The sequence below is a fragment of the Hypomesus nipponensis genome, chromosome 1 (genome assembly GCF_054491055.1).
Source record: "Hypomesus nipponensis isolate SF chromosome 1, ASM5449105v1, whole genome shotgun sequence".
NCBI classification, from domain to species: domain Eukaryota; kingdom Metazoa; phylum Chordata; class Actinopteri; order Osmeriformes; family Osmeridae; genus Hypomesus; species Hypomesus nipponensis.
Genome location: NC_140361.1, coordinates 867,377 through 939,465, shown reverse-complemented (window position 1 = coordinate 939,465; position 72,089 = coordinate 867,377). Strand labels below are relative to the sequence as shown.

At 46.5% G+C, this 72,089-nt stretch overlaps 1 long non-coding RNA gene across 1 annotated transcript; it reads left to right on the top strand.

Moving 5' to 3' along the window:
* Positions 1–37,999: 37,999 nt before the first annotated feature.
* On the top strand, positions 38,000–48,413 carry LOC146301773 (uncharacterized). Its single transcript, XR_014767169.1, has 3 exons — positions 38,000–38,033; positions 42,132–42,290; positions 48,358–48,413. It is a non-coding gene; the product is annotated as an uncharacterized LOC146301773 (long non-coding RNA).
* The last annotated feature ends 23,676 nt before the right edge of the window (positions 48,414–72,089 follow it).

The following is a 72,089-nucleotide window of genomic DNA, read 5'->3' as shown; positions in this document are numbered from 1 at the left end:
TGGTGTTGGAGAGGCAGAGCCTGGTGTTGGAGAAGCAGAGCCTGGTGTTGGAGAGGCAGAGCCTGGTGTTGGAGAGGCAGAGCCTGGTGTTGGAGAGGCAGAGCCTGGTGTTGGAGAAGCAGAGCCTGGTGTTGGAGAGGCAGAGCCTGGTGTTGGAGAGGCAGAGCCTGGTGTTGGAGAGGCAGAGCCTGGTGTTGGAGAGGCAGAGCCTGGTGTTGGAGAAGCAGAGCCTGGTGTTGGAGAGGCAGAGCCTGGTGTTGGAGAGGCAGTCCTCAGCTACAAGGTATTGACGGTCCTGGATGATCAGCTGGGTGGGTTTGAGGAGGGGGAGGTAGGAGGCAGGGTGACATGAGCTTATTAAAGCATGATGAATTTGCCCATGTCACAAACGTGACGTGAGCAAGGAGGCAGGTGTGTCCTAGGGTAAGGACAAATGGTGTGTGAGGTGGATGTGTGGCTAGGGAGATTTCCAATAATACACACTCTGCTTTAAGTATGTTATACATCAATTTTAGACCGAAGGTGCTGTTGTGTATAATGGTGTCACTGACAAAAGAACACAAAAAAAATCATCCTGCCCCAAACAGATGAATAACCAAGTGTCAGATCCAACCTTGACAAAAACCAGGACCTTAAAGTAAAGTTTCTTTGTTTTTCCTTAAAGAAAGTGTTGAACAAAGAACAGGGCAATCCATTTCTATAAAATGCAAATAAATGTCAATGGATACAGTACAGACCAAACTATCAGTCTGCCCTCTCAAAATCTCACGTGACATTTCCCATCTTCCTCTGTTTTGAAAAATCCTCTTGAGAAGCAGCAGCGATGGTGACGTCCTGTGAGCTTCAACTTTAAAGGAGCTCCTCATTGACTGACCTTATCATCTCCTCCACGTAGCCTCCCTCACAAAAGCCACAATCGGATGGAAAAGCCTTCACAATTCTATTAGCTTCCATAAAAACGTCCATCTGTCTGTGCGATATAAAACCTGGCATTTTCAGACAGACACAGCGGGGAGAGAGAACCCCACCAACATGAATTGAAGGCAATTTAAGCGCATTTTGAGGTAAACATTTTACAGATTTTCTACATTTAACCTTTTCTAAATCCACTTCCTCCCACCTGAACCCAACCCCCAAAATATGTGATAACGATCAATATTTCAACGTGTGTCCGTTACTTTGACATGACTGAATCCCATGTGAGGCCAAGAAGCTCTGGTGTGACGGCCATGAGGAAACCCACACACGTTCTCAGCCTTGACTGAAAACTGAGCCACGGTCTGAAACAATCAGAGACTTAATTACCGGGACAAGGGAGAAGAAACAGAAATGGTCTTGGGGGACAAACTGCTGGCTGGGGCCCTTGACAAGGCACACAGCCTCTTTTGAATATTAATAGGAATGACATCCAGATTAGACTGGGATGTACTTAAAGAACCACAATGGGCCACAGCACTGTGGTCGAGATGATGGTGAAGGAATGAGTCAATTCGCTACTAAAGCTTGTGATTAAAATAGAGGGATGGAGAGAGATACAAAAAAAGGAATGAGCTAGAAAGAAAAGAGGGATGGACCAAGGAGAGACATCATTTATAATATTCCTGCATGCATGCTTGCCTTAAATACAACCCTATGCACTGCACAACAATCTTTTCCGTTCATCAATATGTCTGTCTATGAGACAAGCAAAAACTCCAGATAGGTTGAGAAGTGAAACTGCCTGGCCCAGTCACACTCCTCTCCTCCGACTGAGAAGGAGAAGCCAAGGTGTTAAACCAGGAGGCCAACAGGGACAGAATTAGAGAGCAGGAAGGGCCAGCAGCAGGAGCTCTGTCAGGTGTCTAACATCTTGTCTGAGTTCTCTGGAAGCTCGCCTGAAGGTGTGGGGCTCGTGTTTCTGTCACTGGGAGAAGATGCTTTGTGTCTGTGATTAGCACATGGCAGACAGGCCTTCTGTCATCAGCACCTCCCACTTCCTGCAAAACTCACTCTTATTCTCTTATTACCCAGTCTCAGTCATAGTTAGAAGATGCACCTGGATGCTAGCTGCATGTGAGAGTGCGGAAAGACACACAAACACTCTCCCAATCATACGAGCAGGATATCTAGATTCCTGGGTTGTTGACTTGGTGTCAAACTGCTATATTCCTTTCACATGTACATATAAAAAAACACTATAATGTGCAAACAATTGAAAAATGACATAAATGTTGCTATCTGGTAGGAATATCTCTCAAGGAAAGGGCCAAGTGACAGTTATTTTATCACAAATAATTGCTGTCTACTAACAGGTCCTAGAGGAGGTGAAGACTGACACCCTAAGCATCTCTTTGTTTTCTCTTCTCCCTCCCACTTCCTCCCTCTCTCTCTCTCTCACTCTCTATATCTCCCTGTCTCTCTCTCTCCCTATCTCCCTGTCTCTCTCTCTCCCTATCTCCCTGTCTCTCTACCTGTCTCTCTCTCTCTGCTGGCTGCCAGCATGCCTCATCTCCTGAGCCGTTCCGGGGAGAGCATGGTCACCACTCTGCTCGGCACCTTATTTATTTTAATTATTTTGATTCCCTCTCTCCATCTCTGGCACCCGTAGCTCTGGGAATCGTTGATGGCTGACACTCATTTGTCAATCTCGGCAGGCTACCTGCCAATTACAACGAAAGTTTTTTGGCAAGACCATTAGAAGGAACTCTGGCTGTAACAAGCGAGTGCTCGAGGTAAAAGTGGTTGTGTGTCTGCGCCCCCCCCTCTTCTTCTGGTCCACTCTTTTCCTCAGCAAAATAATAAGGACCACAGGACAAGGAGGACACAATCTGTTGTGCTTTGTGTGTCACAGCGCAGGGTAGGCTGCAGTCTTTTATACATGGCATCACCCCCAACATGCAGAGAGAATTGCAGTCATGATGAGCGTCTGCATGTTGCTTATGCTGGCAGCTCCATTTCTGCAGCAGGATTTGTCTTGGCTCTGGATAGGATACTTTTTCCTGAAATAACGGCTGTAAAGGTGTCCAGGCTGCCGTTTTGTGTCACAATATCTTGGCGTGGATCTTTGGTCTTTGTCTGAACGCAACAAATCTGAAGTTCATGAGAATCAGACTACCAGCTCATGACATTGTGGTAAAATACCATGAAATAAACAGGGTATGATACAAATATTATTAATAAATGATGAATGATTATATTCTAGAGAGCAATGAGAACAAACCCATCAAAAAAGAACTTTTCACAAAACGCAGTGGGGCACATCTTGTTTTTCAGCTACAAAATACAAGAAAGTGGGAAATGAAACACTGGGCATAAGAGACTCCACAAACTCCTGAGCTCGCTGTTTCTGTGCCATGTATTGATAACCATCTTCTGGTGTGGCAGGTAGAAAAATAAATGTTGTTTTCCAATCCCAAAATGGTCAGAAGTAGGTAATGCTTGATGCTACACAATTAATAATAAGAAGAACTGCTTGGTTTGGTCTTTACATCACTATACATGCAGTGATGGGTAAGCTCTTTTACTTTTAGGTTGCGTTGCAGAACGAGACGTTTGATCCAGCAGAAATGTCAAGTCAGGTGAACAACAAGGGGATAACAAGTTATTTCCTTTGGGTATGAAAAAAAAATCTGTGAACACTTGGTGATTTTTTTCATCAGCATATTGTTTTACAAACATACCAGAACAAAAAGAAGACAAATTGGGGTTTAAGGAAAGAGACAGCTCAAGAAAATGAGCATACCTCAAATCTCAGCTGTGTTTTGTACATTTGTACTCCCAACAGATTTTTCCACAGAAACCCTTTTTTTTGTACATTTTGATCAACAACATTTCATAATAAAAAATGCCACTCTGTCACATTGTGTATCGTCAACAGCAACCATCAAAGGGGCTCAGGGTTGCAAAGCATTGTGGGAGGAGTGAGTTGATCGATCTGACATTTGGTTTGTTGATATGTAAGTGAGGCAGCCTTGCAGTCTAATCAAGTCCTCCGTGGCTGGCTGGATATCTCCCATCAACCCCTGTGCTCAGTGTTCACACAGGCCGAATGACACCTGAACTCTTCCAACACAGGCAGCCCTTGAAAATAACATGCAACTGTAGCTGTAGCAGCTGTAAATTGCTGCAAGTCCCCACATTCTTTGATAATAATAAAATAAATAAACGTAATAAACAAAGGCAGCAACTGATATTTACTTAAAAGATCGCAGATAATTACACAAAGAGCTCATTACAATTTCAAATAGATGCTTCACTTTCTGCCGCACTATTCTGTTATGAGATTACAGAAATACCTGATCTGGTAGAATAGAGCTAGATTCAATATCCACACCTCATAATAACTATGCTTTATTATTCACTTAGAAGCTATATGTAGAAAATAACCTACCACTCAACAGGGAGTTTGTAAGAAGTTATGAAGGATAAGCATCAGTGGGAAAAGATAGTTAATAACATGTGACTGGTGTTTCTGTGTCTCCTGTAAGAACCAACATACAGAACCATCAACAAGAAGAGTCACAAACATACTGTTCACTTCCCCTGATAACTTCCCATGATAATTTCCCCTGATCAATTTCTCCTTTGGGGAATTATGAGAATATCTCTCATAATGTCAAAACAATATCGGCATTCCAGAGTAATCTGAGTTTTGTGATAGTTGTCCTGTAATATTTCCAAGTTTGCCAGTGACCCAAGCCCAGAACTGATGTTTTCCTGCCAGTCTGCCACCAGTGTTCCACCTCCAGTCTCGTGTTTCTGTGGTGGTTCTGAGGTCTCCACAGGGGGCCAGTTATGTTAGTGAAGTATAACGAGTTAACATTCTCCACAGAGCTTCCACTGTGGTGTTAAGCACAGAGCAGTGACTCATCTAACACCAGTGACACTTCTGTTCTGAAGAGGTGAACAAGGGTGACATTTCTGTTCTGAAGAGGTGAGGGTTGAGGTTGGGTCATCACCCCACTAGGTTCCTAGTCATTTCAGATTTGGACATTTTAGGATATTTTGATTTAGTTTGACAGTCACGAAACAAAACCTCCCTTAGTTAAGATGCTACGTTTCTTCAGCCGCGACAATCAATCAAGCTTGTACCACTGTGCTCCCTGTCATGTGTCGTTAGCATATTTCACCTATTCATTTTTCTAATTCGCAGGTTGACAGGCCTGCTTGTCACCTTGCTGTGAGGGGTGTGTTTTATGTCACAGGCTCTGCTATTAGCAAACGGATGATGGCTGGCTCGAAATGGATGGAGGAGACAGCAGAAGTCCGTTACAGTTAGTGTCTAACTGAAGCCGTCACTCTGTGATGAAGAAATAGTAGTAAGCTGGGGCCATGTGTGTCGAAAGTTCCACAAAGACACAAGCTGGAGGGAGAGAGAGAGAGAGAGAGAGAGAGAGAGAGAGAGAGAGAGAGAGAGAGAGAGAGAGAGAGAGAGAGAGAGAGAGACAGACAGACAGGCAGACAGACAGACAGACAGACAGACAGACAGACAGACAGACAGACAGAGAGAGAGAGAGAGAGAGAGAGAGAGAGAGAGAGAGAGAGAGAGAGAGAGAGAGAGTGACCAGTCAGTCAGAAAGGGAGCCTCTCAAATGTCAAAAGTCTTGTGTCTTTCTGAAACTTGTAAAAAGTGTTAAATGCTGCACAAGAGGGAAGCTGCAGGTATTAACCCTCCTGTTGTCTTAAGAAGTCCTTCAATTCCAATTTCAGTCGCACAAGTTTCCTGAACTTCCTAAAACTCAACCTCAAGCCTCACCCCAACAGAGCATTTATTTTAAAACATCAGTTGTACATTTCTTTTATACACTCCACACTGTATATATTGTATCATTATACAGTTATGTAATGATCTATACATGCTTTTATTATTTTACATTATTTATGATTACTTAAACATACTTAATTTATTGTGTTTTCCGTTCATCTACTATTAACATTTATTTTCGGGGCTCCACGCATAAATGATACCCACCCTGTCCCCAAGTTCACTTCCTGTGCCACTATGCTGAAGAAGTGCATGCTGGGTAAGCTCCTCACCCTGGGACAGGATCCGTGTCGATCCATCTCCCTCTGGCATGGAGGGAGGTGTGATTGATTTATCAGCCTCTTCTCTCCCTGCTCCTATTTTAATGAGCCAGTAATAGCCCACGGTGGCCGTGCCTGTGCCAGAGAGACGAATGGAAGAGAGGCAGGAGAGCAGAGATGTGGACAGAATATGTAACCGAAAAAGAGATCAATCCAGCACTGTAGACACGCTCCCTGAGAGATGCAGGAAGGATGGGAGGTGGAGGGAGCAAGCCGTGAGGGAGGGCAGTATATATATAGAGACAGACAGACAGACACAGAATGACTGACAGGCAGGCAGACAGAAAGACAGGTAGGCAGGCAGGCGTGCAAACAATTAGAAAGAAAGAACAAAAGACAGAAAGAATGAGAGAAAGAAAGACACCGGGCAAACCCATGAGGATGGAGGGGCATGGGGGATGTAGAGTGAGGCCCAGAGAGGTTGGAGGCTGACTGAACCAGGCTGTGCTGAGGAGGTGGAGTGAGGCCCAGAGAGGTTGGAGGCTGACTGAACCAGGCTGTGCTGATTGCCAGGAGCGGTCACCCCAGGCCTTAATTAAAGCCACTCTCCTGGGTGAGTTAGCACTGGCCAGCAATTTTCCCAGGCATTAGCAGCATGGCGGCTAGCCTGCGTGGCCTATAATTCCTTGTGGGGGCACCCTCTGTGTTGCCAACCGCTGATTTTCACAGGAATTAATGACATGGGGGTGGCTTCATTGTTTTACGGACGAGTCGACAGACGCCCGTCTGAGGTGACAGCCAGCGCTGTGGGTGTCTGGGCTCCAGCTGCTCGCCTGGACAAGAAGCTACAGGACTCCACAAGACCAGGTGCTTTGAGTAAATGGGATACATTAAACATGAAATAATACTTAATCGGGGTATCCTTTTCCAAAGAATGAATCATTCGAGTTATTCTCATATTAGAAAAATATTGACATCCTGCAAATCCCAATGAGAAAATGCTTGATCATCTAACACACTGGTTCCAAAGAAATAAGACTAATCTCTTTCTTTCATAGTCCAAGACTAAACTATTTATAGTTTATAATCGACAAGCAGGATTTCTTGACGGTTACAGTACATTACAAACAAGACTCAGCACACAATATCACAGTCCATACTGTAAGACCATCACTATTTCCTACAGTGGGGGAGGGGGGAGAGGGGATTGGGAAAGGTGGGGTTAACCATTACGTCCTCTGTTGTCCTGGAGTCTCTCAGTCCTCAGTGTGACCACAGCCACGTCCAGGGACCTCATTAGACACAACCAGACTGCTCTGTAGTCGCTAGGGGCCATGGAAGGGCCACTGACAGGCAGTCATGGACTCCAGCTTCTCCCCCACAGAGGGCTGAACATGGAAAGGCCAAAGTCTGGACCTGTGACATGGAGTAGGCAGTCCTGGGGGCTGAGGGAAATCAAGAAGGACTATGGTGGTATGGCATCGTAAGGTGCTTGGTGACTCCTGCTCCTTCCAGAAGTTCACACCAGGTAATAGAGACCGGACCACAGTTTGTTTCTCTGAGAATAGCTATTTTTGTGAGGCTGAAAGGGAAGGAACAGCATAGCATCATGGACAGTAGATAGTCATAACATCATCCTCAAAGGAGACAGAGATGCTTTATGAATGATGATAATCATACAATTTGTTAAATTAGGCGATATTCCTTTCATTGAATTTGTATTTTATACTGTTTAAAAAGCAGGGAGTTGCCTGACAAACCTCTCCATTAACACTCAGCTCCAAACGGAAAACATTTCTTAAGTCCTAATCACCCCGGCGTCCAGGCGTCATCTGAATGCTCGTCATGTTGGGCAGAGCTGCCGAATCCTCACCCAGGGTGGAGAGCAGACCTTTACTCTGCTCGCCTGCGTTTACCCGCCCACCAGAACGCTCCTCATCCCAGGCATGAGGCAACACTCCTCCACCAGCTTGCATCCTTAGCTGGATTACCGTCAGCGCAAGGATGCTACGGCTTCACCTGACCTTTACCCTCCCAGGCAGTCTCTGAGCCGAGTGGGTTTACTGTTGAACTATTCCCTTTCACTGCTGGGCCCGGAAACACGCCTTCCAACACGAGCTTCTCAAAACGCTTGGTCACGGTGCGGGAGGAGGAGGACGAGACCTTAGGTTGTGCCAGTGTGAAGGTGGAGGGCTTTGATTGGATGATGTACTGTAATCCTCCCGGTGGTTCTTATTGGTACACGCCTGGAGGCAGGAAGTGGGCGCTGTGTGGGCGTGAGCAGCGTGCTTCAGTCTCTTCTAACACAGGTAGGCGCGTTTTCTTCTGATTGGGCAGCCTCCAGGCCAAAGGAGAGCGTGAATCACATCAATATAAATTCACCTTCTTTCTCTTAAACCTCTTTCAAGGACTACCTCTTCAGACACCGACAGTATTCACATAACCGTAGATGTGTGCTTCAATCTTGTTTTAATCCCTACTCCCCAAACACCCATTGCGAAATACAGAATGTAGAACATGTTGTTGTTGCTGCCTTTTCACTGGGTGTCTGCTTTCCACTAAACATGGAGAATCTTCTTTGTGCAATAGGGACAAAAATTATTTTGTATTCCCTTCAGCATTCCTATTACATTTCCCTGATGGCAAATAGCAATTACAACTCTGTTGTCGTAAAACAAAGATCACATTTCCCTCTCCTGTGTTCGATGCTGCGATGCCATGAAAAAAAATGAGGTCTGTAATATTACTTAAAGTGTTTATTCCTCTCAACGGTGCACCCGAAACAGGAGCATATCCATAATATTGACACCTCAATCTATCTCTGACAAGGCGATATGTGCTTCAAAGCTTGATCTGGAACACAACCCTCTTCAACCTTCCTCTAGATGATCACGTCCGTTTCAATCATTTGAAATTGGAAAAGCCAGTTTGTTTTATTGTCAAATTGAATTTTGTCAGTGGCTAAACTGATTGGAATGTATTGAAGTGAGGGCCTGTGTGGCAGGCTAGCCTGTGGCTGGAGAAGAGGGATATGAGCTGTCCTGCAGCGTCAAGCAGAGAGGAGGTTGTGAAGATGGAAGCAGAATTATGGCTCTCTTGGATATAACACGATACGTTACATGAATTTGAGGATATTGTGTTTTAAATTATACACATATTAATAAAATGTTACTGAGTTCCAAACTCTGTGTTTATTCACAGTTCTAATTTTAAGAGATGCTTTTCAACCATGTACTGTACAGTACACCCATAAAAAAAGATTCACATTCACACAATGGATGGATGGATGGTTTTCACATAATAATACAGGCTCTTGCCTAGCTCACTACGACAACAGCTGAGGAAACACAGTCACCTGTACAGTCCTGGGAAAGGATTTTAGATCACATTTCAAGCAGAAGCCTTGACTCTTCGTCTACAGATAGAAAGGGTGAGCAGAGAAGACACTTTAGATAATTGGCTCCCATCTCCTCACACACGTCGCATAGTGAGGAATTAAAATAAGAAATGGATGGGAATGATTTTAAGCACTCAAAGAGCTGTGTTAAATTATGAATTGCCCATCAGTCATCTGGATGAGGAGAGAGGTGGAGGAATTGTCTCCTGTCACCTTTTTTCAAAATGCATGCCGTCGAAATTATTAGCTGTTCCGGCTTGGCAAGAGAGGGGGAGAGAGTGAGAGGGGCTGGCAGGAGGAGAAGCAGAGAGAATAAGAGTGAAGGAGTGAGTGGAGGGGTAGGAATGGAGAGGGTGGGGAGAATGACTGTGTGACAGAGCGATCCTTAACTCTAATAGATGTCAGACTTAGCAAGCCTGACTTCATAAGTGCCAATCCAGACTGACAGAGGAGCCAGCTGGGGAGAGGAGCTGAGGAGGAGTGTGGATGGGGAGCAGGCTGAGCAGGGAGGGGGGGAGCTAGGATGCAAAATGGTAGGTGGATTGGTAGAAGCTTAGGTAGGGGGCCAAGTTGGGGGGGCAGGGTAGAAGCGTAGGTAGGGGGCCAGGTTTGGGGGCAAGGTAGAAGTGTAGGTAGGGGGCCAGGTTGGGGGGCAAGGTAGAAGCGTAGGTGTGTGTGTGTGGGGGGGATCCAGACAGAAGGGTAGAGGGGCGGTGTACTGAGTGGGTGTAAGTTATTGTGTGTAAGAACTGCTTTCAATTCTACTCATCGGTGACGTGTGGAGGAGAGCGAGGGAGTTTGAGATAAAGACAGGGAGATAGAAAGTAGGAGAGTGAGAGTTAGAGGTGGGGTTGTTGAGAGGTCATAAGATATATGTGTGTGCGTGTGACATTGTGGTTCGTATGGCATTGCAGGGCATGTGTGAGTTTCAGAGTGGTAGGGCCCCATTTACAGTTTTAAAAACCCTTGATTGAGAGCAGCAGCAACATCATTTGTGGCCCCTGTGACCCACCGGGCTTTGTTTGAGTGCAGAAAGTGGCAATTTGCTTTCAGTGCCTATTTTTTCCTATACAGTCCTTTTGAAGTAATCTGCCATTTCAGAACCCATTTTTACTTGATTTCCTAGCGAGAATGAAATGACCCAGGGTCAAAGTCAGATGGGAATTCAGATACAAAAATATGTAATTTCACATTTGGTAAACATAGGCAGAATTTAAAATGAGAAATAGGGTGCAAGAATATTTGTGACGTTCACATATTCCAACAAATCTAAACAAATGTCATAATTTGTCAGTTAAAATTACCGTTATAGTATGTTGATAGGTTTGCCCCTTCAAACAAGTAACATGCTTTTAGCCTTAGGAAGGTTGACAGATTTTGTTTGTCGAATATCTTTTTCTTTGCAACACGAGCCATTTGACATTTTCTCAAAACCAATTAATAACCACACTGTAAACACACTTCCATCACTAGTATTCATGTAGTTATTTTTCTCATTTACAGTTTCACATTTCATTCTATGTCCTCCGTTTGTGTGAAAAACCATTTCACTTATCACTGTAGAACCCTTCTTGAACTAAGGAACTTGCCACTTCTGACCAACAAGTTAGTTCTGTCCAGTTGTAAGACCTTACCCGACACAGAAAGACAGCCAGAAAGACTAAGCACTCTGCGCAGAACTCCCCACGTCTCCAGACATCCTGTACTTTCCCAGGAGGCCGTGCCAGAGTCCAGGTCTCTCTCCCCTTGGCAGAAGGTTGCCCTCTTTAAGGAGGCTTGCTCCTGTACTCTGTCTTGAGAGGGAAAATGCTGCTTATTTTTTAGGCGACTCAGAGCTTGGGGAGCAGAAAAAGCAGCCTCAGCAAAGATTGTGCCTATCAATCTGAGAGGCGGAAAGCAGCCACTGATTGCACAGGAAGAGGAAGAGGGCGTTTAATTTGGGGGCGCTTAGTGGTCTTCAAGGCTTCACCCACATGGGGAGGTAATCAGCCCTTCTTGCTAAAGATAGGGGGAGTGATGGAGGGAGAGGGGAGGTAGGAGGTAAAGAGAGAGGCAGAAGGACAAAATGGCGGGGGGGGATACAGCAGAGAGAAAGTTTAAATAAATGGAAAGACACAGAAAGAGAAGGTAGGTTTTGACGCCCCCTGCGATGTTGCGGTAGTCACTCTTCACCACCCACGTTCAAAAGACTCCTGATGGAGACTCTTCAAAAGAGGCTTGGACCGCCGGCATCCCAGCTTCCCACCAGGACTACACCCACCTGTTTTCCTCCTCTCATCCGCCATTCTCCCCTCACGGCTCACATTGTGCCATCACTGTGCCCGCCGCCTGTGGTTCCTGCCCACGTGAGATACTCCAACTCCCAGCATGCCTCTTGTGTGTGTGAGGTAAATGAGATCCCAGTCCATCAGGTTTAATGGCTAGGTGGAGCTGTCTGCGGGAGCTGTCGCCACTATTGCAATTATCACTCTTCTTTCCAGCTAGCAGAGACGGCAGTAGTGCTACTTGGAGATTATTTGTGTTCAAGTACAGTGAGAGCAAACTGGCGGTGGTTGAATTGTTCTTTTTCAACTACATGTTCTAGAAAAGTTTTAAAATGAATAATAATGATTGTTCTGCGCTTGCGCATCTTTGACCCATGTGGACGTACTGCACAAACCAGCCAGCAGTCAAGCCAGACTATTGATCCTTGCTCTACACATTTGATCAATATATTTAAGTTTGGGAATTCACCCAAATTGGTGGATGCTTGGCTTTAGGACACATGAGGTAAATGTTCCTCACTGTATGTGATGCATGAGGTAAATGTTCCTCACTGTATGTGATGCATGAGGTAAATGTTCCTCACTGTATGTGATGCATGAGGTAAATGTTCCTCACTGTATGTGATGCATGAGGTAAATGTTCCTCACTGTATGTGATGTATGAGGTAAATGTTCCTCACTGTATTGGTATTCTACTCTGTTTCTGGTTGTGGGATAAACCGTGAAAGACAGAGTCCGGTATGCAGGCAGGAGAAAGGCCAGAATATTAACGACCCCCTGCTGTGCCTCTGGAGGGGTGAGGAGAGGAAATGATGACCTGTGTCAGATATAAGAGGTCTCCACGTCGGGTTGGTAAGACTAGTGAACCGTAGCACCGCCACTGTGTGACGCACAAACACACACTCACTAAATGTTTCTCTAGTTTGAGTTTTGTTCGATGACAGAGGAATGTTCCTGTGCTTCACAGTAATGCATCCCCTATTTTATTCTGCTGTGGAAACAGAAAGATTGTTTCCAGAAATCTTCAGGTGAAGGAAAACATATCACATTATAAAATGTCATTCATTACAAACGGTTACAGTGTAAAGAACTGGTCAAGGACCAATGGTACCTAATTGTCACACGTTTCCGCATTTATATAACAAATCAATTTGTTATTTTATATATGTATAATATAACAAATATGTTAAATATGACAAATGTGCTACAGCTACTGCTAATGCTACAACAAGGTAGTTATGAATTGATTGATCGCTTCATTGTGGGGGATGTGTAATGTGATGCTGTGCCTAGCGTTCGGTTAAGAAGTGATGTTGTAGGAAGGAAGAATGAAAGGAAGAGGGTTTGACGGTAGCAGAGAAAATTAAGTCATCTGGTGTTTTGTGAGAGGATTAGTCTGAGCAAGGCTGGATCGTTCTTGTTGTGCTGCTGGTTTTTGTTGGAGTAAACCTACGCGTTGAAATGAACACATTCTTGTAACAGAGGAATCACTGTTTGGAGGTGGTGTATTGTGCTGGCCTTACACTTAGGAATCCCAGTGTTAACTGAAAACATTCTGTTCTATAGATCCCTAAGTTGCAGAATATGCAGACCAGCCAAAGGCCACAACCCGAACAGTCTTTACAATATTGACTCTTCTCTCCATGAAAACCTTACCATTGGGGACTCTTACAGTTAGGCGTTAGCCAATGCAAGCAAATAAACAACACATACGATCAATACCACCACCATCAATAAAAGTAAAAGTGCTGAGAATTATAGATCGCTGCCATTTCTTAACTTTGCAATTAGCGCAGGCACAGTGGTGAATCTACCCACGGGAGCTTCCCAAACCCACCTCCCCCCCATGGAGTCCCTGGCTTGCCCCCCACAGAGCGAGCGCAGAGGGTGTCGTGTCCAGCCGCAGCCCTCGCTGGTGACAGGCTTTTCCACCATTAGTGAGCAGCAGGCTCAGTGGTCCGGGGTCTGTTGTGTGGGGCTGTCCTCGTTAGCATCCTCATTAACAAGCAGCAAGACTCCTAATTAAACAGCTCAGTAGCTAGTAAGAGCCCTCCCTCTACTCACCCTGGGGCAGCACCTGAGCAAGGAGTTTGTTCCCCCATCCCTCCCTACCCTGGTTCCCTAATCCCTCTCTCTCAATCCCTCTCTCTCTCACATTCCATCTCTCTTACCTCACCTCTTCCCAGGTATCAGGTGTGGAAGTGTGGATTAGTCACCTGCTGCGCTCTTGGTCCATCAAGGGCCGGGCTTGTCGATGTCGGTGGTGCTATTGATGGATGACTCAGCAGTTACATTGACAGTTGAAAGGTAGTTAACAATTGACGAGTTGTTGGAATTACAATGATCTCACAGCAGAATGCAGATATACCATGACAGGCAACACTCCTTTTCCCTTACATACCCTGATTCACATAACCATCCATTCTCTTTACTGCTTCCCTGATGCCCTGCAAGCAACTGCTGTCAGGATATCAAGCTGTCAGACAGTCATTCAAACCAGCCCACACATGGGCACCAACTGTAGCCGTGACCTGAAAATCTGACCAGTGAGTCCCCGGTTGTTCCTAGTTAGCAGGGCGCCTGAAGGCAGAGCATAGCTGGGTCACCTTTAGTACAGCCGATGATGCTTATTTGCGCCCCTCATTCGTCTTGAAGCCCCAGCGATGGGGGCCATGCATCTCCCATGTCTAACAGGTGAGCACAGCCATGCATTACAGCAGCACGCTCTGTTTGTCTCCCGCGAGACACGCAACACGCTCCCCAACACCAGCTGCGAAGCGAAAAATAAACTCAGCACAACAGAAAAAGCGCCAGAACAAGGGCAACACACAAGGAGGGTTATTTGTGTTCTGTGCTGTATTAGTTGTTTGGGTTTCAAGAGTGAAACGTCATCAGAAAAGACTACGAGCGCGAAATTAAGAGTTGCAGGGAGTCATTCATTGTTGCATGTGAATGCTTAAGTCGATGGAAGGTGTCGTATAGCGGTTAGAACAATATCAGGCTGAGTTTCTGGAGCATGCAGCTTGGTTTGAAGGGATTTTGCAAGAACTGTTGATGTCAGCAGTGACCTGGATTTGCTTTCTGTAACCTTGAGACGCACCATTGGGCGATATGAGAAACAACACTGCGTGTGATGATGAAAGAAATGCCATGTGTTTCAGTCCTGACACACCTGTGTTAGATTTCTCATCTTCACTTAGCAGAGTTCACTAAGCCTTCTTCTCACTGGCGTTAATCCTCTGTAGAAAACAGCTTTCAGGGGATTAACATCAAGCAGGGAACGACTAGTCTGTCAGTAGGGGAGTGTGTTTCTTCAGCCTTCCGTGTATCACCGTGTGACTCTGAAGTGCTCCCTAAACGTAAGTTAACCCCACAGCTTTACCCACATGGCTGCGCATGCTGGAAATCTTTGACCTCGAATGTTCGCCCTCAGCAGCTCCCCAGCAGACATGATTAAGTTGCTGCAGACCCTGAGGAGAACTACCTGCTTGGGGCTGGAGGTGCGGCCCTCACATCCAGGCTTGGGGCTGGAGGAGAGGCCCTCACATCCAGGCTTGGGGCTGGAGGTGCGGCCCTCACATCCAGGCTTGGGGCTGGAGGAGAGGCCCTCACATCCAGGCTTGGGGCTGGAGGTGCGGCCCTCACATCCAGGCTTGGGGCTGGAGGAGAGGCCCTCACATCCAGGCTTGGGGCTGGAGGTGCGGCCCTCACATCCAGGCTTGGGGCTGGAGGTGCGGCCCTCACATCCAGGCTTGGGGCTGGAGGAGAGGCCCTCACATCCAGGCTTGGGGCTGGAGGAGAGGCCCTCACATCCAGGCTTGGGGCTGGAGGTGCGGCCCTCACATCCAGGCTTGGGGCTGGAGGAGAGGCCCTCACATCCAGGCTTGATGAGGTGTCTGGTTGTAGCCCTCCACTACAGAATGTTTCCTTTTCCAGGTAATTGTTTGAGTTTGCAAATAACATGACTGGTGTTGTAGAATGAAAGTCTTCTTTGTACCTAACAACCTTGGTGTAGCTGTATATTTGTTGAAGAAAACCAACAAATGTGTAAATAACATGATATTCTGTGCTCACGGATAAGGGACATATCAGACATAAAACTGTTTAACAAGCTTCTTAATCATTCTTATTATAGATGAAGAAAAAAGAGGGGAAATTCCCACTGGTTATATTCACTGTAGTATACAAGGCACAGAACAGGGAAATGGGGACTTATAGAATACCGTATATATATATCGTATCTACCAACTTTTAGAGAAAACAAGACTAACTTTTCAATTACTTTGCCTCTACCTCTACGAAGGTGCCTGTGTTATTAGCTTTGATTCCATGGCGCTCTCCACAACAGTGGGCCCTTCAATAAGTTCACGGGGAAAAGATGAAAGCCAGGGCCTCCTGGCACGGAGCAAAGTACGCCTTTTCCAGAAGCTTCCAAACTGCAGCTGATCCCGACGGCGTAGAATATACCCCGGATAAAAGGAGGCTTTGTCTGCTTGATGTTAGCTTTCCCATTAGACAACCAACAACGGTCGTTTGGGTAGTCTTGTGCCTGAAAAATGTGTCTCTGGTACATTGGTAATCCCATAACTTTTTATGATAACAATACTATTAAGTGAAGAATGATCAAAACATTAAGACAAAACAAAATGATTAATCCATTAAGAATTAGAATTTGGGGATAAATGTTTTGCTAAACACTAAGGGTAACCTCTGGTGTTCTTGTTTAGAAACTCATCTTGCATTCTTCAGCTTGTTTTGGAGAGGGTTGCCATGGAGGATGAGTTTCGTTTACAGGAAGATCAATCTGTTGAATGACTCTGAGGACCAGTAGGAAGAATGGCTGAAAGATGGAACTGAGCAGCACAGGGAGATCCATCAAAAAGTGAGCAGTGTGGTTGCAACTTTTAATGGGTCATTGGTGGTTTTAGAGGGATAAGCAAAACCAAGCAGGATAAAACAAGGATGTTTCAGAAACATCTTAGTTGTTTGGTGTCTGACAGTTGAGTCAGATGTCTTTGTTTCTCGAGTTATGAAAACATCTCTGAGGACCCCATCACCACCCTGCTGCCCCAGGCCTTCGCAAAAGCAATGAAACAATGAACATGAACAACATTCATATAATTTGTAAACACTTCTGTAACAGAAATGGAACCGTTACGGATATTTTAACTTTCATATACTGTAGTCTAAATGTACAAACATCTTGACTGTACTCGGAATGTAAAAACATGATTGTTCCAGAGTTGTTTAAGTCTGCACTATTTGATGGTAAAACACATGCATTGCTGATGTAATGCACAAACTGGCTGAATCCTCTACGCTGGGTGTAGAGGTGGGTGGCATAAGAATGTGCTTTGAATAAAATGGTCTTAAAGTTGTTCCCAGCAAAGCATTACCTTTCTCTTGAGATAACACTGTTGGAGTTTGGCCAAACCTTGACCCATACTGCACAAGTTCAATATTTACAAAAGACAAGTAACATTTCTAACCCTCACAAAAACTGCTTTTATGACATTTAAGTGCAAAATTACAGTTTTTAGCCCCACCGGTAATACACACAGCATGGAGCCACACTCTGAAAGTAGCTCACTGTTTACAAACTTTCTTAAGGTTTCAGTCTGATCAAAGACAGTAAGCACACGCAGTTGATATTCCAGACAGCCGACAGGTCTTCCCCTATGAGTCGCCTTGCTGGTCTATCCCATAGGAGAAGAGTCAATAAGGGAGTGCTGCACATTTAATGTGATGGTGGAGCGGTATTTCTGCATTCATCTGTTTGTTACCTCACTGACTGTGTGCCACATGTGGCTGCCAGCCTTCCCTGAGGACTGGAGGGGAGCATAAATACATCTCAAGCAGCCCCGCACAGAGGTTAGGATCAGCAACTTTTCTTTCTGCTTACACCGAATCAACGGGCTAATCATTAAATTGCACTCTGGCTACTCACTATACCTCTGCTGACAGCTGCCCTCCCTCCTTCCCTCCCGTCCTCGAACCTTCTCTCTCTCTCTCCTCCCAGCCTCTCCGCTGAATGACCGACGCATCCCACCCATACGCAATTTTGTACTTTCATGTGAAACTGCAAATTTAGTGGAAAGCAACCCACCCCGAACATCCAGAGTACTTCAACTTTGGCTTTTACCTCAGGTGCCTTCAGTACTTCAACAGTGAAGAATGCAATATTATGACAATATTATGTTACACTGCATTATTCATCGCTTAATAAAAAATCTGGCTGACCAACAATTTCACACATTACGCAGCTTTCAAAGTAGTTAACGCGTCACAATAATGTGTGCAAGGTCTTGTGAAGAGGAGGGAATTGAGAGGAAGAACAGATTTACGGAGCCATGAATAGATGAGAGACAGATAAGGAGTCCAGCGTGAGACGCAGCATGTTAATACAAGGAGGCTCAACCCTGAGTAAGGGATATATTTAAGGGATGTTGCTCCAGTTCTCCTTATATGATTGATTGCACTAAACTATACAGGGTTTGATTTCACAATAACTAATGGTTGACAACCCCACAAAATATACTGTAGACTGTTTATAATATAAACTTTGAGCAAATCCGAGATATTGAGAATTCACTGGTGCAGAGATACTGTTGGAAGAGAATCTATCTGGCAGGGTTTAATAAGCTTCGGCATCAATCTGTGCTGCTTTGAAATGGAAACTTTGAAATAAAGTTTTTTTCACACTTTACATTTGTGATTAGTGTGAATTAATTTTGCGATAATGAGAAATACACTTTTGTTCCATGTGAGATGTAATTACCATGATGCTTATTAATCTTCTGATAAAAATGTGATTGGTATGTTCATTAAAGCAACACATTAGCGTTCCTACAATAATAGCAAACCGTTTTTGTGGGGTTGATTACCCTTAGAATGAAGAGCGGGCATTGCTAATCTAATAATGAGTACAGTAGAAAGTCCTGTGCTGGCTGGTTCCTGCTGCAGCACCCATGTCATGTTATTGAGGTCACACAGGTGACTGCATGCCTATTTGTGAAAGGACTTTTTTTTTTTCTTCCCCCTCACTTCTGAAATGAGCTCATAACCTTTAAAGTATGCTAAATTAGGGGGAGGGAGGGGTGAAGGGGTTGTGGAGGGAAGAGGGGGAGGGGTGAAGGGGTTGTGGAGGGAAGAGGGGGAGGGGTGAAGGGGTTGTGGAGGGAAGAGGAGGAGGGAGTTGCTTTATTTAGCAGGTGGACTTTATTCCCAGTCATCAAATCCCCCTTGAAGAAAGTAACAGCTGACGGTGCTGAAACGCTAGGAGACCCAAATAAGCGCAATCAACAGAACTGATCATATTTCATATCCCTGCGTGCACTTTTGGTTTTCTGTTCACATTTTGCCGCCCCACCAGGACGAGAGGCCATTTTTCTCCCCCGTCACCCCGCACGACCTCTAAGGAGACACCTACTCTAGCTGCCTTTGAACTGGGGTTGTTGACTACATCAGGCACTTTAAGAAAAACTAAAAACGCCCAAACCAGGCCAGATCTCTCTCACCATGCTGTTTGTCGTTGGCTGGTGCAAAAGTCCTGCTGGGGATACAAGAAAATCCCGACCAGGAAAAAAAGCAGGGCTCATTAATCAGAGGGTTGAAACCAGGTTACATTTGTGTACAAAAGCAATAACCACTCTGACATTTAATGTGAAAGTAGAGCCTCGCTGCTTTGGTGGCATTTTCAGACGTACCGTACAGAGCGGCTTCGCAAGCACATTTTACTGTCTGAATAGCACTTTGTCTAGTACATCACCACGGATTAGAGTTCGAGTCATCAAATTTGTCTCTGTGCACTTTGTTTCAGAAGTGACACCGTGTCCAGTTTCAAGTTCCGCCTTCCTGACTGAAATGGTTCGCTAGCAATTAGCAACGGATACACAGAGTTGATTCTGTACGCACGATCAGCTGGCGAAATACAAACATTAGCATTTTAAAGACAGCCGCTGTGCAGTTCTGTAACGTAGCACTTCTTCTCAAAACTTTCCCCAAGGACCAGAAATCCGCTTCATGTGGCTGATGTGGATCAATATCTCTGGTGTTAAATGTCAGCATGGCAGGTCTGTCATCCAAGGAGGGCGAAAAACTGGCTCCCAAACAACAAGTCTTCAGGCCAGAGGCTGCTAACTGAGGTGAAAAGAGCGCCAATCGAATTCTCTTTCATTTGCAGTGTGTTGTCACCCACTAATGTGACATATTCACGCTGTCAACCACTAATTGTGTGCACACAAACACAGGTCCAGTATAGTGGTTTTTTAGTCTGTTGAAAAAAACCCAAATGGTGGCCGAGTGCATTGGACGGCGTTGTTTGTTTTCCAGATGATTTAACAGTACATATTGTGTGTCCCTCTCTCCGTCTAAAAACTATTGACAGCAACCATTCATACGGTAAAACTGTCTGAGGCGGCTTTAAGATGACACTCATGATGACACGTCACGGTAGGCATTTAGTCCAGGACGGGAAAACACATACAAATTATATAAATAAAGACATAATAGTTTTATAGTCCATGCCTTCTAATTTCCAGTAATTATGGTGGATTACCATGGCAACATGATGCGGTCATAGTTTGGGGTGTGACCGTTGCTGAACCCATTAATAATAATGGTATTAATAATGGTAAATTCTTTGTCTCCCTGTGACCAGAAACAAAAATATAAAAATAAAGCAAATCCATTAATAGACCATGGAGCCATCACACTGCACAAGAAAAAGACCTTTGAGCTCAAAGCGTGTTCTCATGGTCACTGCACCATGTGGGATTCCCTGAGTCTGACTGTGCTGCTCATGACATCACACCAGCCTGTCTCATTGTGTGTGCAACACTGCTGCTCTACTGAAGTGATACACACCATCACGTGTTGTACCTCAGCTGGAGCATTTGAAACAGTTCTCCTCAGCTTGCTAAGTTGTGGATAAAACATCACTTTTTTTCCCTCCTGAAATGTTTGTTGTGTAAACTGAAGGAGGCGTTGAGGTGGGACCAGCCTGTTCCCTAGAAGCGTTGCTGTGGAGCTTGGTGAGAGAAGAGGTAGGAGGGTTGTCACGGTGACGGCATGTCACACACGCGGTGTGTGTGTGAGCTTCCTCCTCCCTCAACAGAAGCACCAGAGTACATTTACATTTACATTTAGTCATTTAGCAGACGCTCTTATCCAGAGCGACTTACAGTAAGTACAGGGACACACCCCCCGAGGCACGTAGGGTGAAGTGCCTTGCCCAAGGACACAACGTCATTTGGCATGATGGGGATTCGATCCAGCAACCTTCTGATTACTAGCCCGACTCCCTCACCGCTCAGCCATCTGACTCCGACTCTGACTCTGACTCTGACTGAGTAGACATTCATTTCATTTTATACCATCCTTACCATAAATATATACGTTTTTGCGCCGATGGTATCCTAACCTCAAGCTATTTTGGATCAGGTATAGTAACAGGTATAAGCCTGATAAATCGATGAGTTCATCTTAACCCCCTGCATGAGTCTGAGTAATTGGTGTTCTGTAGCCTACATCCGGCCTCACAGACATCCTCACCACCTCAGCCTGCGCTTTGTCAGAAAATCACTCAATACTCCACTCCACAGAGCTGACGCCAATTCCTCCGCAAGACATTCCAGCTAACGAGAGAGAAACATCCTAGTCTAGCCGGGATCTGATCTCCGCGGCAACCTTTAAACATGTAGCGTCCTGAACGTTCTCTCAGACATTCTCTCTGAAGCTCCAGGATTCTCATTCCTCCAAGCTTCTATCAACCAGCTACCAGAGATTCGACTGTATGGTTGAAGGTTTGTGGAGAAAGGCAGTTTAAGAGAGAAGAGGAAGGAGAATGCTTGTCGGGAAGAACAACAACCTACTAGTGCTTTCATCCCAGACACGAGAATGTAGAAAGCGGCATTAACCATGAGGAATTCATGTTTTGTGCTTTTTTATTCTCCAGTTTTGTAACGATCACAAACCTGATAAACTTCAACTGCTGGCAGAGTGATGAGTGCTTCCTGTGGAAATCACAAGCGCGTTTAGTTCCCCTGCCTGATGGGAATTAGTGTTTCATGTTGGGTAGAGACAGTGTGCTCTGCTAACTCCAGGCTAATTCACTGCAGTACAGGCAGATATATGCTATGCAGAACAGAATTGGCAGTGCACACGCTTCCAGCTACACTGAATATAAATTCACTGTATTGTCATGTCTCGTCCATGTTGGAGTTGAAACTGTGTGTGTGAGGTGCCCAGGAGTCACATGGTGGTTCATTGGCCTTGGTGCTCATGCAGTGTGCTCAGTCCCACCAAGGTTTCATCTCTGCGTAGCTAATAGTGCTGAGAACGCTATTAAAACGCTATTAACGCTATTTGATTGCTAATCAAAGAAATATGCTTACGAAGACAAAACGTGACAACCTTGCCCTGGAAAACGTTAGGGTTATTTAATTTCCTCCATACATGATATACTTTGCTCTCCATGGCCCTCAAGAATAACTTAACTAATTTAACAACAGTGTGTCACACGTTGCTTATGTGTGAATCTGTTCTCACTTAAGGGTCACTGGAAACAACAATTCAGTCGGGAGGCTTGTCAACACTGTAGTATCTGTATCAGGACTGGGAGGCTCTGTTTCAGTTCACACAAAAGGCTGTTTCACCTCTCAGGCAAAGAACAGCCATCCTTCTCCTACCAAGCAGATTGTTTTTATCTCCCATATCACTTAGCTCCCTAACCACTCCTAAGATTACAGAGCGTACACTGCTGTACTGGATGCCGTTTGTCAGCCAGGAGAACTTCACTGTCCTCCTTTTCAGAGGAGTCAGTCTGAAAGGATTTCCCGGGCCCGTGCAGCAGTTAGACACACAGATAACGACTCTTCCTTTAAGAAAGACAGCCTTCTCTCTCCTTGTGCCAGGATGCTTAGATTCCCCTCCCGATCCTAATGTGGACCATTGTAGACACTATGGACTGTGAAAAGTATTGTTTGTCTGGTGTGGGTGACATGACACAGTCTTGCTTCTCCATGGTGACCCGATAAGGACCTTTGATAGGAGATGAAGCTGTTTCCCTGAGTCATAATCTGTTTATATTTATGTTGTCCTCTTTTGTCGGGAGAGATCGATCCAAAGCTGCTTTCCTCCAGGTCTTATCTCCTCTTGTCTATGGTAGCCAAGGTTTGACCCAATCCAATTCAGCGCTCTAGTAATATTCCACAAAGCAATAACCACATTCAGCTTCAACTCTGATCATATCACATGCTGAGGAAAAGAGCAATATTCCCCCATCACTCTTCTCTTTCTCTCCTCCCTTCCCCCTTTCCCCCTTTTATGTCTTTATCAAAGGCCCCTTTTTATTGGAACGAATGAAAGAGAAGCCGTAACCTGCTAATGGATGGAGTGTTTGTGTGTGAAGGTTGGGTGGTCTACCATTACAGCACTGGATTCAGTCTAACAAACTAGTGGAGAAAAAAAATCAAGATTCAACATGTCTTTTTCAAACTAATTAGTCTGCAATCATTAGGGTCCTACCGTCTCCTGTGTGAATGCATTTTTTTCATGTCCTTTGTACTTCTGTGTATGTCTGTCTTTTATTGTTTTTTGTTGTTGCTTTTTTATACTGTAGCCTACATGTTGGCTACATGTTGACTACATGTAGGCTAAAGACTCAAACAACATAGATAATAAATCACAATGTCATATTCCCAGATGTAGTCTCATAGCCAGCATCTTTAAGTCATGTGATTGCATTTGAGAGTAAATACATAACACTCAGATCAGATCTGAGACACATTGATGCAATGCTCCACTATATGAGAATATAAACCGCTTAGAGACAATATGCAATTTACATGTTTTCCATGAAGGCACACTATTTCTGTCAACTCGAAAACCATCTGGTTAAACTTGAGTTTGCAAATGTATTCGCATACATTGCCTGTGCCTGCAGAAAATCATATTTCCAATTGATTGCAACATTCTTTGTTTTTAAGGGAACGTCTCCAAATGTGTTCCCACCACTCAGCCCACCCTGGACGTTCACACTCCCAATGCCATGGGCTGTGAAAAAGAACATTTTTCATTAACAGGATTAGAAACCAACAATATTAATACAGGCGAGTCTTCTATGTCTCTCACACTGCCAGTGAATTTAATAAGACCCTTTTTTCTCATTTTCAGCATCCAAGACGAGAGAGCCAAAAAGCCTTCTCCAATATGTGTTCTCAGCCTTGCCAAAAATGATTAGAGTCTAAACAGAAGACAAGGCAGCATTAAGGAGATTTTGCATTCTGAGATCAGGGACCTTTTCTTTGGCCTCCCCTGCCTAAGATAAGAATATACCGTACTGCATTTGGCTTTCAAGACCACCATATGTATATCCATCGATTTCTGTGTGTGATTTGATAACAGTTACAGCAGACACAACCAATCCTAGTTTTGGAGTGAAGATGTACCAGACTAGAAACCTGACCACAGTGTCATAACACCACAACTTTTTATTAAGATAGTTTTTCCCTCTTCAATACTTGTAGAAAGCAAGAACGAGATCTTTCTTCCTGTTAATGGATAGGTGCAAGATGAGAACATGGGGCTGATTGACAGGTTCACAGCCTTTTCGTTAAGCCACACTTTGGTCTTCATGACTTTAATCTTTATTTCTTCCTCGAATTCCTGAAGCGGTTGTCGTATTTGCATCGATTACCATATTATAGCCAAATCTCTAATGGCACATTCTTTTGTGCTTTGCATAAATGTTAAAAGATCTGAGAGTCCTTTTAGTGGCATAGCTGCGAGCATGGAGCTCTTTTAAATGATCTTAGCAGCTATTAGATTTTGATAATTGAAAGTGTGAATCAAAACCATGCATGGATGAAGGGTCTCTGTTTCCTTCAAACAGAAATCAAAGTGGTTTTCTGTTTGTTTGACTGAAAACCTGAGACCCTGATGTTGGAATAGGGAAGTCTGTGATGTCTATTGGCGGGTAGTGAACAAGCCATGGGATTTCTTGATTTTGTTATTTTCCATCTCGTCCCTTATTGGCATTCAGCAGCATTGTTCTCTTGTTTAAATGCGTTGAGGTTGTCATGGAGACACATCTCATAATAACACAAAGACGGTTAAAGATTACGTTTCTGTGCTGATAACAGCCAATTCTAGATTGCACAAACATTCAGATAAAGTTGTTGTCTGAGGTGTGTATGTGTGCCTCAATGTGTGCATTAGCCAAGGTACCAATGTGTGTGTGTGGGAGTGTTTTAACTCTCCTCATTCTCCACACATCTACTGTGCATCAACATGGCTCCCCACTCCCTTCTAAGGGAATGTTGATGTTTACATCAGAAACACAGTCAATGGACAGTTTGAAGACACAATTGAAAACTATTGTTCCATAATTGCTTTCTCCTGTAATATGTTTTTACAGTTTTGTATTGTGATTCACGACAATGATGCTGTATTTTACGTACGCACCTTGTAACCTTGGTTTTGAAAGGCACTTTCTAAGTCAAATGTACTTATTTACACACTGCCTACCCGCTCCATCAAACAGATGGTGTCTCAGGGGGTAGATCTGGGCATAGTGGTGTTTACCTGGAGGGGTCACGTTTTCCTGAAGCTGTCAGAGGACTCGGCATCGACACAGGTAAGGAGCAGGTGAGGCAAACAGCGCTGACAAGAGATACACTGACAGCTGTGACACCTCCAACTTCTCAAAGAATTCTCCCTCAAACTTCTGCCTAATCTCTGGATGTACCGAATCATTCTTGAATTCAATTGCAGGGAATACAGAATCAATACAGAGCTTTCCATTTGGGTGACCCTGCATTTTACCTTTGACACAATGTTTTTTTCCCATCTCAGAGCTGCAAAAACCTTTCACAGCTCCAGCGATGGCAACACTAAATCTGCTACTGATGCAATCTGTCATCAATCTGGAATACACACCTTTTAATTACGGCACTTTCCAACACCCACTCCAATCCCACTATGATCCCTAAAGAGGGCCCATATCACACACACACATGCATACTGGGCAGATACACACCCACACACACACAGTTGGCCTCACGACAGCATGGAAGTGGGAAGTACACCCTTATGGTGGCGTTACGTATGTGCATCACTCTAACTGACAGCCACCAATACCTTTTGGACGCCTCTTTCGATGTATTGCATCAGCAACATCTAAGCCGTGGTGGATAATGATGTTAGAATGATCCAAAGTGTTTGCCCTGGTTGGTGTGACAGGCAGTGTGATGGTATCATGCGGGTGACTGTGTTTAGGGTTCACTTTGTAGCCTGTGTACTTGGAGTCAACCTCGTCAGTCAGAAAGCATGTGTTTTTGTGTTGCAGTATTAATCTATCACATCCAGACAGGTATAAAACTCTTTTAATTTTTTTTTTAAATGTATGTTTCAGTGGTAGCACTGAACATCCCCTGCAGAGGTGTGTGTGTGTGCGAGAGAGAGGATGAGGGAGAAAGTGATAGATCACCTACAGCACATCTAGGTGTTCATCCCACTCCAAAATACATGCTAACCGTCCCTTTCCACACACTCGTCCTGCAGTTCTCCATCCACAGCTCCTCCAGTCTGCCTGCTCAGCCAGACGCGGCACCGGGCAGGATCCGTGCCCGCGCTGAGAGAGATGTGCACACGCTCGGCTAGTGATCGGGGCATTAGCGGTGTGCCGCGTCGCTGCCTTGGCAAACAGACAGGGCTGATTGACTGGGCCTGGCGAGCGGAGCCCTCTCCCCTGAGTTCATCAGCTGCACGCGCGTTAGGGGAGCTCAGCTCCTTCCCGTTAATCTAACGAGCCCCCTCGCCAGCTTCACGGGCCGCTAATTCTGTTTGTTTTTAATGGCGTTGCTATGACGCCGCCCGTTGACCAGCTTGCCTAATTAATGCTATTAAAAAAAGGGTGTTTACAAATGAACTAAGTGATTGTGCTGACGGTAAGCCGGGAGAGATCCTGGCGTTGCAGAGCCTTCTTTCCTCACTTCTTTCCTGTTTTTTTGCGTCCCGTCAGTTCCGCTCTCGCTGAGGAAAAGTAGGCAGTGATTTGACGAAAATATGTGTCAGAGGTTTAATTCACACTTGTTTCTGAGTGCCTCTGCCAAAGCTCCAGCATCTGTGACTCCTACTCCACCTCCTCCTCACCACCTCCTCCACCTACCTATCACAGCAGGGGTCTCCAACCCTGGTCCTGGACAGATACCTTCCTGTACTCCAACCGCAGTTTTAACTAACCTGATTCCACACATCAATCAGCTAAGTGAAATCCTACAGGAAGGTTGCTCTCCAGGAACAGGGTTCGAGACCCCTGTAGTAGAGCCTGCATCTCCCTCTGTCCCTCCATGATCTCTCCATCCTCTCCATCAACCCTGACATCACTCTCCCATGGCTAATCCCCCCTCTCATCCAGCCCTGACTCTCTGAGGCACACATCTATTATTCATCCAGGCTGCCGGCACAGGTACACGCATGAGGTGCAAACGTCTTGTTCGCCCAGGCACCAGTCAGAGAGAGAGGGGGGAGACGCTATCACAGGATCTCCCGCGCTTTCAAAGCCGTCCCGATAACGTTCAGTAAATTATTTAAATGCCTGTGACAGGTGTCGGGCTGCAGGTGTCGTTTTACATCTTTTGCTGTTATTCCTCTCCATTTCCTGGTGTTTTAATGGAGCTTCGCTCCCCTTGGTTCTCTCTGTGATTCTCTGCTCCTGTGTTGGTAGTCCTTCTCCATTTCTGACTGCTGTGCTCGAGGTAGCATTGCTCAAAAGCTTTGAGTTTTCAATTATTTTAAACTTTAACGTATGCATCGCAGGTGTGTGTACATAAAACCCTTCTGAGGCGAGAACAAGTTATTTTACAGTAATTTAGTCTCTCGTTTTGATGTTTTGTTTCTCCTGCATTTGGGATTCATCGACAATCAGCCTTCAGTCTTCTGTTTCTCTCTTGAGACAAAACATGACAGTTGTACTTTCGTTCGAAATGCTGTCTCTATCATCGATTCATTCATGTAACAAAAATGCCTAAGCCATCATTTCGGGCCAATACATTGACAAAGAGGTATTTTTGTCACCCCTGGTATTCCTACAGTTCCTGCTAACTCTTAACTCCAACCCTTCCCACAGACAGACACTGGGAGCGTTCAGTGCGGAGGGTCCAAATGACCCCCAGATACGACTCAGAGCCCGTTTCTTTCTCCTGCCTTAGGTGTTGGTGTTATTGTAGCTTGTACAGCTGTAAGCTCCAATAATAGTTTATAGTTTGTGTCTAAGCCACAGATGGACAAGTGAGCATTTCTCCTGAGACATGGTCCTGAGGGCTGATCTAGCAGTTTCGATAGTATCTATCTATATATATCAGGGGTCGGGAACCTATGGCTCGCGAGCCAGATGTGGCTCTTTTGATGATTGCATATGGCTCGCAGATAAAACGAAATATTCTCACTTGTTTTAATCCATCCATCGATTTTTCACTGCGCATGTCCTGTTCAGGGCTGCAGGAGCAATTGTCCATTATTTTAATTGGATGATACTGGCCTACGTTTGCCTCGGTCATTAGCTCAATGCTAACCCTTCGACGAAGAAGATGGCGAAAAGAAAAAAAGACGACGAGTATCGTACATTTCAGGACGAATGGACCGAAGAATTCGCCTTTGTGGAGAGAGCGGGTTCTGCGGTGTGTCTAATTTGCAATGACAAAATTACATCGTTGAAACGGTCGAATGTAAAGCGGCACTTCGACACGCGCCACGCTACCTTTGCATCAAAATACCCTGCGGGAGACAGCAGAAAGAAAGCGTGCCAAGAGCTGGTGTCTCCGTCAGAGATTTTGAAGCAGAAGTGGCTGACCTGAAGGCCTCAGACATGTGGGTGAATAAGTTCAAGTCACTGAATGAAGATTTGGAAAGAATCACACGACAGAAAGCGGAGTTGGCGAGCAAGCACATGTGGACAGAAATGAAAAAACTCCAACCCGAAGACCAGCTGATTCTCAAAACTTGGAACGCGCTTCCTGTCACATACCACACACTGCAGCGTGTGAGTATTGCTGTAGTGACCATGTTTGGATCTACGTATGCATGTGAGCAGTCATTCTCACATCTTAAAAACATCAAGTCCAACCTACGATCACGTTTAACGGATGAAAGCCTCAACGCTTGCATGAAGCTTAACCTCACCAAGTACCAACCCGACAACAAAGACATCAGCAAATCCATGCAGCACCAGAAGTCGCATTAATGGTGAGTGTTATAACAACATTATTTAAAAGAATAAATTCAGAGGCTTATTATACTGACATTTAGTTGAATTCACTTTTAAAATATATTATATGGCTCTCACTGAAATACATTTCCAAATGTTTTGCTTTCATGGCTCTCTTAGTCAAAAAGGTTCCCGACCCCTGATATATATGAATATATATTTCTAGCAATTACATTGAATTTTGGAAACAAAGACATTGCATTGTATTCCATCTAATTGAAAATCCAGAAATATCAGGAACCACTGAAGGAAGCTGACTGGCTGAACGTTGCAGTGTTGTCTGGTTGAGTGTTTCCACATAGCAGGCACGTCACCTATTATTAGTCATCATTGGCATTGGAACACGCACACACGTGCAAACACACACAATAACATACACATACATTCAAGAACATACACCCACACACACACACAACCACACATTAAAGCTGTTCAATGAACATCTGACAAAAACTGACCAGATGTTCAATGTTTGCTCAATACATTTGATATATTTCCATTCAATAAAGACGAGTGATACGTAGGGGGTTCTGATGTCATTTACGCTCCAATATTAACCAATCGTGTTCACATGGTCAAGAGTGGCGAGCCTTTGTATGAACAACACCACACTACCCTGCATCAGGTAACACACCAGACACCACACTACCCTGCATCAGGTAACACACCAGACACCACACTACCCTGCATCAGGTAACACACCAGACACCACACTACCCTGCATCAGGTAACACACCAGACACCACACTACCCTGCATCAGGTAACACACCAGACACCACACTACCCTGCATCAGGTAACACACCAGACACCACACTACCCTGCATCAGGTAACACACCAGACACCACACTACCCTGCATCAGGTAACACACCAGACACCACACTACCCTGCATCAGGTAACACACCAGACACCACACTACCCTGCATCAGGTAACACACCAGAGACCTCACCCAAGGAGCAGTCATGTACAAACGGTCGTCTTTGTCTTTGGAGTCTGTAGAAGTGTGTGGTGTTTCTGTAGAAGTGTGTGGTATTTCTGTTTGACTTTCCTCCCCCCTGGAGAAACAGACCTTGGAGAGACCTCGTCTGACGCCTCAGGGAGAAACCTCCCCTTCAGCTTCACGGGTAATCTGGCAGCATCCCGGTTTGTGTAACCCTGAGGTCAAGATATTAGGGTCCCCTTGCATCCAGCTTCCTTCTCATGTGTTGCCTTAGTCTCCAGTTGTGCCACTGGCTGTCTTTTGGTTTAGAGAATATCTCAACAGAAGCCCAGGAAACTAGCAGCCTAGCAATAGGAACACAGGTGTCTTTTCATATTTATTATGCGTTGCTATTATGAGCGTAATGTTTTAGTGTAGTAGGAGGGGCAAATCACTGCTGTTTCATTCGTAATGGATGTGCAATTAACGTTGTTTTGTAAAACATTGTCTTTGTGTGCTTCCTTAATGTCATCATAAAGCAAATTTCCAATATTAATATAGGTATACATTAGTTATATTAATATAGGTATACATTAGTTATATTAATATAGGTATACGTTACTTATATTAATATAGGTATACATGACCTATATTAGCTATATAGTCGTACTCCTACTGCTACACTGACTTCATCACTGTTCCAGTACCACTTCTGAATGATGTCCTGTAGGAGAGTGTATTCAGTCCTGAAAGTCCAGGCTATGGTGTAGTTACATGGGCCGGGGGATGCAGTCCAAGGTTTGGTAGAGTCCTGCTGATACAGAGCTGAGCTTGGCCCTGCTGACGTGGAGCTGAGCTTGGCCCTGCTGATACAGAGCTGAGCTTGGCCCTGCTGATACGGAGCTGAGCTTGGCCCTGCTGACGTGGAGCTGAGCTTGGCCCTGCTGACGTGGAGCTGAGCTTGGCCCTGCTGATACAGAGCTGAGCTTGGCCCTGCTGACGTGGAGCTGAGCTTGGCCCTGCTGATACAGAGCTGAGCTTAGCCCTGCTGACGTGGAGCTGAGCTTGGCCCTGCTGATGTGGAGCTGAGCTTGGCCCTGCTGATACAGAGCTGAGCTTGGCCCTGCTGACGTGGAGCTGAGCTTGGCCCTGCTGATACAGAGCTGAGCTTGGCCCTGCTGACGTGGAGCTGAGCTTGGCCCTGCTGACGTGGAGCTGAGCTTGGCCCTGCTGACGTGGAGCTGAGCTTGGCCCTGCTGATACAGAGCTGAGCTTGGCCCTGCTGACGTGGAGCTGAGCTTGGCCCTGCTGACGTGGAGCTGAGCTTGGCCCTGCTGATACAGAGCTGAGCTTGGCCCTGCTGACGTGGAGCTGAGCTTGGCTCTGCTGACGTGGAGCTGAGCTTGGCCCTGCTGATACAGAGCTGAGCTTGGCCCTGCTGACGTGGAGCTGAGCTTGGCCCTGCTGACGTGGAGCTGAGCTTGGCCCTGCTGACGTGGAGCTGAGCTTGGCCCTGCTGATACAGAGCTGAGCTTGGCCCTGCTGACGTGGAGCTGAGCTTGGCCCTGCTGACGTGGAGCTGAGCTTGGCCCTGCTGATACAGAGCTGAGCTTGGCCCTGCTGACGTGGAGCTGAGCTTGGCTCTGCTGACGTGGAGCTGAGCTTGGCCCTGCTGATACAGAGCTGAGCTTGGCCTTGCTGACGTGGAGCTGAGCTTGGCCCTGCTGATACGGAGCTGAGCTTGGCCCTGCTGACGTGGAGCTGAGCTTGGCCCTGCTGATACAGAGCTGAGCTTGGCTCTGCTGACGTGGAGCTGAGCTTGGCCTTTGGGGGTGTAGTGGATGGAGGCTCTCTGGCGTTCCACCCTGTGGGAGACTGCTATGCAGACATGCCAGGATGAGGCTGGGGTGATCTAACGATGCTTTTCGCACTCTCATCAGGACTCTGGCAGCTCTGGTTTGAATGAACGGAGGGTTCTGGAGGCTCTTGCCAGAGATTCCTGTGAGGATTCTTTGAAACATCAAGGACAGACCTCTACCTGCCAAGACTGCTTTTCCCCTCCATGTTTTGTTTTCCTCGCTCTGCTAATGGCACACTTCAGATAATGGCAGAAACCGGGGCGTAATCACAAATTATTTTCCTCGTCCACCTCACAGAGGGGTCCCTCCAAGGCCCCCCCACACCCACGGTTCCAGGGTCGCTGTAATCATTACTCATTATTGCTTCCACCCAAGTGCGTGTGACAAGTCGCTAGTTCAGAGACCGTCAACCAGCCATCTGTGGCCTGGCACTACGGCCTGTTTTTAATGTGCCGCAGGGAAAAAGCTCATCATTATCTTCCCCGTTTAGAAGAGTGGAAAAAAGGGATGGTTTGTGAAGCCAGCGGGAGCACTCCCCCCTCAGAATGTGTCGTTGTCACGGTAATGGCTTCTTTGTGACTGGTTGTTCCCTGCTGGCTCATGAGACAGAACATCGGGAGGGGGCTCGATGCGTTCTGGACTAAGTTGGTTATGTGAAGTTGCTGACAAACAAGTGCACCAATGTTAACGAAGGAGAACGTATTCCAAGCTATCTTCCCCTCTTTTGTTTAATCCTTTCACAGTAACACGTTGGGACGGAAATACATGCTTCAGATACCAAGAATAAATTATGACAGTATTCTGACATACAAAACAGAGGTCAGATAACTTGATATCTATCTACACTACTTTATTAAAGCAGATTACCTTTTTTTTGCTGCCCCCAGTCCCCCTGGACAGACTTGTGCTGTGCTTTACAACCAATCCAGAGAGTGCAAGTAGTTTGTTTTATTGTTGGATATCAATCAAGACCGTGCACACGCCTTGAGTGTTTCCCTGTGGGATTCATTAGGGAGAAGACACCACTCTCACTATGAACAACATGCTCTGTTGAGCCCTTTGAGACTCAAAATATTGTATTTTTAAACTGGCTTCAATAGAGCCAGTACCGATTATGTACACCACTTAATTGTCAACACCCCTTTACAATTCTGTAGTGAGTGATGACAGAGTATTGGTAGTAATGCAAAAGACCAGGGGTCTCATTTATAAAGCTTGCGTACGCACAAAACGGGGCTGAAAATGTGCGTACGCCACTTTCCACGCAAAGGTTGTGATTTATTAAAAACAAACTTGAAGGGAGAATGTGCGGTCCTCCACGCAAACTCTGACCCTCCCGTAGGCCTACGCACATTTTGAAAACCGTTGGAATTGGCGACGCAGATGACCGTACTGTAGTCAGACTGCAGAAATTGAATGTGGAAAGAACATTACTCGTATTATTAATATATTTTGTTTTCCTGACACACGTTTTTTTCATTCAATTTCATGATTATCATGAAGATTACATCCAGCAGTGTTATTTGCGCTTGTACTGAGTGATTCTTGTTCCATAAACACCTTGTACAATCCAACTCAAATTTTAAATAAAAATTTAGCGTTTCCTCACCCTCAGATTGTCCACTACGGGAGTTCAGGAGGGGGAGATTCCCCGACTGCGTGGAATACAGGATAACATCACATATCCTACCTTTAGATAACTGCAGAACACAGTGTATAACTAAATATATTTATTTAATACTGTGCAAATATCCTCATATGTCAAAAACTGGAAATACAGTCGTCAAGCTCCCGTGCAATCGCTACACTCTACGTCCTCGTTATCAGTCCAGACTTTAATAGATTACTGTTCATAACAAAACGCTTTTGTTTTCAAATTGTATCTCGACTCGCAGTATCACTGGCACAGTTTTTTTTTAATTGGTGATCTACCGGCCACCACATTTTCTGAGTTTTCAGGCGCCACCAATAGGCTAACAGTGTCTGAGAAGTTGTCATGCGCTATGATTCACCGTAAAGAACAATCGTATGCCAGGGTCATGATGAGATACTAGATTAGCATTCATGAGGTGCTTTGCATTGACTATATATGGTTAAAAATGGGCGTGTTCAGGACGGGGTACAATGCTGATTCACGTACGCACACTTGTGGGTAATCTGTTATTTATAAAGGGAACATTGCGTACAGGTGTGCGTACGCACGGTTTTATAAATCTGAATTTTTGTGTGCGTATGCCATTTGGTCTAATTTATAAAACTGTGCGTAGGATTCGTACTAAAAGTGTACACAAAAATTCAGATTTATAAAACCGTGCGTACGCACACCTGTACGCAATGTTCCCTTTATAAATCACAGATTACCGTGCGAGTGGCGTCAACTGTGCCAGTGATAAACCGAGTCGAGATACAATTTGAAAACATAAGCGTTTTGTTATGAACAGTAGTCTTAACAAGGACGTAGAGTGTAGCGATTGCGCGGGAGTTTAACGACTATTTCCAGTTTTTGACATATGATGACATATGCACAGTATTAAAAACATATATTTAGTTATACACTGTGTTCTGCAGTTATCTAAAGGTAGGATATGTGATGTTATCCTGTATTCCATGCAGTCGGGCATCTCCCCCTCCTGCACTCCCGTAGTGGACAATATGATGGTGAGACAGCGCTGACATTTGATTTCAAATTTGAGTTGGATTGAACAAGGTGTTTATGGAACAATCATCACTCAGCACAAGCTCAAATAATACTGCTGGATTAAATCATCATGATAATGATGACATTTAGTGAAAAAATGTGTGAGGAAAACAAAATATATAAATATTACTAGTAATCATTCTTCCCACATTTACTTTCTGCAGTCTGACTACTGTACGGTCATCTACGTCGCCAATTCCAACTGTTTTCAACATGTGCGTAGGCCTACGGGAGGGTCAGAGTTTGCGTGGAGGACCGCACATTCTCCCGTCAAGTTTGTTTTTAATAAATCACAACCTTTGCGTGGAAAGTGGCGTAAACACATTTTCAGCCCCATTTTGTGCGTACGCAAGCTTTATAAATGAGTTCCCTGGTTATCTGCAGCTGAACTACAGTACAGTTCAAACAGGCACAGAAAGCCATGAATATCTTCGACACACCGTTGCCTGCATATGGAAGAACCTGCTGGAATCCTGTCACAAATCCAAAAGGGCCAACTGAAGAATTTAAGGAGGGAACCCAAGCAAAATATTTGAGAGATCTTTTCAAGATAGTCTTGAAATAGGGGGATAAGGAAAAAATACAAGTTTCTTTGAGTCTTTTGCAACGGCTCGTTCCTGCCGGCCTCAGGGACCCTGGCTTGTGGCATCAGACGGAGCATGCACAACAAAAGAGGCCTTTTTGCTTTTCATTTTTCCTTCCTCTATCTCCCGAGAGGTGGGCTGGTCATCGATCGGCCACATCATGAAAAACCCTGAGAAGCGTCTCTGCTGTGTGCTGGCCACTGCTCTTGCAGCCGGCCCTCAGTCTATCAATTACTCACACTGGCTATAGATCCCTCTCTCCTATCACTCTTTCTCTTTACGTCTCTCTCTACCTCGCGCTCCCTCTGCCTCTCTCTTTTACTGTGCTCTCTCTGCCTTCTCCCCCTCTCTCCCTTTCCCCCTCTCCTTTCTCTCTCTCCATGTCTCTTTCACTCCTCTCTCCCTGACTCTCTTTCACACTTTTCTATGTCTCTCCTTCTATCTCTTTCCGTCCTCCCTTTCCCTTTCCCTTCTCTCTCTCCTTCTGTCTCTCTCCCTTTCTCTCATCTTATTCTCCTTCTATTGCAACACTGGTAATTTTACTTTAATATTGGCATGGTTTCCTTTGATCATCTTAGTTGGGAGGGATGACAGGGCAGTTCATTTTATACCCAATAATTCAATGACTACAATATTCATACGCAATTTAAGAAACTCCTGAACTGGAAACCAAGCTTTTTCACTGTCCAAAGACCATTGTATTCTACACGATTCTTTTCTATCCTTCCTTCCTCCCTTTCCACCTCCCTCCACCTCCATCTCCCAGGTACCCATCCCTCCGTCCTCTCCTCCTCCTCCCCCTCTCGTCTCCACTCACAGCCCCCTCGCTGCCCCTGCCCCTGTGGACGTGAGGCCTGCAGGGGAGATCACATGCTTGCAAATGGGCCCCTGGCTGGGCGCGCTCAGAGGAGGGCTCCCGGTGGATCAGCCAATTAGCCTCGGCCCCTGGACTCGGAGCAGCGGAGAGTGCGCCAGCCTGCCGAGCCGAAGAGCTCCCCCGCGTCCCCAGAGGTCCTTTAGAGAGGGGACCGGGGGAGGACGGAGGAGGAGAGAGGGGGGACTGGCAGGATGGAGGGAGAGATGATCGGCTGTGTGTTTGTCACAGAGGACCTTCGATCGTTTGGTGTGAGTCGTCCAGGACTGGCTTCTCTCCAATTATCCCACACTGGCCCAGAGGCCGGGGTGCTAAAGGAGGGAGGTGGAGCAGGAAATGGTTGATGTGGACAAATGGTGTCAGACATGTTTGTCTCTGTAAATGAGAGTGTTTGGCTGCAGCGTGGGTCCTGCCAGGGGCAAAACAGCGACTTGACAAGCAGCTTGGGTCCTGTCTGGAAGAGGTGCTACTCCTGTCAACATGGTTGTTGACACTGTCCGTCCACACAGGAGCAGTCGGGAAACTACTTATTTACCCAAAAGCTGGGTTTGTTAAGTCCACAGTTTGTTAAGTCCACAGTTTCCTATGAACTCTTTCACTGAGTTCAAAGAAACTGCAGTAATGAGGGAACAGACAGTCGAATCCCTGTTTGAGGAGGAGGAAGGAGGTTTTTCTATCAGCTCTGAAGCAGGAACACATCGCTATGGTAAAGTTTGCCCAAACTCTTGAAGAAGACAATGAATGAGCAGAATTAAGGATGTTGGAAAGCTTAGATTAGGTAGCACACCAGAAGGAGAGAAATAGGGAGAGGGGGGGACAGAAAGATAGAGGGAGAAGGGGGGAAAGAGGGAGACAGAAAGAGACAGGGAGAGAGAGAGAGGGGGGAGAGAGGGAGACAGAAAGAGGGAGAGAGAGAAGGAGGGGAGAGAGGGAGACAGAAAGAGAGGGAGAGAGAGAGAAGGGGGAGATAGGGAGACAGAAAGACAGAGGGAGAGAGAGAGAAGGGGGGAGAGAGGGAGACAGACAGAGAGAGGGAGAGAGAGAGAAGGGGGGAGATAGGGAGACAGAAAGAGAGAGGAACAGCTGGCTGGCGTAGATACTGCTGTTTCAGGTCTCCTACCAACCCGCAGTGTAAACAAACCGCCAGTCTGTTTGATTTATGGGGTACGTCAGAGGCCGAATGGCCATTATTGCGACAGAAAAAACCAGAGCATCGTCATCAACGAAACATGACCATAATACATCCTTTCACAGGTAGACCTGGGAGCTTAGCAAACGTATGGCTTCTCTTTGTCTGCTTCCCACAAGAGAATCACTTTTTGATTAACTGTGTGACACAGCTAGTAAATAGCATTTGTTTAGAAACGATGTAAATCATCGCGTCATGAATAGATCCAGGTTCATTCGCAACGTGATTAATTTTCAGATACTCTGGAAAAACCTTAGAGATGTAATTTCTGGGTTTGATTAATGCCGTCTAAAGACTCATTGTTGGCAGGATGTCTTTCAGGGGAGTATATTTTATATTTTGAGAGCAGCAATGGGACAATTTGGAATGATAAACAACCATTGTCAGGGATATCTGGTCTGGCCACAAACATCTGAAGTGACAGCTGGCCATACCAATTCACCCTCAGAGCTACATCCATTGAAACACTGAAACCTGTATTGATCTGAGCTGAATGTCTAGTCTCTTCACCTCATCACCACAGATGCTCCATGAACTCCACAAGCCCAGTGGACGTAACGGTTGGGGAACTGAATCATCAATTACGGAGCATAAACGCACCATTAGGACTGGAGTCCATGACGTATTTAAGCTGCACTGTTTTATCTCCCTGACCTCAAAATCCCCCTTCCAGAAGCGCAACTTAACTTCCTCTGTGTAGATAAGATGTGACACCAAAAAAAGAAATAAATAACCGAAGCAGCAATGGAGTGTATCGAGCAGCCATTCATCACTTTAACATCTGGGATCGATTACCCAGGGAGAAGGGACCAGGACAGGAGATTTACGTGAGACGTTTACGAGACGATCGCGGAGGTTTGACCCGGCGTCTCAGCTAAAAGCCCCTCGTTCAAGCCCGGTGACACAGTCAGACTCGTCTGGATCCTGAGATGATGGCACATGAGAGAAACCAACATATCAATCATCGCAGAGAACAGGTATTGACAGTGTACAGCCTCTATCTGTGTAGAATTCAGAACTGTCCCCTTCCCATCAGCTGCTCTTCCAGCTTTATGGGGTGTGCAGCAAGACTCAAACTAATTGACTCCCCAAACCCTCGGAGATATGAGGATATACATAAACATGTCAGGTGTAAGCACCTATATATAACTTATGTGTGCTTGGGTGGGAAGGGATGTTAAGGTGTTTTATAGCTTCGACAATGGAAACAAAATTGTTCTTTAATATAAGACAGGATTTATGGGTGCTACCTACCTACCTAATCAATTTTAGATTTAGCTTGCTCCTTTATTGCCCCTGTGACCCACCATAGGTCTAGTTTGAATACATTTACATTTTTGAGATCTCTTGCCAGCCCAAATACAAATAGAAGACCAGCTTCCACAAAAAAAGGCAAGTGTTCCAAATATTATTTTGCTCCATTTAATATCACATTAAAATGCACGTCCTATGGCCTGGACCCCACTTAAACACAGTAACACATCTGCATTTTTCATGTGCTATGTCATCTCTGAAGATACGCCTGATTATCTGATTCGTCTGATTGCCTTGAAATATCTTCACAGCCTGGATTTCCTTTGAAATATGTTCGAAAGATTCCAACTATGCAGTGACACAATTAACACAAAAACACTAACAAATGGCATGTTAGACTCAATAACTGTGACGGAAAAGACATTCAGTAAGTAGTTGCACCACGGGAACTGTGTTCAACCTTGGTCTCTCTCATTCTCTTGCATTGACTTGAATTCTTCACTGATTATGGTGAGGCTGGGTCGCTATTCACAGAGACTCAACTCCCAGTGTCATTTGTTGCTCTGAAGCGTAGTGCAGACATGTTGCCCTTCCAGTTCAATGTACCGGTCAGTCCTGCTCGTCTGTGTCTGTGTCCCTTTATACAGCAACACCACCAGATAATCCTATCAGCGGTGTCAATCAGGCCCTCCTTTGAGAGAGGGAGAAAAAAGGAGATTTTCTTTCTGCATCTCCTCCTCCACCCCCATACACCTTCTCTTTACGATGTTCTTTCTATATCATTATACTTCTGTCTCCATCTCTCCTCGTCCGCCCCCTCTCACAACCAGCCTCCTCCCTCCCATCAGTCTATATCTAGTCTGCTGTCCTCCGGTCCAGGGTGGTGCAGCTGGTCTTTTCGGACACCGCACCCTGGGCTGGTGGTCTCTTCATAAATGAGAAGGGCGGGGGGGTATTTAAATTGTCTTCACACTTCCTCAAAAGGAAACCCCAATAAAAAAGCTTCACAAAAAAATCTGTCAGAGTTGCTTCTATCCAACTTCCAATACAGCCTCCCATCTCAGGGCACATCCTGTGTCTGAGCCCCACCCAGCCTCCCTTCTCAGGGCACATCCTGTGTCTGAGCCCCACCCAGCCTCCCTTCTCAGGGCACATCCTGTGTCTGAGCCCCCTGCTTCTCCCAGCTTTGCTGTGTAATTGCAGTCAGCAGAGGGTGAAGCTACTTCCCTGTAACACATTGTGGTTAACACGAGGGGACAATGTTTTCCTGAACACACACCATGTGCTGTGCAGGGTTAGTTCTTTCACTTCATCCCTCCAGCATCTGCAGTGTGCCTCCTGGGCTGAGGAAACACCACGTCTGAACACACAACAAACAGCCTTTCTTATTCTCCGTTGTCAAACAGCATCAGATGGGATGGGATTCGGCACGGTGAAATAAAACAGGAGTTATCAGCCGTGTCTGCCTAGACAGGCCTCCTTTGTCCTCTGTAACGGAGGGACAGACTCTGAGTGGCTTGTCCTCTGACAAAGGGTGACGAGAGGGAGACTGGTGCTACCTGCCAAACACGCTGAGACGTTCACACTGAGCCCGGCAGCCTAAAAGGGACATCATGTGTGTGCTTGTTTATGTGTGAGGGAAAGAGTGAGAGAGAGACAGCATGAAGTGAGAGAAGGAAAAAGGAGAAAAAGAGAGAGGGAGGGAGAGAGAAAAGGAAAGACAGGAGAGAGAGAGCGAAGATGAACATTGAGAAAGAGAGAAAAGGAGAGATGATGTAGGATAGTGTGGGTCTGGCCTGCTGTGTTGCTCCTGGCTGTTGAGGGTGGGCTCTCACACGTCTCCACCAGTTCATCAGACTCAAGCACACCCAGCAAGAGTCGCTCTGCTCAACAGGCACCGGGGTGAGCAGTGCTCAGGAAAATGAAGTCCTGAGGGAGTGATGCTAGTGGTTCAGGGGTGTGAAAGTTTATTTTTCCTTTTGTAAGTCTGTGCTGAGTCACGCATACCTGTTTACTCCCCCGCTATCGTGATGAAAAGCAAGGTAAAACTCGTACTTGTACCAAGTCAAGACTAGGTTGTTTTGCAGTAGCAGTAGCCCCAGTGAGCAGTGAGCTGTAGCCCCAGTGAGCTGTAGCCCCAGTGAGCAGTGAGCTGTAGCCCCAGTGAGCAGTAGCCCCAGTGAGCTGTATCCCCAGTGTGCAGTCAGCTGTAGCCCCAGTGAGCAGTGAGCTGTAGCAGCAGTGAGCTGTAGCAGCAGTGAGCTGTAGCCCCAGTGAGCAGTGAGCTGTAGCCCCAGTGAGCTGTAGCCCCAGTGAGCAGTGAGCTGTAGCCCCAGTGAGCTGTAGCCCCAGTGTGCAGTGAGCTGTAGCCCCAGTGAGCTGTAGCCCCAGTGAGCAGTAGCCCCAGTGAGCTGTATCCCCAGTGTGCAGTCAGCTGTAGCCCCAGTGAGCAGTGAGCTGTAGCCCCAGTCTGCAGTGAGCTGTAGCCCCAGTGAGCAGTAGCCCCAGTGAGCAGTGAGCTGTAGCCCCAGTGAGCAGTGAGCTGTAGCCCCAGTGAGCTGTAGCCCCAGTGAGCAGACAGAGGGGAGACGCAGACTCAGGAGGAGTGTTCATCATCGCCAACGTTCCCCCGTATCACTCCTCTTCCCTCCCTCACACTCAATCACTCGCGGTGGCCTCCTCTACACGCTCGACACATTAAAGATGTAAACCTTCTCCGCACCTGTTCACTGGTGCGATGCATAGAAGGGTGAAAACAACCTCACTCAAAAAACGCCACAGCTCAAGAGTTACAAAATCAGTCGTTCCGTTTGAAAATCTCAACAACGGTGAAGAAGAAGAGCAGGCGCAAAATGAAGAAGCCAGTCTGTTTGTTTTGGGTGTCGGATGCAAAAGAGGAGTGTGGTAGTATGTTGAGAACCTCAGCGTTCCTCAGATCTTCTCCCCCAGGACCCAAAACAACATCACAGCTCTCAATACATACAACAGGAGATGCATTAGCATACACTGTACACTGCATCAAAGAGGAACCAGACTGAATGACAAAAATACATCATCATAATGCACCTCGTTCTGTGTGTACGATCTTGCTCTGTATGTCAACACTGCAGGAGTGAACAAGTCCTCAAAGCTGATATGACTCTCAAGTGTACAGGAGGCATATAAGAATGTTGGGCTGCAATTTCCAAACTGGAACCGAGGGAGAGTATTGGGGACCATGATACATGTTGTTCTACACATCTGGAAGAGATGGATGGACATGAACTGGTAGAATGGTATCCATGGAGACATGTCAACCTGCATCATGACTATGCACATCATGAAATGCAGCTCTTTCATCTTCAATCCCTCGTTCCCCCTCTCGTTTTCTCTCTCACACTCCCCACTTCCTCTCTGTCTCTTTCTCCCTCTCCATATTCTTCATCTCTTTCACACACACACACCCCATCCCGTCACCCCATCCCTCCTCCTCTCTCTTTCTCTCACACACACACACTCCCTCTTCTCTGATGATCTCGGGCTGTGAGTGAGGGTGCTGAGTAGAGCAGGCAGTCGTCGGGCTGTCCAAACGAGTCCCAGCCCAGAATACTGTCAGGTCATGTTTTCTGTGGCTGTGTTGTTTCACGGCGGTCATTTCGAGGTGATCCCTGCAGTCCCAGGATTCGAATTTTCCTTTCAGACTTTCAGGGCACAGCATGTTTAAGTCACACAACCACAACTTTGAATCATTACCTATGTTGGACCAAAACAGATCACTCTTTAACCCCAAAACTTACAAACCTTACAAAATATAACCCTATTGTTCTCTCTTTTCACTTCAGCTCCATTCAGACTTGGTTTGACAGGAGTTTTCCTGCAGCCAGGCCACACCCACAGTGAGTCCCAGAAGACAGCATGCTTCGTCTGTGAGCATCTCCAGCCTGCAGTTCTCCGCAAGCCCAACAGAGGGCAGTCTCACCTCAGTGAGCACAGGACGTACGGTATCACGTTCTGATGGACAGACTCTCTCCACTGATCCCCAAAAAAGGCAACAACTCATTTGGTTTAATGTGTCATTGTATCACAATGACATAAGTCAAGGGTTAGTCAAGTCTATGATTAGACATTTGTGTGTGGAATGTTAATACAATCACCATTTTGCAGGAGGCAGCCCCACTTTATTCTTTATTCAGACATCTTTCCCAGACTGTAGAGATCATGGAGGATAGTTGTTGACAGTTTTTCTGGATTTTACCAAATTTTCAAGGCAAAGGATCCTGCCAGGAAAGCAATGTTCATTTAAGAGAGGAATGTGTATTTGTACGACTTGAGAAAGAGGAGAGAGAAAAGAGGAGATGAGACAGCGGAAGGGGGGATGAGGAGGAGAGAGAGAGAGAGAGAGAGAGAGAGAGAGAGAGAGAGAGAGAGAGAGAGAGAGAGAGAGAGAGAGAGAGAGAGAGAGAGAGAGAGAGAGAGAGAGAGAGAGAGAGAGAGAGAGAGAGAGAGAGAGAGAGAGAGAGAGAGAGAGAGAGAGAGAGAGAGAGAGAGAGAGAGAGAGAGAGAGAGAGAGAGAGCCCAGGCCCGAGGCCCAGAGTGGGGAAGATAGTTACACCAGAAGAGACACAACACAATGCTCGACCATCAGGACTGTCTATCCACTTTCGTGTTCTTTGTTGTCGAAGAATGCACATATAGACACTCACACACCCACACACTCACACACACTCACACCCACACACTCACACACACCCACACACCCACATACCCACACACTCACACACCCACACACTCACACACCCACACACCCACACACCCACACACTCACACACACTCACACCCACACACTCACACACACTCACACACTCACACACCCACACACTCACACACCCACACACTCACACACACTCACACCAACACACTCACACACACACTCACACACACACTCACACACACACACACACACACACACCCACACACTCACACACACTCACACACTCACACACTCACACACTCACACACCCACACACTCACACACACTCACACCCACACACACACACACACACACACCCACACACTCACACCCACACACTCACACACACTCACACCCACACACTCACACCCACACACTCACACACACTCACACCCACACACTCACACACACTCACACACACACACACACACCCACACACTCACACCCACACACTCACACACACTCACACCCACACACACACCCACACATCCACCTATGCACACAGAACAAGTCAAACAGGATAGTAGCATTTAATCTAGCCTGTGTGTCGTTGGACTGCTCCATGTTGACTCTAGCAGGTTCCCCGTGTTTAGGAAAACGTCACAGAGCGGTACGTTCCCCGACCGCGCAAAACTAGAATCTGGCAGGCTGAAGGATGTGGTTGTCATGGGAACTGGTCGGTCTGCGGCGAGACATGAAAAAGGTGGGACAAACTTTGGAGCTGCTGTTCTCTGGTGAGGGGGTTTCAGAGCTGCTGTTCTCTGGGGAGGGGGTTTCAGAGCTGCTGTTCTCTGGTGAGGGGGTTTCAGAGCTGCTGTTCTCTGGGGAGGGGGTTTCAGAGCTGCTGTTCTCTGGTGAGGGGGTTTCAGAGCTGCTGTTCTCTGGTGAGGGGGTTTCAGAGCTGCTGTTCTCTGGTGAGGGGGTTTCAGAGCTGCTGTTCTCTGGTGAGGGGGTTTCAGAGCTGCTGTTCTCTGGTGAGGGGGTTTCAGAGCTGCTGTTCTCTGGGGAGGGGGTTTCAGAGCTGCTGTTCTCTGGTGAGGGGGTTTCAGAGCTGCTGTTCTCTGGTGAGGGGGTTTCAGAGCTGCTGTTCTCTGGGGAGGGGGTTTCAGAGCTGCTGTTCTCTGGTGAGGGGGTTTCAGAGCTGCTGTTCTCTGGTGAGGGGGTTTCAGAGCTGCTGTTCTCTGGGGAGGGGGTTTCAGAGCTGCTGTTCTCTGGGGAGGGGGTTTCAGAGCTGCTTTTCTCTGGGGAGGGGGTTTCAGAGCTGCTGTTCTCTGGGGAGGGGGTTTCAGAGCTGCTGTTCTCTGGTGAGGGGGTTTCAGAGCTGCTGTTCTCTGGTGAGGGGGTTTCAGAGCTGCAGTTCTCTGGGGAGGGGGTTTCAGAGCTGCTGTTCTCTGGTGAGGGGGTTTCAGAGCTGCTGTTCTCTGGTGAGGGGGTTTCAGAGCCCTGGTCGGCCCTGGCTCTTCTTCTCCCCCCACCCGATCAAACGTGACGGCACCCTCGCATGCCGGGAGAGACGGAGATAGTTGCCGTGGTAACAATCCCGGGGAGACGGATCTGGAGCTTGAGAAAGGTTCAGTCAGAACGTCCACCGACCGACCCAACACACCAAGCACACCCAACACACCCACACCGACCACACGCACACACACACCGACCACACACACACACCGACCACACACACACACACCGACCACGCACACACACACCGACCACACACACACCGACCACACACACACACCGACCACACACACACACACACAGATCCTCCTGTCAAACTGGACTTGCTGCTCAGCACAGGAGGACGCTAGGTGACAGTTTTTCATTCTATAGATGGAATACCTGTTTAACTCCTCTATGAAGAATAGTGGTACCTGGACACTGTATAACTCTTCTATGAACAGTAATGGTACTTGGATGCTGTATGTACACAACGTCAGAGCATCAGGAGGCAGGGCCACGTTTGCCTCTTCCTGCCAAGTGACAACTGTCTTTACATAACATCACACAATCTAATGTGTGCGTGTGTGTGTGGTATGTGTCCGTGACTGTGTGTGTGATCTGTGTGTGTGTGTGGGGCGTGAGTAATGTGCTGGCTAACAAGGCATTTCCATATTCATGTGTAAATGTTATTGTAGCGTGGCCCAGACTCACAGGACAAACATTTCCAGAGTGAGAGAGGGGAGTGCAGGCTGGCAGGGACCTGACAGGGGATCAATCCATCCACAGATGGATGGATCTCTCTCACACACACTCAGTCACTCTAGGTTGCAACGTGGACAAGCCAATCACAGTGGATAGGAGGATGGCAATGGGAGCTAAGGAGCTCTCACATTGGTTATGTCACCTGTCAATCATCTGGATCTCAAATTCAATGCTTGGGAAGAAAGGGTTTGCTTTGGTCTGTTGCTTTTGTACTATCTATCTATTTATCTTCCTGTAAAACATTTTAATACATGTGTTGACACACTGAATGGTAGTAGACTAATTGGTTGAAATAATTGAGACACTAGGCTTGGGATTCAATGCTGTAAAATATACAAAGTATCATTAAGGACAGCAACCAACATCTCCCTGCCACCCTCTCCTCAGCGACCGCGTGTCACCAAGGCAGACGCACGGGGGACGTCTGCAGAGAGAGACGTCTGCAAAGAGAGACTTCTGCAGAGAGAGACGTCTGCAGGGAGAAGCAGAAAGCTGCTGCTCTCTGGACAACCTTTTAAGGCCTTGGGACAGACACAGTTTATCAGACTAGTGGAGAAGCACAATGGATTCGCTTTCGAGAACTTCAGAACAGAGGAAATGAATAGAAACACGGGTAATGTCGAGCCCTGTTTGGTAAAATGAAACAGTAGCCTCATTAAGCTGGCGAAAGGTAGCAGAGCTTATTAGCTGATTTGTTTATTAATTGTTTGATAGGTGTGTTTATGTTGAGCTAATCCTCTGTGTTAACAACAAAGCATGGATCCTAATTAGACCTGGGTAATCACACCTAAACACGCCACACGACTCAATCAATCAAAGGCTGGGAGAAAGGCAGACGGAAAGAGGCCGAGGGAGAAAGGCAGAGGGAAAGAGGCCGAGGGAGAAAGGCAGAGGGAAAGAGGCCGAGGGAGAAAGGGCGAGGGAAAGAGGCCGAGGGAGAAAGGGCGAGGGAGAGAGGCCGAGGGAGAAAGGCAGAGGGAAAGAGGCCGAGGGAGAAAGGGCGAGGGAGAGAGGCCGAGGGAGAAAGGCAGAGGGAAAGAGGCCGAGGGAGAAAGGGCGAGGGAGAGAGGCCGAGGGAGAAAGGCAGAGGGAAAGAGGCCGAGGGAGAAAGGGCGAGGGAGAGAGGCCGAGGGAGAAAGGGCGAGGGAGAGGGGGCGGGGGAGAGAGGGGAGGGAGAGAATGTAACAGGTAGGTCCTTACTTGTAGGTGGATTAGTTGGTAAATAAGTAATCATCTTTGAAAGGAACTTTCTGTCCTTAATTTCTCTCTGTCTCTTTTGTTCTTCCTTCCTTTTGAAAAGGACATGAGAGAAGAATACAGGCCAGCTCTGACACATGGCTGAGGTCGTATTAATTGCCATAAAAGGTTAAACTGGGAATAGATGAGTCACATATGCTGCCCTTTTATCAACACCAGAGAACAGTTCACTTTTCGTATCTGAATATTCATCCGTCTTAAAAACCCTGGTTTCAGACCCACACATGGTGAACAGGCAAAACTAGCAGTACAGTTAACTTTATGAACTTTATCCAGCTCACATTTGACTGCACCTGATCAATCAGAGGTGATTGATCACTACCAACTATGCCAAAGAAAAGTAGAGATTTGCCGGTGCGGGTGACTTGTGCATATACAGTGATATATATCACTGTCACTGTCTATATATATATATATACAGAGTATATATATACAGGGGCCTGTACATATACCTTAAGAGCTAATTTAACCCATCTAAACTGGCTACATAGACCTATTGCACATTCGCATTAATTACTTATTGACGTAGACAATTTCAAACATTTATCATAAGTACGAACAGCAAACACTTCTGGATCTTAAAACTATGGACATGGGTGATCAGGTCTCTATTCTCAGTCACGTCGACATCCCTAAACCCCTCTGTCTCATTCATAACATTAGCTATTCTTCTTGTTGCCTTTTCGGTCGGACATGGAGTAAGCTTTTTAAGACAGAAAATCTTTCAGAACCTTTTTTTTCAATATTTGTTAACTTTTTTTTTTTTTACTTTATATCACTCAAAACGTGTTTTTGTTGCCTTCTGCAGAAAAAGGTTTAGCAAAAAGTTTTAGATTTTCTTTTTTGGAAAAAATGAATTTTTAAAAAAGGTTCTGAAATATGTTGTCAAACCTTTTTGGGGGGATTATAACTTAAATAACAAACCTTTTTTTCAAAAATATTTTCTCAACCTTTCAAAGCTAACCCTAACCCATGAATGGCATATCTGATTTATTGTCACAGACTCACAGTACCTGTTACAGGCAGACAGCTGGTAGCAACCAGGAGATTGACTCAAGTACTTCCAGAAAAGAAACTCACACTGATCTTTACTACTTGCTTGTTTGACACAAAAACATTTCTCAAGTGTGTTGTTGGTGTCCTGAATAGACGCTAGTTGGAAACATTGTCGAGTGAATTGCTGCTTAAGGTTTTTTTTGTGTGTGACTGTTTTACAGTTAAGGCCAAGTACAAGGTTCTCATCACGACTAAAATATGTCTCTTCTGGCTGCTTCCTATGTCTCCCATCTTCCTTCCTCCTCAACGTGAAAACTCGTACAAAGGCCTCTAATCTTGTTTCCCTAATTAATTTCTCTCCGGATAAAATCGATTTTCTGCCCAACAATAATTTGCCCTCGTTAATCCGCCCATTCGCCTTTCTGGTTCAAAACCTCCAAACACAGTTCTGGTGGATATCACCTAGAATACATGTTCAAGCGACATACTGTTCATGGCCAAATAACTGTGAATGGGATATGTTGTTCTGATCAATCTTAGTTTTTTGCTTGCAGATGTTTGTTTTGGATGGCACTAGTAACAGACTGTTTTCTTTCCCTTTCTGTTAAAAAGTGTAATGTAACAGATGATTGGATGACGGATGGATAAAAATGAAAGCATTTACTACACATCCAAAACTGGAATCCTCGGAAGCCAGTTAGAACTCCCTCGGAGCCACATTCCCACTTTTTTTAAGCATTCTCAGTTTTCCTAAACAAAGAGTGTTTACAGATTCAGGAGAGTGGGCCTACAGACAGCTCTTAATTATTAACTTTATTGATCAACTCTGATGTTTTTCACACATAAAAATTGACTATTTTCAGCGGTTTATTATTTCTGAGGAAGGCAATGGGGAAGAAAACCTCACGTTTCTCCAGGCTGATGAAAGCCTGAACCATCCAATCTGATACGGGATCAGCCCTTACATCCCAGGAGGGTGACTTGTGAGAAGACCAGTTATGCTGATCAATAGATTTAATTTACTCAAACTTTCGATCCCTGCTGCCGAGTCATTTCAACTGCTTTCGCCTCATCCAGAAAGGTAATTATCATTGGATTTGGGGTGTGTGTGTGGGGAGGGAGGTGAAGTAGGGATTCTGTGCAAAAATTGCATCTCTGTTCTCCAGGTTGTGGTGTAGGATTCAGTCTGGGTTCAAAGCCCTCCCATGAACACATTGTGGATGTGTTCAGCATCTCTAAAGTGAAGACCGTCTCATCATGTCTGTTTGCTTTGCTAAATATACAACGCTAAAGCACCAAGCAATGACATGCTAGTATGTCTGTGTTGCTCGGAGCGGTCATGAGGTTACATTTACATTTAGCAGACGCTTTTATCCCGAGCGACTTACAGTAAGGACAGGGACATTCCCCCCGTGACAAGTAGGGTGAAGTGCCTTGCCCAGAACACAATGACATTTTGCATGGCCGGGAATCGAACAGGCAACCTTCTGATTAATAGCCCGATTCCCTAACCGCTCAACCATCTGACCCCAGGTTACATAAGGTTTGCAACAATCTGACCTGTTTCTCTCCAGAAAATGGGACTCCTGTTAATGCAGTTTTTCCTGACAACTCTTTATCGAGGACTACGGTGTGCATTCGTTCAAACCCAGCGCTCCTTCACATACTAAGTTGCTACACTGAAGCATTTGGAGCCACCTGGATGTGGTCTCTTCTGTTCTCATCCTTCCTACATGAGCTTCTCCTATTAGCTGTGGGTGGCTGATAAAATGGTGTAGTTTTTTTAATGAGGAGTTTTTGTTGTCAGGTTGGTTTGTTTACCGTATCTTAGTGGTGGGAGTTGGAGGGAGGCTGACATCTGTTTCTGCCCGATTGGGAGGTATTTGCAGAATTTGAAAAAAAACACTCAGGAACAATAGGAATACACTGCATTTAATATCTGTAATTATTCGCAAAACAAACAAGTAGGAGGCATGCAGAAATTGTGTGAGAGGGTAAAGCTGGATTATTAAGTGAGATAATTCGAACCCTGAAGTTGTGAGTTGGAAATACATGAGTCAGAGGGAAAAAGTAAAACAAACGAGCAAATGTAAATCTTGAGAATGGGATCGAGATGAACGCAGTCTAGGCCATGTTATGCTACGTGATTCACAACTCTGGTTCCCACCATATATTTCTTTCATTCTACAGAACACTGTCAGTTTGTATGCTGACTCAATATTGCAAGGCTTTTCTTCTATATTGTGTCCACAATATTCTCCCAAAGGAAATAAATGTTGTGTTCTCTCTCTCTCTCTCTCTCTCTCTCTCTCTCTCTCTCTCTCTCTCTCTCTCTCTCTCTCTCTCTCTCTCTCTCTCACTCTCTCTCTCACTCTCACTCTCACTCTCTCACTCTCACTCTCTCACTCTCACTCTCTCACTCTCACTCTCTCACTCTCACTCTCACTCTCACTCTCTCACTCTCACTCTCTCACTCTCACTCTCTCACTCTCTCTCACTCTCTCTCACTCTCACTCACCAGAGTGATGAGCTTTTCTGATTAGGTCAGGATGAGAAAGACTCACAGAGACTGGAAACTCACATGTTCTTCTTGTGAGATGAAAGCAACTGCTGCATCTTAAGCACTGTTTCAATGACAAGTGACCCAGTTATTTTAATTGCTAATACCCACACCTACAGTGAGAGGACCCTGATAAATATCCATTCCTTCCTCCAGATGACTAAATGTAGGCCCTCTCCCTTACACTACATACTGAAAGGACCCACATTTCATCTTTACTGTTTATTAAGCACAACCTCCTCCTTGCTAAGAATAGGACTTGCAAGGTTCACTCCCCAGTCAGTGATGAGGTAATGTAGTAGAGATATGAGTCTGGCTGAGGATGGAAAAAGGGTTAGGATCAAAAACAGAAATGAAAAGGACATTTGTTTGCTGGAAACCTTCTGTTTGCACAAACTACGTCCCAGCAGACAGTCCCTTAGTCCCGTTTCCTTTGTACATTGAGTGTTCCAAAGACATGGTTTCCCATGCAAAAAAACATTAAACATTCAAGTAAATCAGAAGCCATGCACTATACTACACCTACACCTTTTATATAATAGAATAACAGTCATGCTTTCCTTCATTTCCTTTTATTAATGTTACTGAGGGCCCCCCATTAATGTTAGTGAGGGCCCCCCATGTAAAGAACACCACTCTGTAATGTTAGTGAGGGCCTCCCTAGTTGTCACACTGTGGTGACAGACTTTTATTGTCTCTCCAGATAAAAGCTCTGATGATTCTATGATTCAGCCGACCGTTTCATGAGTGTTACCCAGAACAGCCTCTCTCTCCCCGGTCCTGGAGGCCTCCCGCCCTGCTCTGGAAGATTCCCTGCTCCAACACACCTGATCCACATGAACGGGTCATCATCTAGCGCTGCAGAAGCCTGATAACGAGCCGTTCATCCGGATCAGGTGTGTCGGGAGAGAAACATCTAAAACAGGCAGGGCATGAAGACTCCTCCTCAACCTCTCTCTGACTGGGTCTTTCTCCATCTCCCTGGCACTTTACAGCACAACATCACAACAGCACAACATCACAGCACAACATCACAGCACAACATCACAACATCACAGCACAACATCACAGCATCACAGCACAACATCACAGCACAACATCACAACATCACAGCACAACATCACAGCACAACATCACTGACTGCGTGAGCAGGATCAACCCCTGGTTCAACATGCAGCGCTAAAACGCTGCCGGTTCTGATCCTCTTTCACTCTGTCTGTGTTGAGGACCCAGACGTAGCAGCCTTGCCCTGCTCTCATCCCCCCAGAATGGATCTGGGGGGATGTTAGTCTGGGAGATCATCGTGTTGATCTTGTGAGGCACAGTTGGTGTTTGAGTCATGCGTTCACATGGGGAGTTCCACTTACTGCATGTATACACGCACGCACACACACGCGCGCGCATGCACGCACACACACACGCACGCACGCACACACACACACACACACACACACAATGATATTTGCTGAATTCAGATAAATATTTGACATGGGTTGGCAACTCCCTAGGAAAACCCTAATGAGATCATTGACGCTGGGAGGGCTTGGAGGCCACAGACGGTCGTGGGTCTGTGTGCAGACATATGGATCTGACATGTGCTCTACCTTTCCTCATTATAAGGATCCCATGCACAGTCCTGGAGGATTTCAGTCTGGGAAAAGCCGTCACCAAACCACCAGCAGGGTAGGAATGACTCATCATCATATGTGCTTTGCACAAAAGAGAAGCATGAAAACCCCCTGATGGACAGGCCTGTTAAGTGTCTTATTTAGATAGTGGAGGCTGTGATCCCCAGAGTGTCAAGAGTCTTCCTGCACAGCACCATCACGGTTGTGGACGGCCATTTTAAATGGTTGCCCTCTTGACTCGTTGGCAACAAGCACCCTCCCTCCTCACCCCACCCTCCCTCCTCTCAAGGAGAGAGACAGGGAGCAGAGAGACAGGGCTCAGGTGGGGGGTAGCAGAGAGACAGGGGAGCAGAGAGACAGGGAGCAGAGAGACAGGGGAGCAGAGAGACAGGGAGCAGAGAGACAGGGGAGCAGAGAGACAGGGAGCAGAGAGACAGGGAGCAGAGAGACAGGGAGCAGAGAGACAGGGGAGCAGAGAGACAGGGAGCAGAGAGACAGGGGAGCAGAGAGACAGGGGAGCAGAGAGACAGGGAGCAGGTGGGGGGAGCAGAGAGACAGGGAGCAGAGAGACAGGGGAGCAGAGAGACAGGGGAGCAGAGAGACAGGGAGCAGGTGGGGGGAGCAGAGAGACAGGGAGCAGAGAGACAGGGGAGCAGAGAGACAGGGAGCAGAGAGACAGGGAGCAGAGAGACAGGGAGCAGGTGGGGGGGAGCAGAGAGACAGGGAGCAGAGAGACAGGGAGCAGAGAGACAGGGGAGCAGAGAGACAGGGAGCAGAGAGACAGGGAGCAGAAAGACAGGGCTCAGGTGGGGGGTAGCAGAGAGACAGGGAGCAGAGAGACAGGGAGCAGAGAGAAAGGGAGCAGAGAGACAGGGAGCAGAGAGACAGGGCTCAGGTGGGGGGTAGCAGAGAGACAGGGAGCAGAGAGACAGGGCTCAGGTGGGGGGTAGCAGAGAGACAGGGAGCAGAGAGACAGGGAGCAGAGAGACAGGGAGCAGAGAGACACGGGAACGGAGAGACAGGGAGCAGAGAGACAGGGCTCAGGTGGGGGGGTAGCAGAGAGACAGGGCTCAGGTTCGGGGGAGCGGAGAGACAGGGAGCAGAGAGACAGGGAGCAGAGAGACAGGGAGCAGAGAGACAGGGAGCAGAGAGACAGGGAGCAGGTGGGGGGGAACGGAGAGACAGGGAGCAGAGAGACAGGGAGCAGAGAGACAGGGAGCAGAGAGACAGGGAGCAGAGACAGGGAGCAGAGAGACAGGGAGCAGGTGGGGGGGAACGGAGAGACAGGGAGCAGAGAGACAGGGAGCAGAGAGACAGGGAGCAGAGAGACAGGGAGCAGAGACAGGGAGCAGAGAGACAAGGAGCAGAGAGACAGGGAGCAGAGAGACAGGGAGCAGAGACAGGGAGCAGAGAGACAGGGAGCAGAGAGACAGGGAGCAGAGAGACAGGGAGCAGGTGGGGGGGAACAACGAGGCTCCCTGACTCTAGTCGCCTGACTCTAGTCGCCTGACTCTAGTCGCCTGACTCTAGTCGCCTGACTCTAGTCGCCTGACATTTCTGGTTGGCAGTACCAGTTACTGTGAGGCATTTCAGCAATATCCCAGACTCAGTGATAGGAAGGGAGGAAGGGTTTGATCCAGACTCAGTGATAGGAAAGGAGGAAGGGTTTGATCCAGACTCAGTGATAGGAAGGGAGGAAGGGTTTGATCCAGACTCAGTGATAGGAAGGGAGGAAGGGTTTGATCCAGACTCAGTGATAGGAAGGGAGGAAGGGTTTGATCCAGACTCAGTGATAGGAAGGGAGGAAGGGTTTGATCCAGACTCAGTGATAGGAAGGGAGGAAGGGTTTGATCCAGACTCAGTGATAGGAAGGGAGGAAGGGTTTGATCCAGACTCAGTGATAGGAAGGGAGGAAGGGTTTGATCCAGACTCAGTGATAGGAAGGGAGGAAGGGTTTGATCCAGACTCAGTGATAGGAAGGGAGGAAGGGTTTGATCCAGACTCAGTGATAGGAAGGGAGGAAGGGTTTGATCCAGATGTGAAGCTTCACTCTGGTTGCTCTTCACCCTCCTGTTGCTTGGTTGTTGTTTGATAGGGAGCTGACAGGGAGCACTTCCAGCCGGATACAATGACTTGAGGAGGGACAACACATGATGTAACCCTGCTGTCACAGTGTACGCTGTGCACCACGACACATCAGAAGCCTAGCACTTTTGTTTTTTGGCTCGGCCACTAAGAGCGCAGAACTCTGCTCTCCAACACGACTAGTGTATGTTGTTGTCCTTGTTCCTGGTTCCACTCAGCACCCCAGCCACAGCGCCGAGGGCTCTGTCCTGAGCGCGTCAGGCTTGTGTTGTTAGCAGAAGTTCTGCCGAGGTTAGAGCAGGGGGATAATAAGCCCACTGTGAGCGCTGTGCGCTTGGTAGCAGCCATGCTGGCCGCTAATGATCTCCATTAGGCTAGCATCACGCCAAGACCAAGCCAGGCTGGCTGGCCCGGTCTGACAGCTCCTCTGGCAGGTACAGCTAATCAGCCCCCCCCCCCAGACACAGGAGTGCCTGTTCTCTTGGCGGCACCTCGACTAACTCAACGCCACTCTCCTTCTGAGCCCAAAGAGCAAGTACAGTTGGTAATTAGTTACTGTCTTCACAGGGAGAACTTTCAGACGGGGGAGAGAGCAGGAGACTGAGGGGATACCCCAGCTGAAGGAAGCGGTGGAAATGAAGGAATTAGGAGGAGGGAGAGGGGGGGTGTAAGGAGAGGCCTGGAGACGAGATGGAGGACGAGTAGAGAAGGTAAACAGAGAGCTGGGTCAAGCGCCTCGCTCTCTCCTGCCTCGCTCTCTCCTGCCTCGCTCTGTCCTGCCTCGCTCTCTCCTGCCTCGCTATCTTCTGCCTCGCTCTCTCCTGCCTCGCTCTCTCCTGCCTCGCTCTGTCCTGCCTCGCTCTGTCCTGCCTCGCTCTCTCCTGCCTCGCTCTCTCCTGCCTCGCTCTCTCCTGCCTCGCTCTCTCCTGCCTCGCTCTCTCCTGCCTCGCTCTGTCCTGCCTCGCTCTGTCCTGCCTCGCTCTCTCCTGCCTCGCTATCTTCTGCCTCGTTCTCTCCTGCCTCGCTCTCTCCTGCCTCGCTCTCTCCTGCCTCGCTCTGTCCTGCCTCGCTCTGTCCTGCCTCGCTCTCTCCTGCCTCGCTATCTTCTGCCTCGTTCTCTCCTGCCTCGCTCTCACCTGCCTCGCTCTCTCCTGCCTTGCTCTCACCTGCCTCGCTCTCTCCTACCTCGCTCTCTCCTGCCTCGCTCTCTCCTGCCTCGCTCTCTCCTGCCTTGCTCTCTCCTGCCTCGCTCTCACCTGCCTCGCTCTCTCCTGCCTCACCAACGTTACGCAGTGACAACAGAAACAGTGGAAAAAGGCAGGTCTCATCCATGCAGAGATTAGAAGCTGCTGTTGTTTACTTTTAAAGTAATTAGAACAGACAATGATCTTCCAGTGACTGGATCATATTGGAGAGGACAGGATTTAGGAGAAGTGGTCAGCTGATGTGGACCAAACACAGAGCCTTCATTAGGTGGGCATGGAGATGACACAGGGCTGACTTGGACCAACACTCACTGGATAACAGCAGTCACCACAAACTAGCAGCACATTAAATGAGAGATGAGGCCATTCTGGAGCTTGTGTGTGTGTGTGAGAACACAAGAGTTTGGTTTATTCAGATTATGTACACAATTGTCAAGCAAAAAAAAAAAAGAAGATGAGAGAGCAGAATATGTGAGAAGTGACCAAGAAGAGGAGAGCAGAATGGCCTGCTGCATGTGCAGCCCAGAAGAAGTCAGGCTCCCAGACCTGGCTCGGACCACAGCTCAACCCTACTGGAGAGCACTCGTTTGCTGATTAGCTGAAGAACTGTCATGCCAAAACATTCTCCCAAGTTTGAATGTTTTCCTATCCCTTGCTGGTGTGTGCGTGTGTATGAGATGTGCATGTGTATTGTGTGAAACAGACTCCAGTATGCTATTCAGCCTCTCTCTGCATAACGTACATGACACGCTGTAGCATGAGCATCAGCAACACCTCTACACAGACGCCAAGAAAGCAACATCAACCCCTTCTATTTATATATGATATTATAACATGCTTCGTCTCTATATTCAAATGATGTGCAAACTACCTTCAATACAACCTGTGTATTTAGCTGCGGTTATGTCCACATTTCAAACCGTGTTAGAACAGACAACAGCAACGTTAACACCATGTTCTACCACATGGGCAGGAAGGAGACATGCTCCAAGTATGACCAGGATTCATGTCTTGAACATACACTGCAGTATAGCTCCACTGTGCAGCACTGGGTCACTACCACTGGCTGTTTTGCAGACAGATCATATGCGGTAAAGCAGTTGCACTGTGTGAAACCAACTTTGATTACAGACGGTTATTGCATTTCATTAGAGCTGCAGTTACTTTCTGAGGCACATTAAACGAATGCTTCTTAACTTATTTATTTTTCTAGATGTGGGATATCACTATGGATGGCAGTCTGAATATCTACGAGTTATTGCTTTTATTGTCAATTAAATACACACAGTACTTGTAGTGTGTTAGTTACCGTTTTATAGGCGTTTAAATAACGTTTGGTGCAGCACTTAAAGTGTGCTGGTCCAGCGTTAGTGTTTCTCCAGGATGGTTTACGGTTTCTCCCCTGGCTAGTCCACTCTGACTGGTGGTCCAGTTGGTGGAGAGGCCAAGCCCTGGAGCATGTACGCTCTAGTCAGGCTCACGCTGTCCAGCGCACATGACACGCCATCGCTAGGGTCAGGCTGGTGGACCAGGTAGCTGATCACATCATCCCACACAGAGAGGGGGGAGGAAGAGAGAGAGAGAGAGAGGAACGGGGAGAGAGAGAGAGGGAGAGAGAGGAACGGGGAGAGAGAGAGAGAGAGAGAGAGAGGAACGGGGAGAGAGAGAGAGAGGAACGGGGAGGAACGGGGAGACAGAGAGAGAGAGAGAGAGAGAGAGAGAGAGAGAGAGAGAGAGAGAACGGGGAGAGAGAGAGAGAGCGATGAAGACAGAGGGAGGGGGAGAGAGGCCCTCCCGGGGCCAGAGGTGACAGTGGGGGTTAAACAGACAGCTTATTAGCAGGCTGTCCATTGTCAGGGTGATAGCTGGTGTCAAGTCATGGCTCACTGTTAAAGTACTAACAAGCCCTCACCCTCCACACATCAGAACCACCAGCAGCCCTCCAATCACATGGCTCTGTCTCCTAGCCTCTGGGTTCATGTCTGACTGGGGAGGGGGCAAGGTGGGGGAGGGGGCTAGGTGGGGGTGGGGACAATTGATTTTGATGATTGCTGAATAAACACTGATATTGACACTATTAAAGTCACCATTGGCTTTAAGACTATTACTGAACTGTGTAGAATCTAAATGTCTAGCCTGTTTGCACAGTTTTTTTTCCATCTTACATTTGAAACTGTAACAACTACAAATTAGAAACATGTCATAATACTGAATAATTCACTTAACAACTGAGAGTGCAAATACTACCTAACTAGTAGTACCGTAGATAATGAAGGATATGAAGTTCGTACTTCAATGATATCTCCGATACAGCCAGTATGTAAAACCAAACACAGAAGTAGGTAAGTTGTCACTCAGCGAAGAGGTGACAACCTTTAACACCAACCCCAACCCCCTGTTCAGCATCAGGATACAGGCTGAGACTGATCAAGCCTGCTTCAGCCACACTAACATTTCCTGACACCTCCCATCTCTAAGTATAGTGTTGGTGGAGGCAGCTGCTTAACTAAATCGTGACTTCTATACCCACAGAATGATTTGGGTTCCCTCTGGACTCCAGTACATGGCTGGACCGAGACATCAAACTAATAGCTATATGGAACTGAATGATGTTGTTCACATTAAGAGCGCATCACTCATTTTCTGTCTAGTGACACGCGTGGCCTTATCCCAACACCCACAGCAGACAAGGTCAGCCAGGAGATGAGCTTCTGGATGTAGTTAGTGTGAGCAACAGTAATGAAGCTATTTCACCCAAAGACCATGACTCACAGACATCTGGCGTTAGGGGAAAACCTGCCTTACATCACTGTTCTCCAACTGTCTGTCACCCTTTCATTTAATCATAGAGGTTTTCAATACCTAAACTGGATGTTTTTCTTACAGGTGCAAAGCAATTTGACTGCCTTTCCTCGGCTATGAAGAAGAGAGTTCCTGCCAAAGCAAGAAAACGAGAGCTCCAGCTACACTCTCCCATCAATGTGTTCCTGCTCCCTCTCTCCCAACCATCCCTAGCATTTAAATAGAAAACGCTTTGAGTTCTGTCAGACAAAGGATAGCAGAATTCTTTATAGATTAAACTGCCTTCATCCCTAATGAGATTTTTAAAGACAAACAGAAAAAAGCAGAGCACAGCAAAGGGAGAAATTGACAGATGTGGATGATAGCCTGGATGTATAGCTTTTGTATCTAATTAGCAGTCAGTTTAACAAAAATCAAAGCGAGAAACCCCCACATTTCCCCCTCCACAATTCTCATTCCCTTCTAATTCTATCAGAGTCATTATCTTAACAGTAAACCCTGAACGATAAATAAAAGCTGCTGATTTTGCCTTGATCTTGGGGTCTCACCACCCCCAGAGGGCAGCCATACTGGGGCCTGCACGTTAACCCATCTGGTACACAACAAGGAGACAGTCATCCTTTTATCGTGTTGAGGGGACCAGAACGATTAAATCTTCTACTCTACCATATTCCCCGTATTTAAAAGACCATTTAAATATGCTGTTCTAGTGTGACAGGTCAATGTCCAGACCTTCAAGGCCTGAAGATGACTGTTAGGACAGAGTTTGTGCTGCAGTCTCTGCTTGTAGGGGATGTCCTGCATCACCAGGTGTGAGAGGCCCTTCCATCCTTATTCACATTTCAACATTGGTTAACTTGCTCTACACACTTAGGAATATAACTTTTTACATTTGTAAAAAATTAAGCAAAGTGTCTTCTTATCTAGCTCTGATGTGGACCGTCCTATCCCCAGCTGATCTCTTTTTACTTGTGATGGACTCGTCTTTTCTCCATCCCTCTCTTTCGTGAGCACCATTATGATTAGATCAGGGACTGGTGCTCCAGGTGGGAGCTACACACACACACACACACTCTCACACACACACACACACACACAGTGGGAGCTGATGAGCTGGAAGATTCGAACCTCCCGAGTTAGGGTGAGCGGTTTCCCAGGGAACACCTTGCAAGATCGGATCTAGACAACTTGAACACATTTCCAGACAAAACAATGCTTCTTCAATTCAGGATCTGGGATTAGGATAAACCTACAAAACTTGAATCTACGATTAAGTACTTAACCTAATCCAAAACGGGTAATGATAAATGCAGGCCTGCCACTCATCATGTCTCTGGTCATAGTGTATACTACAAAACACTCTTTATTCAAAGTGGTAGCTTACAGTAAATAAAGCCCTTAAGAAAATCGATGTATTCAGGGCGGAAAAACATGTCATAAAAAACAACCGAATAACTTTTTAATGTTCTGTGACTGATAGTGACGTTTACCATCTGCCCTGCTTTCACCGGCGGTGTGGGCTGGCGGGCTTGACGTCATATGAAATCCTGAAGGATGAATTAACTGCACAGACACTAAGCACACTGGGACTGGTAATTGTTGTGTGAGAGATGAATGTTTTCTGTCTGCTGATGTGTTGGTCGAGCACAATCCATCATGACTACAGCTGTCTGGCAGGTCTGGCCAGTGTCTGTCTCCACCTCATCTGAGGCACAGGATGTGAGGCACAGGATGTGAGGCAGCATGGATGTGAGGCACAGGATGTGAGGCACAGGATGTGAGGCAGCATGGATGTGAGGCAGAGGATGTAAGGCACAGGATGTGGGGCACAGGATGTGAGGCAGAGGATGTGAGGCACAGGATGTGGGGCACAGGATGTGAGGCAGAGGATGTGAGGCACAGGATGTGAGGCAGCATGGATGCGATGGTTGGGCCACTTTGCTGTGCTTCTCTGTACCATCCACACCCACCATGTGTGACATGTTTTGGTAAATGACAGGTTATGTCTTCATGAAGTTTGATGGACCCTCACCAGACACAGCTGGAGGTGCACCAGTTCCCATGTGTCTGACCATAATTATGAGATACCATATATTATAATCACAAGTACAATACACAATCATCTTAATCGACCAGAAAGCAGATTAGCCAGAAATTCAAACGTGTTGTCATTCAACTGACAAACCACAGGACACAGAATTCACATCAGAACGGATTTATCGGATTCAAAGTTAACTCTCAGCCATTTTGTGTCATCAACTCCAAAGAGACCCAGTGATGGAGTTCTTTCGAAACTAAAATGTTTCCATGACATCTAAGCGTTTAAAACCACCAATTTCCACAAGAAATGACAATGCAACATGATAATACACAAGTCCATTTAGCTGATACTTTTCCCCAAAGCCACATGTCGGGGGGGGATTTAAACCTGGGTCTTTGTGATCTGCAGTCCCCTGAGCTACCCATCTGACATCACAGTGCTTCTGCAACACGTCCTGGAGAGCAGAGGGAGGTGAGAACAGGCATATGTCGGTTTACCAAACATTTCCAGAAACGTCTAGGACCCCAGCAGGACCCCAGCTGACTGGCTCACTCACAGTTTACCATCATCTCAACCCGGCTTCCATTATGTTTATTCCTCATTAAAATATTATCAGCCGCAGAGAATTGCAAAGATTAGCGAAAGGAGGAGGGTTTTTGCTCCAGCCTGTTTGAGGATTTATTCAGCTGTGGATGATCCCAACGTATCAGATCCCCCAAGTGAAGTTACCCAGAGCAGGTCACAGGTTGTGACGGGGGGTCTGGGGCGAGGAGAGCAGCCTAGCCAGTCCAGCGTGCTCCAGTGTGCTCACCTCCATACCAACACCGAAATGTGATTAGATGGTAAAGCTTTGTCTTGGCTTATTGATTTGTGAGATATATGAATATTTATGTTATTGAGCGTGTGTGTGCCTGTATGTTGATGTACAGTGTGAGTTCAGGTCATGATGGGAAGGTTTGTAAGGGGTGCAAAGAAGGAGGAAAGATGTTTGTAGACTGTTGGCCAGTTCCTCAACACACACAGTCAATTACACTCCCTGCCTCGGACTGTGCAGTGACACAGCCTTGTGTGTTCTTAGTTAATGGAGGCATTTGTGGCTGAGGTTAATGCATCGGCTGCTTTTTGATTTGCTGTTAGGGGTGGTGGAGATTGAGAGCGTGAGGTGCAAAGCTGTAAAATAGATGTATTTCTCACTTGTGTATTGACTTACAAAAAGGTGTCTGTGCTCTAATTGACCAGAGTGAGGCCCCATAAAAGTCTCCATGACACTCAGACTACCTTTCAGGGGTCCTATGCATTTAGCAGTAAAACATGCTTAGCAATTAGCAAATAGCACAGATACATTAGCCGTTTGGAGAGTTGTTCAACAGCTAATTGAAGTGTCCATTGTCACCAAAAGGAGGCTTTTCTGAGGGATGCAGACGAGAGGGAAATGAACAGGTCTGACCATTACCAACAATAACTCCAATTAATCTGTCCTTCGCCAACCTGGTGCATTGTAGCGCTTTGAAGCAAAGTACATCTCCCAAAAAAGCTCCAGTGAGTACATAACCTTTGACTGCTCAGTTTGGGAGGGTTGTGTCTGAATACAAGTAGTTTAACTACCGTAGCTTAAAAGTTAGGATGAAAAGCAGACCGTTCGATTTAAGGCACAGTGATTTACTTAGATCTAAAATAACTGCTAGATTTTCACAAACATGAAATTGTGTGGTATCATTTGCTAGCTGGTAAAGATGTTGCTTTAATTTCTGTGGACCTATTCTAGCATTGAATTGTTAAGGTTTGCCTTTTATAAAAACCTTTCAAATAAAACTCTGACCGTGTTATTACAATGTTGAGGGACAATCTATACTTTTCAAAAACAAAAACACAATAGCAGGAGCCAACTTCCCTGAGCGCTGAAAGTCTCAACCAAGACGAGCAGAAGTAATCACCGAGGGATATGAAAGCTTGCGAGAGGCGGCAGTCGGGAAGACCGGCCCGTTATACTGGCAAAGTCGTTAGCAAGGGGGAAGAAGCGCTTGTGATTGTGACCTCGTCCCTGCGTGGGCTTGACCAGTCGCCTCCCCGCCAGCATGCTCTTCCGGAGCGGCCGCTCCTCAGAAGACGAGCGCGGGGTCAGAGTGGCTCGTTCAGTAATGAAGCATTAGGGGATGAGATAAGCCACAGCCGCCAGGAGAAGCCTCTAGAAGGTCAAGAGATGGATCGTTCATTGGCTCAACACCGTGACTACAGCGCTGTTTACTGTTGGTAAAGCAGCATGTCTGTGACCTGGCAGAAAGACAGGAGAGAAAGACTAAGAAGTGGGTGTTTAATGGTGGACTCGGTGAGCTCCAAGCTTGTATTGAAGGTATCTCCTCGTTTTATGGTACCATAGAATAAAGTTGAGATTAAATGCTGATAGAGGCGCTCTTGAAAGGTTTACATAGACTTTGCATCTTACAAGTTATATTGAATTCATGGGAGACACTGATTTTCTGAACACAATATTGTGATGTGAGGAACTGTATACTGCAGCTGTTCCATTAGATGAATCATATACATATGACATCAATGCTTTGTTGTGGTAATTCAACTAGCCCTATAGAATCCACAGGACAACAATCCATTAATAAAACAAACTCTGGACAAACCATTCAAACAATTATTTTAAATTGGCTCTCAAAACTATGAATCCAATTAAAACTTAAAAAAAACAAAGCAGGGGAGCCGGGAGCTTGCATAATTGATGTTTGTCTTTTTTTCACCTACTTTGAATGGACCTAATAAAACCAACATCCATTCAATAATGCATGACCTGTGGTTTTGTTAATAGGCTTTGTAGTGGCAGTAATGTACTTTCCTACAAGGGGGATGGAGATCATGGCCAGCACTCACTGGCTGCCAGATATTGATCTGGCTTAATACCCCTCACACTGCCCAGACGGATATTTCAGACCGGGCCCCTGACCTATATAGATATAGATATATATATATATATATATATATATATATATATATATATATATATATATATATATATATATATATATATATATATATATATGAGAAAGAGAGAGGCGGGGGGGGGGGGTTAAGGAGAGAGAGGATGGGGGAGAGAGAGGATGAGGGAGAGAGACAAAGTAAGTGTATCCTAGAGGAAGGTATAGCACTAATTCAATAATTGTAGCCTCTCTTTCAATCTGATTATTCAAATAATTAAGAGAAATTGCTCATGCGAAACTTCAATGAGGTTTAACATATTCAACACACTGCACCATAAATTGAAAAAAAGAAAAGAAAACATGACTGTGATTTGCATTGAAACGTGATTGTGAGCATGCTGTGGGGCCTGGGCCAACTAACAGAATAGCCACTGATCACTTGGATTAGTGTGGTGACCATATGTTGGGTTGATGGGTAGAGCATTTGACTGCAGATCAAGAGATTGCAGGTTTGAATCCCCCCTTCCTCTCCCCACACAGTACGTACCTTTGGATAAAACCACCTCTTACCCCCAATAACATTGATTTTGTGTGGTGTAAAATGTTACTCCCTCTGACCTTTAGAGCAGGGTTTGGTGGCAGTGACAAGTAGAGAGGGGCCAGATGGCAGGGGGTTTCTGATTGGTGGAGCGGATCAGCTCTGAGCTGTGATTAGCTGCTGGAAAAGACAGAGCAGCCATGTTTTACTTGTTCATCTCAGCACAGAGCCCAAGGTGGCAGAGGGGAGATTTCTCTGGGGGAAATGTGCCTCCTCAAGATAAGGTTTGGGGCCAGATAGAGCTTCAGGGTGTCACAATGAAGAAACTAAGCAAGCCAACTTTCATTAAAAGAAGAAAAAAAACTAAATGAACTAAAAGAAAAGACGTTATGGTGTGGAACGCAGCCCAGCTGAAATAATGTCTCCTGCATTGTAGAAGGAGACACAAAAATGTGCCTTTCTGTCCCCTAAGCTGCCTTGACTCTTGGGAAGAGAAACCTTCAGAGAGAGTTCACGCTTGAAGTCACTCACTAAGTTTAAAAGAAAAAAAGATGTGAATGAAAAACGTGAAAAGGTACAATTTGATGTGTCTGGCCTTCAACCTTGCAGCTGTACAAACTGTGAAATGGTTTAAAGAACAGTATGATGAATGCGATCAACCTTTCAGGACTTTCTATCCTTTGAGAAAAGAAGGGTAGAAAACACTGGTGACAAAAAGGAACTGATTGTGCCTAATGGTTGTCCAGGTAATTATGAGGTATTATTACACGGCTGTTCTTAACGCAGTAGAAACCTCCATTCACTTGAATGGGCCTTCCCAACGTTCTGCGGTCAATTATTTTCTGATAATAGGCCGTTGCTATGAATAACAGACCGCTGTCAAAGTGGCCTTTTTGCTTCTGATTCACGTCTTTCGTAGCACTCCGCAAGTAGTCCGGTAACTTTTCAACCCCAGCGTACTCCGTTGCTCCGTTATTTGTTACCATTCGTAGTGTTGATCAGCAGAGAAATAGTTTGCCAAAGACGTTGAACTTCATAGACGTCGAACATTCTTCACCGTTTCACTCAATTGGAACAATTCAAGATGGACAACAGACTGCTCAGCCAGTATGCTGCAGTTTAGTGTAGGGTCGATGCAGTTAAACATGATGTAGTACTTTGTTGCATCAACATGGTTGTGGATGATTAAGGCCACGTTTGTGTCAACTCATAAATTGTTTGTGCCACAGAGAACACATCTCAGATGCGTAGCTCGAGATATTGTAATGTTGTGCTGTGATTGGACGGTTTGTATAATCCATCTTGTAAATGAACTCAGGCATTGTTTCCTTTTCAATCAATGGGTTGGAAGAATCACATCAAGGATGGACAGTGACAGGGCAGGAAGCATTGTGCAGAATCATTGACCCTTGCATGATCTAAATGCTGCAAGATTAAATTATAAAGATGAAGTCCACCCACACGTGCAGTTCAGTACTGTTTGAAAGGTCACTAGATGCATTCTGAATGGACACAATGTCCACAGAGACAAGACAGCCCACCTGTAGCATGGGTGAAGGATTGCCAGGCTAATGCAACTAGAGGAGTAGGATGGCTGTCTCTATCAGACACAGTAAGCCTGCCAGGACAAATGTGTTTGTCTTACAAAGCAACAATAGGGTAAAAATAGGCAGTATCAAAAAAAGAAAATAAAAACATCTCACCTTCAGATATTGTAAAGCCATCAGTTCTCAGTGATTTTTAAGTCAGACCTAAACGGGACCAACCAGCCCCTAAATCAGTCCTCCGTTACTCAAGGTCAGCCAACCACAAAATGAGTCATTCCTTGTACTGTACAGCAAGATCTGAGGCAAGATTGGAGGTGGATTGAAATTAATGGCTTTTCTAATTGGACCACATGTTGGCTAAAGTGATAGAGTGGAGCTAACATGACTCTCTACACCAGGGAGACGGGCGCCCTCTGCTTCCTCCGTCTGGCTGGTGCCCACGGCCAGGATGGATGATGTCATTCAGGTTCGAGGAGGGTGTTTTACACTCCCCTGAGGAGTTGTCACCCAGGGAGGGGAGCGAGACCCTGTACCCCCGGCTGGCAGCACAGGGGGTACAGGGGGGAGAACAGCTAGGAGACAAGCAAACTGACACCATCTTTTAGTGTCTGGAAATCAGCGGTAACACATGGGGAGATTTGGGAGGTTTCAAACTCGACACGTTCTGTTCTAAAAAATACAGAAAGGGGTTCAGACTGGGCCGGATGTCCCAGCTAATAACTGCAGATGCCTGTATGTTAGTGAGTACTGTGTAGAATCCAATCCACAGTATTCTGCTAGCTCAGAGCGCTGTCTTGTGGTTAGGATGATGGGTGTGGTTAGGATGATGGGTGTGGTTAGGATGATGGGTGTGGTTAGGATGATGGGTGTGGTTAGGATGATGGGTGTGGTCTTATACAACTTGATCCGTCTGAATAAATCAGAAAGCTCTGATTACACATGCTCACACTCCTATCTCAACCATACAGAAACATCTGAAACATTTAGGAACAACTTGACCATTAAGCTGAATTGTTGCTGAAACAATAAACTTTACTGAAATATACTGAAAAAATAAACGAATAAATGAAATAAAAGCTTTGATTACCTTCTGGTCTGGAGAGCAAATCAGGAAATGAGACACTTGTTCTGTCGCTGATGCGGTGATTAAGTATATGTAATATAGTTAATGTTACATAATTACCAAGTCAAAGTATTACGCTGATTGAAAAGTAGATGATTTCTGTAATTGAGCCTGCATTTGTCATCAAGACAGATTCAATTTCACTTTTTATCTTTCTTTTAGTTTCCTTTATAACATCTCAAGTAAACTAAAAGATTAAATGTGAGATTTAACATGAAGGAAAATACTTGAAAATGAAATGAATAACTCTCAAACAGAGTAAAAAAAACACCCCAACAAATATGCTAGATTTTCCAAAATAGGCAATTTGCTTTAGTGGGACTTGTCCCTTGTGTTCCCTGAGGGTTCGGGTCGGTTAAGGTTCTAAAGTTCTATGGATGTTTGTGAAGCCCTGTGTCCAAAGCGATATTGAAACTAGGGCTGGGCAATATGGGTAAAACATTATCCATATAGATATTTAGATTTTCATTCAATAACGATAACTAAGAAGATAGACCACAGATCCGTAGTAGTGGCAAAATAAGTCTCTTCCTCAACTTTTTCGGCATAAAGTTTAGGCAGCGCAGTGTGAGAGAAATGTTTGCGGCCAGGGAGCACGTACCTGGGGTCAAGTAACTTAAACTTTTTAAAACCTTGCTTGTTATCAATACCATGGCGCAAACTCACACTTTCTGCATGTTCCAACATGTGATTTTGTTTCAGGCGGTAAAAAAGGTTTGTCGTATTACCAGACTTGGTAGCCACCTGTTTGTTTACTACACAATTTGCACCGAACATTGCTCTGCTCTTTGTCGGATTTCAAAAAGCCAAACCACTTCCAAATAACTTAAGACGACTAACCCTTTTTCTCAATAATTTCTTCATTGGAAGTTACTCCCTCACCATGGCTATCACTGCCACTGTTTTCGGCAATAAGACTAATTTTCCGCGGTTAACATTAGCTACTCCACTTGAGGTGCTCAGTAGGCTGAAATGGTAGAGCGTAGGCTACCATTTCTCTGGAACTTCCTGCTGCATCACAGAAATTAAATGGACGGCTGTTCCTAATTAATCTCTATTGACATTATCAATATTATTGAAAATGAATTAATGTTACGATAAGTTTATTGAGGGAAATCATTACTTTGATAAATCGATTAAAAAAAATATCACCCAGCCCTAATTGAAAGAGTGATTTGCTAGCTAAACTGCAGGTCTCACCAGAGATCCTGAGATCTTCTCCAGTTCATCCAGCCGTCTCAGGGCACGACTGAGACAGAACTGATTACACGATGGGTTACATTTGGAGATGAGCTGTGTGGATCGCTGATGGGAGCGCTCTCTGCTACCCCCTGTCTCTCTCTCCAAGGCTGTCAAGCCCATTGTAATCAGGTGTAAACACCACGTGTTGATTATCACTCAACATCCTCTCACTTCTATTCCTCCTCCATCACTTTCTCATTCTCTCGCCTTCGGCAACTCAGAGAAATGTGTCGATATTGGACACATCTATTTGCGGTACTGATTATGAGCAAGCGTCATAGCGGCTTTCTCACGTAATGTCTTTTTGCTGTCAGATAAATATTAATCGTAAGGGCACAATATCACTCAATTTTGAACCATCTGTTTCACATGTATCATTGTTAGCATATTTTTTCTCTCTCTCCCCCCTCTCCTCTCATGTTCTTCTGAGAAGTTAGAGAACCAACTGGACAGACTGAGTTGCCACAAACGGTATCAATCACACCATATGGAGACACAGTGTGGTCTATTTAGATCCACATGTCATCTACATGCAGCACTTATTACGGGTTTCCAAGAATACAGCCAGAGAAGTACATGTGTGATCGCTTCCTACGCTTGCCCATTAGCGCAAGTGACAAGATGTGTTGCTGCTATAAAGCTGTCCTCCCTGCCTGGACATGAGGCATGTCTGACAGGTGTCAGCCACCCTGGGTATGAAGCTTATTCCCATCTCTACCATCTTAATAATCACTTCCCCCTGTACCATGTCATTACCTCCACTGAGGCTAATTATACAGACTGCAGAGGCTGGGAAGTCATACAGAGGCTTCAGAAGACCGCACACTGCACAGCTGTTAGATCAAGCTATTCAGTCAAACGCATGCATACACATTTTATTCTACATACACACACACACACACACACGCACCTCCTCGATATCTCTCTCCTGTCCATTACTATTGTACTGTACTCCACCTAGGTTAGAATAGGTTATATGGTTGTAATAGGTATTATGTGTATTTAGGGTTAGTATAGTGTATTATTTATTGTTATCTATATATTTAGGGAGTTTTAGTATTAGGGTTAGGATAGTCGATTATTTATTGCTATCTTAGGAAGTTTCACTTATTTAAGCTCAGCATAGATGTAAATTATGTTCTGTGTACTTATATGTTATGTTATGCCAGGTGTTTGCGTTGTCTTGTCTTAAGAATTTCAGTGCCCAGTCTGACCTTGTGTTGTTCTGTGTACCTGACAAATAAAAGACTTGAACTTGAACTAATACAGCTGATGGTTACCGAGAGAGGGTTAATACACACTAACATTCATTTGACTCTCTGAAGCGGCTCATGGATATCTCCAACGGCTGCTGTCATTCTGAGAGGGATCTAAGAGGAGGAGCTTCACAGTACAGAGCGGTGAGGCTGCGGTGAGGCTGCGGTGAGGCTGCGGTGAGGCTGCGGTGAGGCTGGGGTGAGGCTGTGGTGAGGCTGCGGTGAGGCTGCGGTGAGGCTGCGGTGAGGCTGCGGTGAGGCTGGGGTGAGGCTGGGGTGAGGCTGCGGTGAGGCTGGGGTGAGGCTGTGGTGAGGCTGCGGTGAGGCTGCGGTGAGGCTGCGGTGAGGCTGGGGTGAGGCTGCGGTGAGGCTGGGGTGAGGCTGCGGTGAGGCTGCGGTGAGGCTGGGGTGAGGCTGTGGTGAGGCTGTGGTGAGGCAGCGGTGAGGCAGCGGTGAGGCTGCGGTGAGGCTGCGGTGAGGCTGCGGTGAGGCGGCACATCCCATGTTAGGGATAGCGATGGCCCACGAGTTACAAAGGTATACAGAACAGCACAGCGCACAGCACGGTATACAGGTATACAGCACAGCACGGTATACAGCACAGCACGGTATACAGGTATACAGCACAGCACGGTATACAGGTATACAGCACAGCACGGTATACAGGTATACAGCACAGCACGGTATACAGCACAGCACGGTATACAGGTATACAGCACAGCACGGTATACAGCACAATACGGTATACAGGTATACAGCACAGCACGGTATACAGCACAATACGGTATACAGGTATACAGCACAGCACGGTATACAGGTATACAGCACAGCACGGTATACAGCACAGCACGGTATACAGCACAGCACGGTATACAGGTATACAGCACAGCACGGTATACAGCACAGCACGGTATACAGCACAGCACGGCGTCACTGTGCAAAATGAGGCGAGACGCCAGGAAGCACCTAAAGGTGAACAACACACCCCCAGACGCCAGTAGATACATGAACCCTAACTAGCCAGGGAGCGAGTTTAGGGAGGCCTGGTACCAGTCATACTGGATGACGGACAGTAAAAAAAGGTTTTACCCTTCCTGTTGGTCTCGACAGGTTGAGAGGGTGTTTGTTCTGTGACAGAAGCCTTGCTGGCCCAGTGTTTTCATATCTACACAAGACCCTTGGTGGTCCTTCTGCTTGATCTGCAGGGTCCTTCCTCATAAAATGGACATGCTGATACACACACACACACACACACACACACACACACACACACACACACACACACACACACACAATACAGAAAACACACAGTGTTCCAGGCCTTTGAAACTATACTCAGCTTAACAATTTCATGCCTGTGTGCTGAATCAAGGGCCCCTCTTGTCCACCTCATGTTTTTGACATTCCCTGAGTAACCCGTGATGCTATCGAATAGGTGTCTCGGCTGTTTTGTCACACACACACTCACCTATGCTGAGCGCCACTAAGAACCAATGGTGACAAGCAGAGGAAGCCTCTGTCCTTATCTGTTCCCACATCCTCGCCCTTTTACCCCCCCCCCCACATCCTCTTTCTCCCTCCCAATCCTCCCCCCCACCCCACAGCCTCCCTCTCGTGTCATTTCACGGCGAGTTTCCTCAGATTCAGAGGGCAGCGGAGCGCTGTGTGGAGGAGGGGTGTGTGAAGGAGGGGTGTGTGGAGGAGGGGTGTGAGGAGGAGGGGTGTGAGGAGGAGGGGTGTGAGGAGGAGGGGTGTGTGAAGGAGGGGTGTGTGGAGGAGGGGTGTGAGGAGGAGGGGTGTGAGGAGGAGGGGTGTGAGGAGGAGGGGGTGTGTGAAGGAGGGGTGTGAGGAGGAGGGGTGTGAGGAGGAGGGGTGTGAGGAGGAAGGGTGTGAGGAGGAGGGGTGTGTGGAGGAGGGGTGTGAGGAGGAGGGCTGTGTGGAGGAGGGGTGTGTCGAGGAGGAGTGTGAGGAGGAGGGGTGTGAGGAGGAGGGGTGTGAGGAGGAGGGGTGTGAGGAGGAGGGGTGTGTGGAGGAGGGGTGTGAGGAGGAGGGGTGTGAGGAGGAGGGGTGTGAGGACGAGGGGTGTGAGGAGGAGGAGTGTGAGGAGGAGGGGTGTGTGGAGGAGGGGTGTGAGGAGGAGGGGTGTGAGGAGGAGGGGTGTGTGGAGGAGGGGTGTGAGGAGGAGGGGTGTGAGGAGGAGGGGTGTGAGGAGGAGGGGTGTGTGGAGGAGGAGTGTGAGGAGGAGGGGTGTGTGGAGGAGGGGTGTGAGGAGGAGGGGTGTGAGGAGGAGGGGTGTGTGGAGGAGGGGTGTGAGGACGAGGGGTGTGAGGAGGAGGGGTGTGAGGAGGAGGGGTGTGTGGAGGAGGGGTGTGAGGAGGAGGGCTGTGTGGAGGAGTGTGAGGAGGAGGGGTGTGTGGAGGAGGGGTGTGAGGAGGAGGGGTGTGAGGAGGAGGGGTGTGTGGAGGAGGGGTGTGAGGAGGAGGGCTGTGTGGAGGAGTGTGAGGAGGAGGGGTGTGTGGAGGAGGGGTGTGAGGAGGAGGGGTGTGACTGATGAGAAACGGAGGAGCCGTGTGACGGAGCTCCAGAGCCGCAGGCCAGGCGAGCATCCAGCACACAGGAGCCCCCTGAGAGAGGACGGCCCACTGCGGGAGAGGAGCCGTCACTGGAAGGCACCAGCACACAGGGGCCTCCTGAGAGAGGACGGCCCACTGCAGGAGAGGAGCCGTCACTGGGAGGCACCAGCACACAGGGGCCTCCTGAGAGAGGACGGCCCACTGCAGGAGAGGAGCCGTCACTGGGAGGCACCAGCACACAGGAGCCTCCTGAGAGAGGACGGCCCACTGCAGGAGAGGAGCCGTCACTGGGAGGCACCAGCACACAGGAGCCTCCTGAGAGAGGACGGCCCACTGCAGGAGAGGAGCCGTCACTGGGAGGCACAGACGGTTAAAGGAGTGGGTGTGTGTTAGGGTTAGAGTGTGTGTGCTAGGAGTGGGGGGGTTGCGTGGATTTACACGTGTGTTTGTCTTTGGAATACAGTTAATCTAACTCAGCGGAATAAATAAATATAAAAAATGAAAAATCAAATCAGACAACAGGATAATATACCCTGACCTGAATTGTTGTACAGGTCAACTGTAGTCAGCGTTGTAAATACACAAGGGCAAAGCTGCCCCTAAGAAATTTAATTTTGCCCCTGATATAAGAGGGGGTACCAAAAATGCCCCCATAATTTCCTCTAATAATTATGATAATTTTATTAACTTGTCAAAAACATTGTCGCCTATATGACCCAGTCGAGTTGCCGTAGAATGTTTTTAATTTTCGCCTTGACTGACGTTGCGTGTGCGTAAAGAACTGAACGTAAAAAAATAAAAATAAGAAAAAAAGACTACAAAAATGGAGCACTTCCTAATCAGACCTGTGACTGCGAGTGTGAGGAGAAATGAGGATCAGCAAACACCCGTCACCTTCTCAGGTTCCAAAGATGAAATTCACTCACCCAGCGACCATCGAATAATGAAAGCTAGATTGTCTTGGGGTGGAGGGAGACAATGACGTGACAAAGACCCGTATGTTTTGCAAAGCGCCTAACTTGTTGTTGTCAATCCAGCACAAAATAATTATTCTGCTGACTTCATCAAGGG